Source organism: Telmatherina bonti, assembly GCF_933228915.1.
Source record: "Telmatherina bonti genome assembly, chromosome: 24".
Lineage (NCBI taxonomy): Eukaryota > Metazoa > Chordata > Actinopteri > Atheriniformes > Telmatherinidae > Telmatherina > Telmatherina bonti.
This window is the reverse complement of record NC_136633.1, coordinates 15,819,216-15,880,163: the sequence shown is the minus strand read 5'-3', so window position 1 is coordinate 15,880,163 and position 60,948 is coordinate 15,819,216. Positions and strand designations below refer to the sequence as shown.

Sequence of the window (60,948 nt, the reverse complement as noted above, 5' to 3'; positions counted from 1 at the left end):
TTTATGAATGTATCTTTGTGAGGGATTCAAGGATTTGAGGCCAGTGAGATAAACATGGTTTCCTTGCCAGCAGACAAAGAAGTTTTGTTTAGTTCAAAAACAGGTGTGAAAGCATTGCATGTGCGATATGGCAGCTGGGATGAAATCAAAGCCTGGAGGAGAGCAATTAGCATGTTTTGAGAGGCTACAGGAAACAAATGAGCGAAGATACGTGTACAGAAACAGCTCTCTGTAACCTTGTAAAGCATTTTTGAATGCTGACTGCATTTTTTCCAGACTCAATTTTCACACATTATAAAAGGGCTGAGAAAGGCACGTCTTTCCCAACTTTTCCAATCCAGTCCATGATTTTAATGTATGCAAAGCTGATGCTTTAGGTAGATTTACTGTCTGAAAGCAACTGCAAAAGAAAAAAAGGAGAAGCAAAGTGCAAGAACATTTTAGCTCTGTGAGAAAAAGGTGCAAAAAAACAGTGCAGTGCTGCTCAAGGTCATTCTTTGCTATCTTTCCTGAGCTTGCAACAAAATTCTTTTGCTTGTCGACTTCATTTAGACACAGGCAGCTGCAAAGCCTAAACAAACACAGTATGTGTGAGAATAACAAAAGTCACAGCAAAAGAGGATCAATTCTCTGGACTTATCAGTTCTACTCTACGTCAAAACAGTAAAAAGAGTCAAGTCTACTTTCTGGAATTCTTTGTTGTTGAAACTGGGAGACGTTTCAATCCGATCAAGAGCTTATCAGACTGTACGGTCATGGTGTCCTGTGTTTTCCTCATCCTGTGCCCTCTCTGGATGCAGATTCGGGTCCAAGCCTGTAAAGAAGATGAGCTTTCAAGAGGGGTTTTGCTGTCCTGGTTCAGAGAGCAAGTTCTGGAGGGCCTCGGACTAGAAGAGCCCCCTTTATCTCTGGTACAGGGACCTGATGGGGAGACGGCACAGCCAGAGAAGAGGCACAGGTATAATAGGGTCCGCAGGACAAGCAGAGTAGGATGGGTCAATCATGAAACCAGCTCGGACCAGGAAGTTGTTCAAATTACTATGTTCTCCAGTTCTGGTGAGAAGCTTTTGAATTTGTCCTTGTTTCCACTTCTCCCTTATTTCATCCTTAAATCCATTTCATTCGGATATCAGCTATTTGACTTCCAGAGTTTTTGTATCTTGAAAGAGAAAATAATACACTTATGATCAGTCTGAAAGCGTTTTGTGACATCAGGTTTGTGCTTTCATTTCTGCAGACGTGCACACACGTTAAATCACCGTCACTGATAAACATCAACTGAACAGAGATTTTCTCCAGACGCTGAGATGTTAAAGTACAGTTTAGAGACTGGTCTGATGTTACTTTAAGATAAAAGGTCTTTAGTGGAAGATTAAAGGCAGCCTGTTTAAAGAGAACTGAAACAAAAATCAGCATAGGACACAATAGATGTGCAGTATATTAACCTTTAGCTGAACCATCAGCTGTTTCCTGAAACCTTAAGGGAAACAGAGAAAGGCTGAGGTTTCCAAATCACACATGAACTGGACTGAAAATCTGACATAAAGCATTATGTAGCAACAAACCCCCCAGGATGGATGGTGACTGACTGTCCTATCTGATTACCCAAAAGCCAAACGTATCACATTTGATACATACAGCTTCTGAAACATTTTGCATCATTTTTTGTTCAAAATTTTGCTCAAAACGCTTTTGTACACAATCTTGTGTTCTGCCTCCTACTATACTAAGAACCAGAAAATGACACAATTTTGACTTATCACATGGTAATAACTGCTATAAATATCCAAAAATAAATTGTCCTCTTTTTTCCAAATCTTGGTAAAGGACCCAATAAAATGATAAGACTGAAAAAAAATGGACTTCTCCTCATAGTTTTTCTAAGTTGGGCTTTAAAGGTGTAAAAGTTCCAAATTGTTCAGCCCGTACTAGGTTAAGTTGGATCTGTTTAGCCAAATTAAGCAACTAAAGAACAAGAAAAACTAAAAAATAAGGGTATTTGATGATAAGCTTTATGTCCCAGTATGTGATGTTGTTCATAATTAACCCTATAAAGCCAAAATGTACAATTTCTGAAACATTTTGCATCACTTTATGGTAGAAACTTTACTCCAAACCCTGTTGTCTATAAGTCTCCTGCACCCTGAATACCAAAGAGCAGAGGACTACACTACAATAATGTTGACATATCACATGGTAATAAATAGTAAAAAAAAAAAAAAAAACAAAAATAAAGTGGAACAAAATAAGTGGTGGTACTCCCTTAAAGACTTACTGTCACTTGGTCCAGCAAATATGGGATCATGGCTGATACTTACATGTAGATCATTAAATTGATCTGTAGATTAATAGTTCTATAGCACAGAAATGAGAAAAAACAAACACAGGAAGTTCTAAATCAAATCCAAAATTGCCAAATTCAAAGTGTCATGGAGACACTTTTATGAACTTCAAGCCTCATTGCATGGACATTAAAAATAACACTGAAAAGTAAATACATAAACTAAAAGTTCATTAACCCTTTCATGCATGAATTAATAATAAAACAATGCAACATTTTTGTAAAAAAAAAAAAAAACACTGAAGTGGTTTATTTACAAAAATACCCTCCTCATTCATGAATATGCAAGAAAAATAACTTGTAAATAGGTGCCCACTACAGGGCCACTGTGCATGAAAGGGTTAAAAACAAATAAAAGTTCTACATTTAGACTTATTTAGCTTATTACCAGACAAGGGTCAAATTCGACTTTTCTCCCCAGTTGTTCATAGTTTGGGCTTCAAAGGGTTAATATTTCTTTCTTTTTTCTTGGCAGTCTCATCCTGTGCAACAGCTCACTCAATTCCACCAAAAGAAACCAACACCACTCACTTTACATACCACTTCCAGCCATCCATCAACTACAGAGACACTGTGGTCACATCGGCCCAGTTCTGGTTCTACGCAGGGGAAGGCGTCACAGAAAACTCCCCTGCATCACTCTTCTTCCTCACCTCCGCACAACAGCTTCATCAGGCAGCGGAGGCTCCATCCAGCTCGTCCTCTGATGGATGGATCACATTTTTTCTGGATCAAAGCCTGCTGGAGTTTGTGGCTCGGGGTCCTTTTCTAATTCAGCTCCACTGCTCGGCTTGTCAGTGCCACACCAGTGAGTCGGACAAGACTCCCTTTCTCCACCTCCATGTTCAGCCTAGACGCCACACTAGACGCTCACCCCGTCGGGCAGAGTTCAGCATCCCCTGGTCTCCATCTGCCATCTACTTTTTCCAGCGGCCCTCGCAGGAGAGGCCCCAGCACAGCGACTGCCACCGGGCAGAAGTTGAAATTAGTTTTGAAGAGCTGGGCTGGGACAACTGGATCATCCATCCGAAAACGCTGACCTTCTACTACTGTCACGGGAACTGCTCAGCTGGAGATCGACCCACTGCAATGTTGGGGATCTCTCAGTGCTGTGCTCCTATCCCAGGAACCATGAAGTCCCTGAAGATCACCACCACATCCGACGGCGGATATTCTTTCAAGCATGAGACGTTGCCTAACATAATGCCCGAGGAGTGTACCTGTATTTGAAAAAACACATTTTTTTCTTTGTTAAAGTGTTTAAATGGTTGAAATTTTATACATTTAAATCATACACTTGTTCATTCTACAATAATTTTACATTTAAAAGAAAGCTATTTTAAAGCTAAATTTTTTGTTACTTGACTCGTATGATGGAAAAAGTGTCAATTATTACATCCATTTGGAATTATTAGCTTAATAAAGGCAGATCCTATTTTAAAGAGGTTTACTCTTATTTACTTTAATTACTGCAGAAAAATAAAAGGATACTTAGAAATATGCATCCATTATTTTGCCATTTACTTGCTTGGCAGTATAACAAGCTTTTAAAGAGGAAAAACATTCAATTTATTTTGTGCTAAAATAAAATCACTCACTTGGTCAATAAAGTTGATGATCTTGCTAATTCAGTGACGAATCCTTAAAAACTACATGTAGCACAAAAGGGAATTTGTGGTTCCCAGCCTAAAGCAGTCATGTCAAGCTGTTATGCGTCTTTCACATGCTATGTCTGTTAAATGAATAAAAAAAAGATGTTTTGCTTCAGACTTCAATTATCCAATGTAGACACTAAAATTGAGCTGTTTGGTTTTTTTTCTGCCGATGTCAAAGTTTCACTAGAAACTGCTGCATCTCATCCAATTTTAATTACAAATGTAGCAGCACTTAAGAGTATGTAAGATTTAATATTTTCAAAATTAATAAACTACAATCATAATTAGAAAGATTTTTGAACATATAGGTTCCAGTCTGTCCATATTTGACACGTTAAATTACAAGTTTAATGACAAAAAGCACTTTTTTTTTTTTTTTTTTTTTTAACTGGGAGGCAAACATTTACGAAGGGTGTTTGTCAACTTGTAACTTAATAACGCATCAAATATGGACAGACTGGAACCTACATGTTTAAAAAAAAAAAGACAAAAAAACTATGTAGTTATTTTAGTTAAATTTTTTTTTTTTTTTTTTTTTTTTAAATATTGAAAATCTTACATACTCCACCTTTAAAGGGAAATAAACAGGTTTTATTATAGAAGATTTATTAAACATTGTTAGAAATATTGGTCAAAACAAATTCTTAGTTGCTTTATGCTCAAACAGTAAACTGAATTTACTTTAGTTATATGCTAAATGAAAAATAAGTCTGCTCCAAGTTGCTTTTCCAAAATATGCACTTAGAGGGCACTGTTGGTACATTTTACCTCATTCCCTACAACCAGACGCTTCCCTGGGTTCAATAGTTTTAATGAATGCAGTGCTGCTAAATGTTGCACGGTAAGCCATCTGAAACTTTAAAGCACGCTCTCAAAAAGAAAAAAAAAAAGTCAAAGAATTGAGACCAACCCATTCCATTCAAATATATTTATTTACTCTGAAGACAATATAATCTCTAAAGTTACAAAAACTACAAAAACAAAGTAGAAACGACAAAAGTATAAATCATTAAAGGAGTACCATATTCAACACGGAATGTCATACCTTGCAGTAAATTGCAGAAGTGGAAGTGAGACGATACAGGATCAAACACCTCTTTGGCAGCTCTGCAGCCACAGATTCAATAGCTGTCAGCAAATGAAAAGTTTTAACTAAAAGCTACTGATGACGAGAGTCAGGAAAAAATGGAAGACATGTTTGCATGGCACAAGTATTTCATCCAGACAACTTCATGTTCTTTCTCCAGTAAAGACTACAGCAAAAACATTACAGCCCAAACAAAGCAGCAAAAGTACATCCAGGATGGAAAATATGTCAAACCAAAAAGAGTTTCATGAAGAAATAAACAGAATTTTATTGTTCAGAGTGGTCCAGGAGACAGATGTTTCCAGCTACTTAGAAAAAACAAATAGAAAAAACACTTTATGCAATTTTTAGCAATTACTGTTGTGCATAATTTAAAGAAAAAATAAAGGACCTGCAGACATCCTTCTTGAGTTGTAATGTAAAAAACAGGTGGAATGCATGATGTTTCCCCCAGCCAAAAGTCAAACCTTGGAGCTTTGATTAAATCAGTAAGAATTTAAAAAGAAAAAAAAAACCAATATTTTAAACAGATTATACAGAAATGATTCTTGGGAAATCCTCCAAACATTTCCTGTTAAGAATTCAAGCATTGCCCAGGTAAATATTTTGGTATTTTGGCCAATTAAATATGCAAGTCTCAAATACGTTTTCCAACATTTCAGAAACGAGTCTTGCCTATAACACAAACAATCCCAAACATCAAATCTGTCTAAATTTACCATGACTTGTTCTGCACAGGTAAAGACAGTGCAGCGAGGGGAAAAAAAAAAAAAAAGGTGGAAAAGAAAAAAAAAAAATCCACTTTGCACACTCCAAACGAACATAACCTAAGGCTGTGATGTTTACAATTCTGAAGCCAAACAAGCCTCAACAAAGTGAGACATTAACATTCAGTGACATTTTTATAAAAAGAGCCTCTCCTTTGTGAAGAAAACAAGAAGTGGACTCAGCCAGAGGAGTTTAAAGCTTACAATAATCCTTACAAGGCCCTACGCAGAAATGGATTATTGCATGGCCACAGAAAGCAGAGTGGGTGAAAGAAGAGTGTGTAGACGAGGTTTAAGCCGAAAGGCACAGTCAAGGTTTGGACGCAGGTCGCCAAGCAGAGACTCCAGATGTGACAGGCTTTCAAGTTTAAATTCATGAAGATTAACTGTTTGTCGCAACACAGATTGGTCAGCATTTCTGCATTTTTCCACTGACCAGTAATACTGACAGGCACAAAACTTTCATCCACACACAGACTGGTCTTCCTCAGTGGTCTGACTGCATTCCCATATGTGCATCCCCTCATATGTTTAAGGCCAGTAGGAAAGGAAGGACAGACAGTTGAGGCAGGAAGCACGCTCAGGCATGTATTCCTAGGAAAAGGGACAAAACAATACTCAGGATGGATGGTGAGCCACTAATCCAGTCTTTAAGAAAAAAAAAAAAAAAAAAGCCCTTTGCAGACATTTTGACAAATGGACTGTGCTAAATCATGACATGCCTTAATAAAAAATAAAAAAAAATTTAAAAAAGGAATTTTTCCATCCCACCAATTAATAAAAGCAGATCAACTATTCTTTCAGCTTGTTAAGTGCAAAGTTTTCATACTTCAGTATCTAAATTTAGCATTAATCTTCATGGCTTAGTTCAAGCTGCTATGGTGTAAAAAGTTTAATAAACTGATGTTTATCTGCTTATGGATTTATGGGAAGCTGCTGTGAAAGAACAGACATGTTTAGGTGGGGTTTTTATAAAATGTTTAATTAGTCAAAGTTGGGCCTGAAAGTCAGTTGTCATCCAGCAGAAATGAAACACCTCATGTGTGAGCATCATCATTACCTTTCTCGCTGGCCTCCCCCTGCTTCTCCTGAGCAAAGTTGAGACGGTTCTGCTCAGCAGCTGTCTGTGCAGCTGTGTTGACCTCCGGGCTACTGCTGCGTGATGGGCTTCCTTCATCTGCCTGGTATGCAAGGTCCAGGTGCTGCTGCGCCATCTTCAGGTGCCTCCTCAACCGCTCCAGCTCCCTGGACGAGGGGCCCTCATCCCCAAAACTCTCGCGCCCAGAGTCGCCCATTGGCAAGTCCCTCAGCTCTTTCAGTTTCTCCTTTTTCATAGTGGCGTGGTATCCTGGTGGAGCCGTGGGCATGGAGCGTGAGGAGGGTGGGCGTGGTGCACGAGAGTTGAGGGTGGCCCGCCGACGAAACGTGTCACGGACGCCACCGATCCCCAAATGGATGATTTCCAGGACGGTGAGGAGAAGGCAGAGGAATGACACAACGTACATCACCAGCAAGAAGATCGTCTTCTCCGTGGGGCGAGACACAAAGCAGTCCACCGTGTGCGGGCATGGCACCCGCGTGCAGATGTACGAGGGGATCACCTCGAAGCCATAGAGCACATACTGTCCAAAGAGAAAGGCGATCTCAAAGGCCGAGCGCCACAGCAGCTGGCACACGTAGAGTTTCATCAGGCCGTCACGCAGGATCCTCCGGCGACCATCGTGCTTTTTTTCTGTGCCTTGAAAATTAATAAAAACCATTAGACTCCATCTTGTTATGAAACTTTGACGCAAACATAAGCCTTACTTTTTTCTGCTTTGTCTGGCTTCTCAGGTTCAATCTCTTCAGCAATCATTGGGTCTTCCTCTCCGTTGTCCTCGGCCTCTTCGTAGTCCCGCACCGCCCCACGGCTGACGACGGGCATCCTCTTCTTCCTGTTCCGAACAGGTCGGTACTCACCGTCGCTCATACGGGCGATCTTGTGCATTGCAAAGCCCAGGTACATAATGGTGGGCGTGGTGATCATGATCACCTGGGTTAAAAGAAATAAGACGTGATGAGCAGGAACTTTGCAGACACAGAAGAGTGTGTTTCTCAGCTCACCTGAAAGATCCAGAATCTGACATGAGAGAGCGGTGCAAATGCATCGTAGCACACGTTCTCACACCCAGGCTGTTGCGTGTTGCAGACAAATTTACTCTGCTCATCATAGTAGATGGTTTCCCCACCGACGGCTGTCAGCACGATGCGAAAGATAATGAGCACTGTAAGCCAGATCTTCCCCACAAAGGTGGAATGGTTGGAGATCTCATCCAGCAGACGGGTTAGGAAGCTCCAACTCATGGTGCCGAGGTGACTGGAGCACTATATCAGGTCTGAAAGTTTCAGACAAATAGAAGCAATGACTTAAGGCTTTGCTCCTTCACGATCAAATAAAAACTTTTCACTGAACAGCCAAGTTTTTTTTTTTTTAGAAAAGATTTTAAGAGGCTGTTTTCACTTAATGGTTTTTCACAAAATCTTAAGGTCTTAATGGGTTCATTATGACATTTCTTTCCATCTTACTTAAGAAATATTTCTGGCCCCACAGTTTAATCCTGGCTGGTGTTTTGTTTCCTTGTTTTACAACAAGCTGAATATTAGGGGATTTTAAATTGTCTTGTTGGAGACAAGTAGGACATTTGTAAACCGTGAGTTCTGGGAAACTAATGAATGTTTTTCCCCCATTTTTAACATTTTATAGCCCACATGATTAATTGGAAAAAGAATCTGCATACAATTAAAATTTGCATTTGTTCCCAACTTTTAGTCAGTGAAATTTATAAGCCTCTTCATTACCCAAGTACTCCTAATTGGGCTAATAAAGTCTCCAAAAACCAAACTACAAGGTTTACATATCCGCATAATCATTTTTAAAAAATGCATGTGCAAACGGAGCATTCAGGTGTTCCAAGTCTCAATCACAGGAACAAGGAAAAATAAAACTGTCTTAATCAAATAAGATTACCAGGCATGCGGGTATTGCTGCTAATGTAAATCCGTCCTGCTGGTCAGTGTGCAAAGTTCTTGGTATGCCAAGCTTGAACCACCTGATCAAAGTGCCGACTGGCAACTTGTAGCTCCGAGACCTGCTGTGGCTTTGGACTGCAGGAATCATGGTGCTACAACAAGGAGTACATTTAGAAGGTCACCTCCCCTCTCTCTGCTAAATATTACCCCAGTAACTTGGTTTCAAGAACAGAAACAGTCCTCCTGTTCCTAAAAGTCCTTTAGATAGTTAAGGTAATGTGTGATATCTTAAAGTGAGTGTTGAAAATCAAGTTAATGTTGGGCTACTTTGATAATCACCTTTTAAAAAAAAAAAAAAAAAAAAAAAAAAAATCACATTTTTTTCCATAATATAAATATGAACACAAACAAAGGACTCCATAAACCCTCCTTCATTGCAGCTTTATATTTGTAATAAAAGGGTGTAGCTTAGATTATAAGCAGAATTTCATGACTCATTTCAGTGGAGACAGGCGTTAGCCGTCACAAGCATCTGCAGGCTTGTCTACTCAGATCAGTACAATACATTCAGGGCCTCGCTCCACCAGGTTAATCATACATTCCTTTACCAAACCTTTCCTCTAACCTCCCACCTCCAGACATTGGAAAGTGGTGACGACTGACTTGCCCGAGCCTGACGTGCCCACTGGAAAAATATTCCATGAAAATTGACGTCTTTGTGACACACAGCAGCAACGAAAACACCCAAATTATAGGCCATGAAAATGGGTCTGGAAGACCATCCGTAACAGTAAAGCCAACAAATAGTTAAAATGGCGAGATTCCTTTACTCCAGGTGACTAAGTCAAACAACCTCCTGTGTCTGGTAAATTTGGGGTTTTGCTGGTGGGAAATGTCCAAAATGTCTGACTAAAACAGAACACATTGTGACCCTGAGAGAGAAGTCAGAAAGAAACAAGTACAATCGCGAGGTGACATCTGTTCTACCCTACAATTACAACAACCACATATGCAGGAGTCATGTCACATACATGGATCTGTTAAACGCCACTTTCATATGAATTATGCCTCATAAATGGACAAAGTACTTTGCCTTAATTGGCTTGATCCAACCATACATCATTTTCTCATAACTAATAAGTCGGCACTAAAATTTAAAGAGCTTTCTGACATTAACGTTGAATTTTAAAAGGAGCAGCCCCACTGATTTCAGCTTTCTTCATGCAGACCTTTCTATAAAGAAAAGAAAAAGGACTCAGCTCTTTTCAGCCACAGTCATTCTTGAGGACATGACCTCAAAAAGCATCCCTGTAGAAATAAAAAGAATGATGAATCCAAAGCACCCTGACCACTAATGACACCTAATAGCAGTTGGCAGAGGAAGGGGGATGGAGGGGGGTGCAAATACTGACAAATTTGCTGAATAAGACATCCTTGTGGATTTCACTTTTTTTTGGATCCCTATTAGCTTGCAGCAGCTATTCATCCTGTGGTCCTTTGTTACATAAAAGATTACATGTATTCATGTTCATATTCACATACCTATATACATATGCACATATACACATGTACTGTATACATACAAAAGCATATCCATACATACACATACATATTTAGCAATTCCATTAAACAGATACTGACGTGATGTTTTTATTAAACTCAATCATACCATTTACTATTGAAAAATGATTCCACTCATACATTCCTCATACATAAAATACTGTCTTTCAATACATTAGTCATCGCGTTAGGTAATATAAAATTAGAAATTTTTTGTGGATTTCACTTTTTATTTAAAAAAAAAAACAAGTTTAGCCTTACTGGACACACGGCTCCATGACAGATGGCAGTCTTAGTGGCTACTATCGGTCAAATAAGTCAGTCAATGATTTTTTTTTTTTTTTTTTTTTTTTTTTTTTTTAAATACATGCTGTTGCAATCTGGTCTAATCTGTACTATTCAAGGTGGTTGCCATGTTTTTAAGCCAAATATATGGTGTTGCCATAAATTCTTGCCGTTTTCTTTTCTTGTTCCAGAAAAGCAGTTTAGCTCCTGCTTGATGGGGTTGATGAAGAAGCATCCCTTGTTAACACACAGTTAAATGCCATCCTCTCTACCAAGACGCACCAAGGGAAACAAACATCTCATCCCCTGACAATGTACACATGACTAAGCCAAACTGACTCCTGGTCCACGTAAACCCAAACATTTTTGTAACCTCCTGGAAGACCAAAGAAAACATTTACACGGTAGCTTATTTGTTGGTGTAGGGGTAAAACCAGCTCCTATTTAATGGCTTTTCTGGTTCAGGAGTCACTCAGGTCCAGGAGAAGATAAAAGAGGAGGGGGGGGTTTCAAGAGTTTTGGGCAAAGAAGTTGGACAAAGCACAAGGAGAGTTAACATTCCTGCCTAACCAAAACCAGAAAGCTTGGATTTTAGGGTTCACAGAGCAGGCAGAGGGCACTTGAAATCCTCATATAGTCTGAGAAGCAAGACAAGAATCCACAATTGTCCATCATGACTTTTCTATTGCATCTGCTATAAGGTTTCATTTGGCTAAAGCTTATCCAAAGAGGGCTGCACCAGTCTTCTGTGTAAAATAAGGCATCATGAGCAGCTGAAAGGAAGTTTTAAAGGATCCTGAGCTGGACGTAGAAGGCTGTGAACACACTTTGCTGAGTCAGACTGAAATGTTTTGGAAATTGTGGCATTCCTGGAGAAAAACAAAGTGCTGCCAAGCTTTAGTGGGAAACAAAAATCCTGTATTTAGAAGATGAAGCCATCATTTGCAGGAAGTCAGACACGATTAGTTAGACAGAATAAAACCACTATTAACAAAAAAGGAGGAAGGAGAAAGTGGGGAAGAAATGAAAAGTTGGTAGAAAGTGTTGTCTGGGGGTGCAGGTTATATTAGATGCAAAAGACTTCAAAAACTTCTAAAACAATGAGAATTACCCTTAAAACACATTTTAAACTATCCTGCTCCATTAAAGTTTTCCTTTCGGCTTAAAACTCACGAAACTATGACGACTCACCGCTCTCCGGCACGCGCAGCTCCACAACTCGTCACGCGGACTCACTCGGCGTATTTACGCTAAAAGCCTGCTTGTAAACTCAACTTTTTCCTTACTGTCCAAACTTTTAAATACGTTTAAATTAAGACCTAGAAAGAAACTAAAGAGTCCGAAAAGTCTTCTCTTTTTTTTTTATGATGCCAAAACACTCACCGTCTGCGCTCCAATCCGCGCGACTTCTCTCCTTAGCTTAATTGCTTCACCAGGTTTTTCTAATTAGCGCGCGCTCTCATTGGCGTCCGCGTCAGAGGCAGCCGTCAGTGTGAACCCATTCAGCCCGCGTTGACCCCATGTGTCGGGGTCCTGAACAAGAGGACAAAAGAGAGATTTTTTTTTTATTATTATTCCTGAAGGCTTCTGCTCTCCTCCTCCTCCTTCTCCCGCACCTCCTCCAAGTAACTCGGCCCCATTCAAAGAGAGGAGGCCCCTCTTATGAAACCTGAGATCCACGACTGACTACCGTTCTACCCTCACGACAAAACACGATGAAGATCCCATTATGTGTTTCTAAACGTCACGATCAGACAAGTGTTATGTGGTCTTTAAGAGGTTACAATTTCAGAAACTAAAATTACACTAAACACAATTAAACCACTTTGTAATGCGAAAAACATGGATACCAATACATTTTAATGAATAACCACGCTGCTTGGCTTCTTACTGTCATTTCGAGTAAAATAAGCAACTTAAAATTTAGATTTAAAGTAACTTGGTCTGCTAGTTTTCAAATTATAATGATGAACGGTATAATTTGCATACTGTATCTTCAGGAATAATGTGCATGTGTGACACCACAGGGGTGGATGAAAAGTCATCGAGTCCCAGGGCTCATACATGTAAAGCCCCCTCTCTACCCCACCATCAGCTCATTAAGTTACTTCTTGTAGAATATGTATCATCACTGACATATAGATGTGACCCCTCAGATATGGACTAGATGTTAATCAGCTATGTGCTAATTCTATTAACAAATATTGTTGAAACCCCTCCACCCCACAATCTGTGAGGAACTACTACTACTACTAATTGCCTGCTTTGGACAAAAGACAAGACGGATGTTTTAATGCAGTTATGTTTCTGAACTTCTTCTGGATTCTGCAACCTAATTTGGTTTCCACAAACTCAGGCTGCCATTTTACATGTTATTGGTTAATTAGCATCACTGCTCTGGCTTTAGTTTTCATTATCATTTGACATCTTTTTGTCACTTTATTGAGATTTGGCATCATTTTCTATTTTTTTTTTTTTTTATCTCTGTTTTTGCATAAATATCATGTACTTATGGCTGTTTCATATCCATCTGTTCTCGTTTTAGTTGGTTTAGTTGTGATTTTATTGGTCTCCATACTTGCTTAACATAATTTTGCCATTCTGCAGGTAAAGCTTTTGGGACCCTGGGTCCATGAACATTCAGTAATTTACAGTTGAAACAACAGACAGAACAAAGTGACCTCACTCTATCATAAAAAAGGAGGGGGGGGGATAAACTCCAAAAACATGCAGTTAATTGCCATCATAGTAGGTCCATAAGCTGCAACATTCCTGCAATAAGTCCGACTTTTATGAAGGTTGTAATCTTCACTTTTGGATTTATGATTCAACTTTATAGAAACTGTGGAGGCTTTCTTAAAAGCATCAAAGTGAGAGCTGTGTTGAATATTTAGTCTACCCAGTAACATTAATAGCTTAAGAAATCACGTCAGAAACATTGTCTCCAAACTGCCCAGAGAGAAATACTGAACCTCCTAAGCACAATCAGTTTAATTGCATTTATACAGCTGTAATTTGTGTGTTTATCCTGTGCAATTTCACGATGATATTCCAGTAGTTTTCCTTTTTTTCTTTCCAGTTTTGCTTTGGGACAGTTTTGCCAGCAAGACACCACTTGGAAAAGTAATGGTCAAGGCTGATGCAGTAAGCTGAGACAATTCATCCCATAAATCATCTTTTATCAGTCCCCTTCCTTTCTGATGTTTCACATTGGCTTTGAACGCTGAAATCCCACAATTCTCTCATCTAATTTAAGTTCACACAGTTTTCTGTGTCACTTAAACTAACGTTAATGTGTAAAATTTGTGGGATTGCCTTTTAAACATTCCCATGTCAAAAACCGCCTAATTTCAGAGGAATCGTATAACATGAATCTGTTAATCTGTTTATTTTCTTGTTTTCTTTATGTGGGGAGAAAGTGCACCGTGAACAACACTAATCATTAATCTTTCTGCTGAGGACCCATTGTCATTCCCAGGACCACAGTTTGGCAGCACACAGGTCTGACAGAGAGCTGCGTGACTGCAGCTTTTAAACAAGGAGGCCCACCATCCAAGAATCTGGTTGGCTCTGGCATTCAGCAAAACAACAGATTTCTTGTCATGCACACTGCAGCTGTAATGCTCCTGAATGAGCAAAGAACCTGAAATGTTTGGAGGAAGCAGTGGAAAGTCAAGTCCGGTCAGATGTCTGTGCAGGGCCAAGCAGCCATGTGCTGCATCCCAGCTTCTCTCATCTTATCTGTCCTCTCTGCTTTCCTTCGATTCTTTGGTCTGAATGAGGCATGAACTCATTCACCTGCACCCAGGCATATTAAATATGACAAAATAAACACATTTTAAGGATTAAAAAGTTGTGAGGAACACCAAATGGGAATCATGTTGGGATTAGGCAAGTCTCTTACAGCTCAAAATTCCTTCCTACAGCCCTACAGAGGGAATATTAACCGCTTGATCAAGGGCAGGACTCACCGATATGGAGTCCTTTTGATTTTTGCCCACCCGTGTAGGCCCCCGCCTCTCTTTACCGCTAGCACACGTGTTGTGGTAATGTTTTAGTGTCAGGCTAGATTGCTTATTTCCTCCCAAAACATAAAAGTTTGCGACATAAATTCATAGCATGCAGTCATTATGACTCACAGATTTTTCAGGGCTGAGTTTCAACCTCGCACCGGCCAAAAAACTAAAAGGTTCAGTGTTTCCTCGCAAGCTGTTTATTCCTGGGAAGATGAAGGATGTTCAGAAACAGTATTTAGATCATCAAGAGCCATAAAAAAAAAAAAAAAAGCAGAAAATACAACAAACACTTACCACATGGAGAACGACAATAAAAATGTGAAATGCATGGCTTAGTACGAGCATGTGAGAGTGAGGAAAATGGTGCCAGATGCCATATCACACCCATAAAGTAGAATTAATGATGTACAGTATGCTTCACCATTAACTCAGTTTTATGTGCCTTCGTTTTTGCTTCCATTTAAGCTCATTTTCCCCCTTCTTCCAGGGAGAAAGTAAATACACATTTAGATGCTGTTTTAACCCTGCTTCTCAGAAGAGGCAACTTTACAGGGTTATGCATAAAAAAAAAAAAAAAAAAAGCAATATGATGCTGATTAAGAGGAGTTATGAATCCAATCTGAACTTTTTTACTAAATGTATTTATTGCAAACTTATGTGCAGCTGCAGTGAGCTTTTGTTTACGTTAATTTGCCCAGTTTTTTTTCAGTTTGTGCCATGTGTCGACTCTGCCCCTTTAAGCATGGCAACATAGCAGCATCACTGTGATTTCACCTCTCACCTTTCCGCTGCAGAGACCAGAAGTAATTGCTAATTGTGTGTATCAAACTTACAGGAGTGACATTAAAACCAGGCTGTCTGAGGATGCAAGTGAGTAGAGTCACCAGTCATTTGTGTGTAAACCTGCTGCTGTTCACTGGTTCGGGGCGGGGCTGGTGGCGGCGGTGCTCAGCCACGTGGCTGCACCAGAAGGTGATCCAGGTCTTCAGCAAGCATGTGCACAGCATATGTACAGCACCAGTGGACGAAGACATATTTACACTTTGGAGCTGGCTAACATACCTTTCACACAGCAGAACCTGGACTCGGACTGAGCGTTGAGTGTCCAAAAAGAACACAGTGTGACCAAAAAATAGGAATAGAAAACAAGAAATCCTCTGGAACTTATTATCGTTCTTCAAAGGATTTACTTTTCAACAAGAACCAAAAGTTGAAATAAAAAAAAGAGCGGTATTGTTATTTGAATTGTAGTGATTTCAACTAGATTGTGCTGCTTTGACACGCAAAGACAAGTGTGTGCAGCTTTGTCTTCAAAGCGGCGTATTATTTCGTCAACCTAACAAAAATCACCTGTCAGACATGAGTAAATCCTCCCAGGAATTACTCACATCTGATAGTTGTTCCATGCAGGAATTACACACTTCTTCATCAAACTTGAAAGAGAACACAATAACACATGCAGATAGAGGGGAAAAAAAATACAACAGAGAGCAAGACCTTAATATAAAACTGCCATTAAGATCTCCATCATGAAGGCATCAGTGGCGTTACCAGGAAATGAAATGTGTCTGTTCTGCTCCAAAAGCCCAGACATATTTAACTAAACCTGTTCAAGTAAATTTGCAACAGGAACAACAACAAATGCTCAAGGACACGCAAAGTCTAGAGAAGCAAAATGTGAAGTTTTCAATAAAAGAGAGCACACAAGTAAACACGGCACTTTTATCTTCACGCATGTACATGGAACAATTACGTAAAAAAAAAATTTGGCATCAATTCATGATAGAAAACATGGACGAAGACATACATTAAGATGGAGTTGTGAAGCTGAATCGACACTGGAGGCTTCGCCATGGTCTTTACTGCCTCTGTCCATGGTGGTATGTATAGTTTCACAGCACAGTGACTACATGGACAATTCACACAGCTGTTATCATTCTTTATTAGCTTCAAAACTGATGTCTTACTTCGACAATTAGCTACAATTACATTTCTGATTGTGGGCTGATTTACTCTGAAAATGATAAAAAAAAGAGATTACTTTCAAAACTAACAAAATATAAGAACATCTCATGTTTATATATAATAAGTTGGAATCATTTTTTACATGACCTAACACCCAAATTGGGTGCAATATGTTTGAGGGGGTCTGTACCCCCAGCCTCGTGTGAAGCGCGTGATGCCTAAACTCCCTTTGCCCCCAGACAGCAGGGAGAGACTGTTTAGCTTTACAAGGGGGAGTTGGACATATTTTAGGCCCATTGCATTACTTCCTGACAAATCCTTGGACCATTTTATCCCCACCCAACTTTATACCCTCACTTCCAGATGGCCAAATCCGCTCCATTTCACTCCAGATGATTTAAGAACATGATACACATGAAGGTGCATGTCAACAGGAGAACATGGCATCTGCAACAGAAACAAGGCACATTCCTTTTCAGTTGTAGAAAAGTTCAGCGGGATGGGGTTTTTTTTCTGGGGGAGGAATTATGCAACCAGAGCTTTTATAGGCTTGTGTGCCACATGAATGAGTGCAACCATTTCCAAGCTCTTGGCTTAAAGCAACAAGCGTAATGGGACCAGACTGAGTGCAGACTGTGAAGAGAGAAAATAAAGACACACTCGCTCATTGCTCACTAAACTTTTTCCCAGCACCAACGCAGACTTTGCAAAACACACAAGAACACACACATAGTTGACAACTTTTCCATTTTTTTTTTTTTTGGTGCTTGTTTTGTGCCTTCCTCCATTATGCAGCTTTGTCTTGCAGGCTTGTGTGCAGTTTTACTCCGAACATGGCCTCCCACTGTGCCCTGACCCAGGCCAGCAGACCCTGAAGGAGCTCAGTGCTCTCTGAGCGCACACACCACGTCTTCTCCTGTTTCACAGTCTAAGTAAAACACACAAAAACACAACGTGAGAAGGCATCAAAACAAAAGTTATTGGTGACACTTCAGGCTGCAACAGACCTTTTATAGAATGACTAGAAAAAAGGAGCAGCAGCATTAATTTCCTTCAAATTCACTTGTTGTTTTTAAGTTAATCAAACGAGGATGCTGCCGTAACCTCAGACAACCTCCCTCTTTCTTTCTTAGGGAAATGGGAAAATGAGTGTGGGCTGGACCTGCATGTTTTGTCTGCAGCAGGCAAGGACAGCTGAGGAAATACTAACCTCATCATAAAGTTTAAAATCCACCCTGCACTGGTCTGACGGCCACACGAGAACTGAGCTCACGCAGCTTATCGGCAGAGTTTCCAAGACAGTGATGCTGCCGCTGTTCGCGTCTTTGTTTCCATTCGCCGTTGAGCTGCTTTTCCTCCACTGGTGATCCTCTTTCAGCAGGTACAGGGTCTCACGGGTTGCTAGAACTGTCAAAGGAGTCCAAATGTCCTCTGAAAGACAAATATAAAAACCATTTTAGCCCACTTTAAATTTCCTACTTCATCAATCCACATTTTACATCTATATAAGACTTTAGGGCCATTAAACAGTAAACTAGGTTGAATGAGACCCTGTTGGGTTAAATCTGCCAAAAACAAGCCGACTGGGTCCAGCAGTCTAAACGGTATGTTAAACATAGAAAGGGAAAGACAGACAGACACAAACCGATGCTCCAGATGTTCCAGACGGCTGGTTTGTTTATAAGGACCTTACACAAAAATATGACACTGTAATTACAACGTTTCCTTGAAAAACATGTCCTCTTGAAAACAAGTGTCAAGAAAAAATAACTTAATTTCGTTATACAGTTTCATTATACGACTGTGTGTTTCAGCAAACTAGGTCAGTATTGTGGTGATACTTACTACGTCACTTTTAAAACAGTTAGGACACTGCATGAATTATAAATTAAAAAATTTTGCAATGATATGCAAATATTACAAGTAGGGATGTTCACAGTTGGCTTTTTTTTTAACTGATATATAATAACTAATTTTGACAAACTCTTAATTTCCAAAACTGACATCAAACGATACCAATATTTTTGGAGCGAGCTGTGCCAAACAGACAAATATATTTGGAAAACTATGCATGATATCTCTTATATTTTCTCTTTTATAGTTAGAAGAGACGGAGCTGAAGAGTTTGATATAAAACATGTGCATATAGTGTAAAATTTTTGTAATTAAAAAAGTAAAAACTGATACTGACATTTTCTGATATTGCCTTTTAATGTCAATATTGGTCAATAATATTGGACATTTCTACTTACAAGCATATATTTTATTTCTATATTAGATGTTAAAACATCTTCTGTTAAAACACTTTATTGAAAATATCAGCTCATTTAGACCTTTATGGCAGCAACACATCTTAGAAAAGTTGAGACGTAGCAACAAAAGTAACTGGTACAACTTGCTCAGGAGGGGCACTCGTCCTCTGACCTTCCAATCAATTCTGCTTCCTCTGATTACATTCATAAGTGTCCTTAGGCAAGACACTGAACCCTGCGTTGAACCCCAAAGTATCTATTGGGGTATGAATGTGTGTGAATGGGTGATTGTGCCATGTTGTGTAAAGTGCCTTGAGTCAACATGACTGGAAAAGCTCTATTTAAGCCCATTTACAAATCCAAACCAACTGGAGGAGCATTTGACATCTAACTGGGTTAATCTGCAACAGGTCAGTAAGTGGCCAGCACATGAAAGGCATATTTCAGATATCAGAGCGTCTCATAATGATGGCCAGATGTTCACCAGTCTGTAAAACCTATAAAAGAACCGTGGAAATATTTTTCAAAAAAACTTCAAAATAACATTGCAAATATGTGTAGAAGCCATAGGATTGTATATGAAAGATGGATGGAGCCCCCGGCGGTTTAAAGTGAAGCCTATGCGGAAGTGCAAAAAACTGCAGTTCCCCCCATATTCACTAAGAGCTCCAAAACAAAGCGAATCACCATAGACTCCCAAGTTCAAAAGACCAACTTCACAGCAGAAATAAACATCTTTACAGCCTGGTTCATAAATCCATTTTTGGTTTAATAGGTCAGGTTTACCTTCATGACAACTGTTTCTAACTCCCCCATTTAAAAGTACTTTAATCTCGAAATTTGGCATATTTAGGGGGCGTGTCCTTTTGATTGACAGGTACCAGATCTCCTGCTTGAAGTAAGAAGAACGTAGAAAAAACACAGTTTTTAGCTGGTTAATAGCATGACTTTGATTTAGCCTGCTTACCTCCGTTAGCTTGTTAGCTCCTGTTAGCTCAGTTAGCTCTTAGCTACAGGCAGGTCAGAGTTTGCTCAATGTCAGTCATCCACCGCCACGTTCACAGCCCCCCCCATAGCTCTACCGCTTCAATTCAGCTCTTCGGAAACCGATAGGTGATGTAGCGGAGACTCTGTCAATCTTTTTACAGTCTATGGTAGAAGCCCGGCAATGGACTGGCAACCTGACTGGGTTGTGCTCTGCCTCTTGCACAATGATTGCTGGGATAGGCTCAAGCTTCCTGCGACCCTGAATTGGACTAAGCAGTTTGGAAAATGGATGGATGTGTAGAAGGAATGTTACATAATGGTAAAACATCACCTTTCCCAACTTCATGAGATAAAATTCAAAATGAGCTCATATTTTTTTATAAAATGTTAAAATGTCTGGTATGTTATTTGGGTTGGGGATAAAATGTGCTTAACAATATGAGTAAAATCTTTTTGTTTAGTTTTATTTACCTTTTACACAGCATCCCAATTTGCTCTGAATGGAGGTGGTAGTAAAGTGTGTGTTTTGTGCTTTTAAAGTGGTTCTTTGTTCAGATGATTTCCTCCTTTTTATCTTCCTTTTAACAGTCGTAGTTAATCAAGTGATGCGAATTCAAAGATTTAACTATTTTTTCCTTCTTCCTCTGGAGAACTGTAAAACATGATAAGCTGCACAATTTTAAACCTTCAAAAAATGTAAAAGTACTCGTCTTTTAGTAAAATAAGAAATATTCATTTCCTGCTTTGCTTTTTTTGAGCCCTCAAACTTGCCCAATAATTTAGGAAGCATTTCCCAATCAGATCGCATGCGTGTAAAAATGACAGTAGCTTCATAATGATTTTCTCTTTGCCTTCAAATTTTGATTAGTCCTCATTAAGCCGATACATCTTCATTTAAATCACTGAAAACTACAACTAATTTGACGTGGACATGCTTGACTGAGTTGACATGAAACTATCCCTTTGCTCCACATGGTTTAAAGTCATCTCAGGGAACTGTACTTATGTTGCAAGATCTACAACGTAATACAATGAAAGCCGTTAAGTCTCCAAATCACTCTGCAGCACGTTTGCGAGCCTATAGTTCACATTGAGTTTGAACTTTTAGATACTTTAACCTCTGATCCAATGCTGAAGGCAACATTTCTGGGTAAATGATGCTTTGCAAAGTGACTTTCATCTACGAACTAACATATGTCAGAAATAGTAACAAGTTGAGGGAAAAAGGCAGATCTGGACATGCTGAGATTGAGCCAGCTAAAATTCCATGGACAGGCACAGCTGTGTAGCCTGCAGCAACCTTGGCTTGAAGAGTGTCTACTGTAGCACAGTTAAGACGTGCATCCTGCAGCAGCAATACATTAGGTCCTAACCACACGCATGCAAATACACTCATCTGTCAAGCCACTGAGTCTAAACAGTGCATTTCTGCCTCATTTATTGGCAAAGGTTAACGTGGACTGCTGGCAGGCGCCTCAGATCAGCTGCAGCCCACAAACCTGATCCTGTTTTTTTTTTATATATATATACATATATATATATATAAAGCTTTTCCTGTCTTCTAATCTGCTTTCATCTTTCTGGAAAATAAAATCTTGTATCTCTTTTGTTTGTTATCTTTCCATTAAAGCACTTTATCCTGCCACTTACGTTCAGTAAATCGAGAGAAGCAGTAGTTATACTGAGGATTTTACCGGGCCCTTTTAGTTTACTTACTGTTGGCGACCATCACTGCTTACAATCTAGTTAGTTTGACCTTTTTCTTCAGTCTGAGAATGACTTGATTTGAATGCAGTGAGCTCTGGAGGAATACCTCATTTTTAAGAGATTTCTGTGTCATTTGGTTTAATAATGACAAGGAGGAAAAGAGCAAAGGTTTGTGCATCTGAATAACTTGTACACCTACTCTGGTAAGGTTTTTTAGTTTTATTTTCGGTTTCTTTTCCTCATGTTTTCAACTAAATCCATCCTTTTTTTTCCCCCTCAAAATTATTCTTCTGTCTTGCATGCAACTCTCTTTGAAGGTCAATTCAAAGATTTCAAATGATGGTTTTATAATTTGAGGTGTGAAGTGTGCGCAGGAGTCCATCCTTGTTTCTATAAGCTTCTTTTCAAATGCTACCTGTGCCACTTGGTGCATTTCCATTACAGCTAGAATTTGGAAAAACTAAATATCACAATAAAAAAATTCAGAGTTTTAGAAGAGAAATTGTTTAAATGTAATATCCCTGCAAACCCCAAATTGTGCCTATTGAGTCACTTAGGTGAAAATAACATAGGGTTTAATTTAGCAAAACCAATCCTCAGCAGCCTGTGCATTGCAAAGAAAACTATCCTTGTGAACTGGAAAAGCAAACTGAATCTGTGTATCCAGCAGTTTAGAAATCTGTTATTAGATTACATCAGCATGGAAATGATGTCTGCCTCCTCAAAGGATCAGTCAGTTGAATTTCACTCTCTCTGGTCTCCTGTGATCAACTCCATCACTTAGTGTAGGGGGGAGAGTGTGACCTCATCCTGCTCGGGGCTAGGGAGTGGCTGGGTGGCTCAGGTGGCTATGGGTCTGGGGTGGACCCCTGGACGGGGATCTTGGCTGCTTCATTACTGGGGGGGCTAGGTTTCCAGACCTGGCGGGAGGCCTTGGGTTGATCAATGGTTGGAGTTGCCTTTTGGCGGTGGGGCGAGGTCGCTGGCGGGGGCTGGATCGGCGGGTATTGGCTCCGTGACGGGTGGCCGTGCCGCTGTGGGGTGGGCGGGGTGTGGGTCCTGGGCTCCGGTGCCCGGGGCTGTCCCCTGCTTCTCGGGGATCGGGGGTCGGCCCTGCCGTGGGGGGGTTGGGCTGACCTGGACCTGCCGCTGCAGCGGGGGCGGGTCCGTGCCCTGGTGCCCGGCAGAGGGACCCGGGCCCAAGATAGTTGAGGATGGGGGGGTGCCTGTGTATATATGGGGTGTGTATGGAGGAGTGTAGTGGTACATGAATGTATGGGGGGTAGGGGTGCGTGTATGTGGGAGTGTGTTGAGGCATGTATGTGTGGGGGTGTATGTATGAGGGAGTGCGGTGGTGTATATGCGGGGTGTGTATAGAGGATTGTAGCGGTACATGAAGGTATAGGGGGTGAGGGGTGTGTGTATGCGGGAGTGTGTGAGGGGTGTTGGGGTGGAGGTTTAGGGGACTGTGATAGTACATGAGTGTGTGGGGTGTAGGAAGTGTGTGGTGGTTTATATGTGGGGGGTTTATGGGGAGTGTAGTGGAGCATGAGTTTGTGGGGGGTAGGGTTGTGTGTAAGGGGGAGTGTGTTAGGGCATGTAGGTGTGGGGGTGGAGGTTTTGGGGCGTGTGATAGTACATGATTGTGTGGGGGGTTGGGGTTGTGAATGAGGGAGTGGGTGTGTGTGTGTGTGTGTGTGTGTATGGGAAGGGGTAAGGGCTTGTGTGTGGATAATCTGGTGTTAAATGCATGGGAGATAGGGGTGTGTATATAGAGGAGTATTGAGATGCATGTGTATGGGGGGTAGTGGCCCGTGTGTAGGGGGGAGTGGGGGGGGTGCATGTGTATGTAGGTCTATAGGGGGGTGAAGGGTCATGATTATGAAGGGGGTAGGACTTCAGTGAGAGAAGTGGGGAGTTGTAGTGGTTTGTTCTAGGGTAGGTAGAATGAGAAGGGGTGTTTTGTGATGGGCAGGGAGGTGAGTGGGATGTAGGGTTTTGGAGGTGGACTAATCTTTTGGCCGTGTATCTGTTAGAATGGGTGTGTATGTGTATAGATGTATGTGTGGGTCTGTAGGTGTGTGTGTATACCAGGCTGATGGTGAGGGGGTGTGAATGTGTTGGTGTGTAAAGGAGAAGGGAATGCAACGTGTCTCTGGGTGGGGGCGTCTCCTAGGGGTGTGGGGGCGGTGGGCCCTTGGTCTGTCTCTCCTTCTCCCGCCCCTCCTCTTCTTTGCCCCCCCCCCCCACTTTTGCATGTGGTTCGTTGGTGCCTTCTGGGGCCGGTGGCGGCTCCTTTATTGGGGTTGCTGAGGGCCCTGGTTGTTGGGGCAGCTGCCCTTGGCCTGTCCTTCGGGGGCCCCGGGAATGGGGGACGTGCCTCGTGCCGCAGGTGGCTCATCTTCTTGAGGGAGGCGCGCTTCCCTCAGGACCTAAATCCCCGGACTCCCCTCCTTCCACCACACACAGGCAGGGCGTTGGGAGGTGGACACGTTGATCTGGATGGTGAGAGAGGCCATCAAGGTGGTTTCGATCGCTGCACCCAGCATCGGTTCACCTCCCAGTTTTAATTACACTTAGTCAACATAACACAAAAAACACACACTGACAACACATGGACATATTTTGGGGGACGGGCCATGCAGTGTGCGGTGGGCGGGGCTGCTTTGGTGGTCCCGCTCCCAACATGATGTGGTTACTTCTTCCCAATTTTAATTGCAAACAACACACACTTCACAATCATTCATAAGCTGGGAGGGAGGGGGTGACAATGGGGTCCTGCCACGCCCCTATTTCTGGGGCTGTGCCGGAGGAGTTTGGGCGGGGGAGTGGTGCTGTTCAGGGGGCCTGGGTCTGGGCTGGCCTGGCAGGGGTGGGACTGCTGCTGGCCCTGGGTGGTGCTGGATCGGCTGCATGTGTGGAGTGGTGGGGGGGCATTGACAGGGGTGGGGGGTAGTTGTGGGGCCCTGATCGGGGCCCTCCTATCCCCTGCTCCCCCGGGGGTATCTCACAGGGGACACGTTGGGAAAGAAAGGTGAGGGCGTGCATGAGCCAATGGATGAAGTGGTGACTGAATGTTAGGGTAGAGGGGGGGTGGGGGGATCAGGGTGAAAGAATTTAGGAAAGTGGGTGGCCGCTGGGATAGGAGGAAGGGGGGGTGTATGCAGATGGGTGGGGGTGCGTATGTGGGGTTATGTTGGTGGTACAGGGAAGTGATGGGGTGGGTGTACAATGAGGACTGTGAATGTGGATAGAGGGGTGTAGGGAGGTGTGTGTGTGTGTGTGTAGAGTGGGGTATGCGTGTATGGAAGAATGGGTGATTATAGAGGGAGCAGGGATGTGTGTGTGAGGGGGTGTGTGTGTATAAAGAACGGGGGTAGGAGAGTGTGAGTTTGAGCGTGTGTAAGAGAATGGGTGTATAGGGTGTGTTTAAGGAGGAAGTGTGGATGCGTGTGGGTGTGGGTGGGTGCATGTGTGTGTGTGTGTGTGTGTGCGTGTGTGTGTGTGTGCACATGTGTGTGCGTATGTGTGTGTGTTTGTGTGCGTGGGTGCGTGGAGGATCTTGGTGCTCGGGGAGCGCTGCTGGTGCGCTGGGGTGCGGCCTGGCTGCCGCTCGGTGGCGGTCTGGGGATCCCGGCCCTCCGTCGGTGTGGGCTGGGCCCTCTGCCTGCGGGGGTGGGGGGTTGCTTCTGGGCTCTTGGGGCCGTGGGGCCTGCGCTTTGTCTGCCCTGGGTGGCCGGTGCCCGGCGGGGCCGGTCCTCGCTGGTCCGGGCCTGCTGGGGCCTGTTCCCCCTGACTGCGGGGGACTCTGGCTGGGACCCCCCTCTGCCTCCTCCTGGGTCGGTGCATGGCTGGCTCCGGGGTGGGGCGGTTGGGGTCTGCGCCTGGGGATGGCTGCCGATGGCCCTGGTCTCGGGGGTACTCCTGGCGTGCCTCTTGCCTTTGTGTGGGAAGGGTCACACTGGCATGATCACCTTTTCCGGAACACGTTCCACTCTGCATGTTCTGCATGTGACACAGTCACCGAGTCGTCACGCAGTTTTATTCACTAACAGCAGCTAGTTTTCTCATTTCTGTTTGTTTCTCATTTATATTTAACTTTTCAGATTCATAGTTTAGTTACTATGATCTAAAGTTGGCTTGTATGTGTATGTATATGTGTTAATACTGGCAAGTGCGTATATGTTTGTACGTATGTATGTGTGTGTATGTGTGTGCATAGAGGTGTGTGTGTAAATGTATGTATGTGCATATGTATATGTGTACATATGTATATATTTGTGTATATATATATATTATGTGTGTATACGTGTGTGTATATGTATGTGTATGTATGCGTGTGTATATGTGTGTATATGTATGTGTGTGCCTGTATGTGTGTATGTATACATCTGTAGGTTGTTTTCTTTCTTTTTGTTTTTGGGTTATTTTTTAGTTGTTGTTTTTTTCTCTCCCTTTTCTCTCCCTTTATCTCTTTCCCTTTTCTTATGAGGTGTTTCTTCTCCTTTCTCTTTCTGTCTTTTGTCTGTCCTCTCTGGTCCAGCAGTACAAACTCTACAATTCAAACAACAATACAAAATAAACATAGAAATAAAATAAAAAAATCAGAAAGTCAAGGGGATCATTATATCTATAAAGCTTCCCTTGGCAGAGAAAATTTGCTCAGCAGAACACAGCATCCAGACCATCATTCTGCTTGCCTAAATGCTGGACAAGACAAAAAAAAAAAAAAAAAAGAAGAGAAATTGTGAAAGAAAAGCTTTGAAAAGTTGTAGCTAGTTCTCTGCAGCAAGTAGAAAACCCCAAATTAACGCTACGTGGCTACCTTGCGGTTCTGTGAAATCTTGCAAGGAACGAGATTTTACGAGATTTGAGACTAATGCATTAAACACTGTTCAATGGAAACACTCGCAAATCGCAATTGTTGTTTGTCAAAATTTACAAATTTCGCTTTTATTTTGTGAAAAAATGTAGCGGAAACGCAGCTACTGGCTGCAACACAAACCCCAATGTATGACCATGGCTACTAACTGCAGAGGTGCTCTTTATGAAATCATTCAATATTTCTTCCATTGTTTCTTTGCCAATTGCAGCCAATGACAAAAACTGAATTAATCAGCCCATAAAACAAACTTCATAAATGCATCCACTTTGTTTGGCTGTTTGTTTGCAGACTTCTACTGCATGGCAATTGCAGTGAAGATGAAGAAAGCTTTCCTCTTTAGTTCAACAACCAGCACAGAGTCAATCCTAAAGAGGGTCTTGTGTATTCAGTGGTCTTGGTTAGCTTTTTTAGTAATCCTACAAGCAGTCATCGTCATCCAGTGCTCAACTTCATCACCATTGTTTCTGGTTACTGTCAGGTCTTAATCATATTAAAAACACATCCCTTTACTTTTTCCATCAAGAATCCCTAAAGCTGTTTTCTCATGTAGTTAGCATGACTGGTAATTAACTCAGTTGACAGTCATGTCTTCTTTATCCTCCTCCTGCCATTTAGGCATCATTTATTTTTAGTTAAAAGGCCCGGGGAGTTTCTTAGAAGAGCTCATTGTTGGGAAAAGGATTGAGTAGTTCTATAAAAATTTGAAATGTGCAAATCCTGGTCTTTCCCAATGACCAAGGTGACTGTGCTTTTAACTTTTCCAGGTGAATTAAGTCGGTAAAATGTACCAGAGGGCTCATATTTCTTGGCGTACCTTACTTTTCCTTGACATTTTTTTATTTATTTATTTTTTTTTACAAATATTGAAAAAAAAAAATAAAACATTTAAAAAATTTTTAAAAATGAAAAAAAAACCCCCATCTGCTCTTGAACTTCATGTTTGTATGACTTCGTGTTTGTATTTGCCTCAAGTCAAACTTTGCATGCCAATGGTCATGACAAGTCTAGTCTTGAAATCTTGTCCGTCTGAATGCAAATGAAGATGTTGTAAATGAGGCTTGTGGAGAAAAAAACACAACAAAACAAAACAAAAACAACATGCAGATTCCTTTTCTGATTACTTTCTCACAGAAAGTTACTTTTCGAGTATTGCATATGTTTAAAGGACAAACAGATTTGTCACCTTGCAGGACGAAAGCCAGAATGTAGAAGAACTGCAGCTGTCCATCCTCCACATCTGCCTGGATGTCTTCACACACTAGCGGCCTGACAAAAAGAAGTCGATCATTAGTGTGTCTCTTACTGCACCTAAACTAGGCGCTGATTGGTGAAATCTATAGATTTGCCATCAGGACACGATAAGAGAGTTTGTGTTGGGAGGTGCTGCTGTTACACTTTGTAGCACAAGGGATAAAGGGATATTGCAAACACTGGAACACATGTTCAGCGCTTGTGGTCAGCTGCTTCAGAACTCATGCAGTGGTATCTTTGATTTGTTTATTTTAATTATTGTGCTCAGCAGCATAAGCCCCAACATGAAACCGGCAATATTGTGTGTTTGTGCATGCATATACTAATCGACACTTCAGGATAGAGGCTGGTCTTGGCATGAAGCATGACTGTCTGAAAGCATTTTTCCTGCTGGTTAAATGAAAAGTGGCACTAATTTCAATTCTTCCAAAGGGATAAAATACGCTTTCTGCAAAACAGAGATTTCTGCACATTTCATTTTTTTTCTCTGAAAGGACCAACAATAAGCTTCTATAATCTGCATTAGAAAGGAAACATACAATCAAAAGGTGTTAAAAAGAAAAAGAAAAAAAAAAAGAAAAAAACTACTGTTTGTGATAACATGCTACACAAGGGGACACACATGCTTCACAATTTGCACAACAACACATGTTCCCAATTAAGATGTGGTTTACCAGCTAATTTAGTGAGGGTGTTTTACAAAATGAAGTCTAAAAAAAGCTGATTGTAATCAACTAAAGATGTGCAAGAAATGTGCAGTGTTAGAGCTTCTACGGCCGTAACTCCTTTTCACCTACACCGCCCAACCACATACAAATGTGCACAACGCTGTTTAGACCACATCTTTCAGCATCTACACAAATAAAAATCAAAGAGCTTTGCTGTGTTCTCGCCGCATCCCTTTGCTTCCTGCTTCGGCAGAGCAGGCGTACAGAGGCGGCGATGTGCGTACCAGAGATGGTGCTGCGGGGAGAGTCTGCTGGTCGAGATGGACTGCAGTTTGCTTTCCGATTTGTGGGCCATCTCACGAACAATTCCTGCAGAAATGACAAGAAAATGGCACGAGTTGATTTCTGTAACGTGCACTTGAGTCACTCACCGAGAAGTGCTGAGCTCAAGGAAACTGGAGTTTCTCAGACTTTAGGATTTTCTACCAGTTCAAACGACTTTCATGATGGTATTAAATGAGTTCATTAAAGGCACACTATGCAGCTTCATAAAAAAAAACAAAAAAAAAACAAAAAAAAACAAAACAAATGACTCACAGCAAAGTAATCCCTCGCAGTCATGATTTAATACCCAGTAAAAGTGTATAATACTTTAAGAGGCATTTCCCTGCGGTTTTCGTGTTGTATTTGATGGATTCTTAGTTTTCAATCTCCGAATGAGGGAAAAAAAAAAAAAGTGTATGAAGCTGAATTTTTAGTTTGTACTTCGGATAAGATTTCTCACAATACAGCAAAGCAGTAAGCAAAAGGGGCTTGTTTCTCTGGCCAAAATGTACTTTCTTTTATTTATGTGTGTTTATCATGGAGCCCTTCCTCATTTTGCATTTGTCTGAAGCATCATTTGTGCATGTTGTCAGAGATTAATGTCACATTATTGCAAATTGCAATATGTATGTAACCGCTAGGAGCAGTGCAGCGACCAACTTGATCATCGGAAGGTCACGGGGTTCACAGGGGTAAAAATGATGGGAAGTTTTGTAGAGAAGACTCAGTGTTCCTTACATGTTAGGTACGATATGGCTGCTCTGGTTTTGTCCCGTCCATGATCTCCACATTAACCAAATACAAATCTTATCAATGACTGCCATGTTTATTATTTTGTTTAACCAAATTAAGCGACTCTACCAGGTCTGAGTTCTCTAATCTGCTGCCTCTTTGAATCTTACAGGAACAAATTTAGTAGACAAGAAACCATGTGACTAATGATGCTTGGAGCGAGGTTGGTTGCCTACATGAACACATGAGGTTGAAGAGCATGAATATTCTCAGTTTTAATGTCAATCTTGGGGTTACAAACAGAATGCTCTTATCAGATATGACAAAACTATCCAGCAATAGACTGAGTTTAAAAGGTGGTTCATACAAACAATAACTGTGAATTTAATAATTTATTTATTAATTTGCACCTTATACCTCTCAACTAACTGGTTATTTAACACTTGGATCGAGTGTTTCCCAGCATCACAAATGACAGAATAGATTTATTCTATAAGCTCTATGTCACTTTAAACACAATATTTTTCAGTTGTGGAAATGTGTCTGGGTATTACGAGTCTTTTTAAATTGAGCACAAAAATGTTTTTCTCATTACAAATACAGATTTACACACTCTCATGTTCCAGATTATATTTAGGGTTGTCAGAATACACTATTCTACTATTTAATTCAAATAAGTAAAATATTTATAAGGCAAGTAAATAGTTTTAAGGTCCAGCTGTTGGCACATGTTTTACATTATGATACTGAGTCAAAAGAATCTAATAAAAATAAATAACAGCAAATCAATGCAACTGATTCTGCCTTTTTCCCTTAAAATATTGGATGAATGATATAACTGTTGCTCTGTATTTATTAATTATGCTTAGAAATGCAGTTTCTTTGCTGAGATCTGTGCATGTTTGGGATACTTCCTATAGTATACGTGCAATTCAAAGACATTTGCAACATTTTCCTCCAAAGTTATTCTGCTGCAAATGTCTGTAGTCAGTATTTTCATTTGGAAAAGCTGATTTGTAGTAAATGTTGCCTTGCTTTCAACATAACAAACCTCCTTCTGGCCCTCAGTTTCCTTTTCCATACTGTGTAGAAACACCGCAATGAACCACAGCCCTAAAACAAACCTGTAGGAAAGTAAACTGTGGACTTTTGGTTCAATAAATAACCAAATATTCAAAAATGATTCCAAAACCAAATATGCAAGCAAGCAGCACAACCAAAGATTCATTATATGACCACAGGAAATGAATAAAAATTTCCAAGATTCCTTTGGACAAAGCACTGTAATTTACAGCCTGCGTCTGAGTGAAAGTGCTGGGAAAGTGTGTCTTTGCTGCTGTTCAAACAGAGGACGTCAAACACATTCCTCTACTCACGCTCATGAGACATTTAGGATGAAGGTAAAGATTTTCAGGCTGTTACGTTGATTAGGAAAGCAAATACACACGTGAGGAATGACTCAAAGGAAAAAAATCACCAACGTACGAAAGCAAAACAGACGAACAGGGAGAGTAAAAGTATACTAGAAATGTCACACCCAAACATTGATGGAAGGAGGTCCACACACAAAGGGCTAATTCAATATGCTATTGTATCTAAAACAACAAAGACAACTCTGGTTGCAGGTGTAAGATTTCAGCTCCATTGAACCAGTGGGTGAGAAAATGTGGGGAACACAATCCGCTGGGTCACGCTAACAGTCATGAAATGTGGCGTGTCATCAAGAGCGACAACAATATGGGCAGGGAAGATATCTGCATGGTTTGAAAAGATGAGATTCAACCACACAAAAAAAAATTACATAAAGGGACACCATGAAAGGTCAGAATGAGGATTATAGTTGCTTAATCGTGGGGTAAAATACGGCAATGACAAATTAATTTCAACCTTAAAACCTGTTTACTGTTTTAAATCTCTGTATTTTCAGTGGTTCCTTATTTATCCTTTTCACAGAGAAGCTGCTTTTTGGTAACAGGCAGCATATGATGCTCTTATTTATGTTCTAACTTGTTTTATTTCTTCATACGTACATGTTTGCACTTGGTTGCTTGGTTTGAAGCACTTTAAACAACTTGCTGTAAAAATAAAGTTTGACTTGTTGTGAAGAAGAGGGTGTGAGTAGTGAAGAAACCACAAAAAAGCAGGAATATTCCTGTACTTCTAGAGGTGTGTCGAAAGGTGTGTAAACAGGCAAAGGGTCATATTGTGAAATTGTATTCTACAAAGAGTTACTGCACTTGTCAAACTTTTCCCTCCATGAAAAAGTCAATTTTCTTCATGGTAAAATTATTTTTTTTATTTTACTTTGGGCACCCCGAGTTAAGCTCATCCACAGATACATTTTAAACGTCTCTCATGTATGTAAAAACTGTTCTTTCTGATTAAATGTTATATTCAAGAAAACGAAATTTCAAATACAAACTTCACTAAGCTTCTATGAACAAACAAAACAAAAGCCTGTGCTCAGTTAAGATCAGCTCAAATCTTAAAATAAGGTCTCTAATTTTGGAAATTACAGATGGAACTGCACTGTGTGGCACCAGCTCCGCTCACTTTGCTTTGGTTTTTCATTTTTTGGAACAAATACTGTCTTTTACTTTTAGTTTGGGTACTTATTGAGCTGAGGTTCCAGATGAGTTGAGTTGTTACACTGTAGACCGTTCATTGGTGTTCCCACCTGTAGTTGTAAGCAGCTCTCTGCAGATAGATACACACACCAACACACTCCCCTGTTCCATGAAGTCTAATGTAGTACATAAATTACAGATATCTGAGTGCTGGGTTTGGATACCTCTAAACTATTTACATATTTACACTTTTTCCTCCAGGTGTTTTTGGTATTACACAGTTACGCTGCATTTCTCTACTATCCTCAACAAAAAAAACTCCAACCCTGCTTGTTTTTGGTGTTACCGTGTCTCAAAAATGTCCTCTTAGCTATTATTTTAGTTCTATTAGACTGACATATAAACTTCTTGATTATATATTAATAATTTGACATTATCACCAATTTGAACTATCTAATCAGTAGAAAGTATGGCACAAAGTGATTTAATCATTACTTTTTGGTCAAAACAGAAGTCTCTTAGCAACATAGAAGTGATAGTGATCTTTTTTTATTTTTAAATAAAGATGTGATAAGAAATTGTATTATCATGAAACACTCATTGTGGATAATCTCATAAACAAACACAACAGTGTCTGGATGGATTGTAAACTACTGATGGGATACAAATGGATGGAAAAATTTCATACAGGATGCAGAAAGTTAAGAAATTTATCCTATTTTCGCTTCAGGGTTACCATTCCCGAGAAAATACTGACAATATAAACGATAGTTTTCAAGTGCGATCTAATGGAGTTTGAGGGGTTAATGGCTGCATAACTTCAAAAGAAGAAAAATAAGATACTTTAAAGCTTTCTGATTTTGAATGATGAGATACAGTTTACTGAAGGTGTGATTGCTTAACTTAATCATACCTTGTTAATCTTTAAAGAAAAACTATATTGTCGCAGAAAATAGGAACAAATATGACTTATCAGTCTCTCTAAACACTTTTGATTGCAGCAGAGCTGAAGAAGCCTCTGACTGAAGATGCTATTGTACAATAATTGTGTTGGGGGTGTACAATATTGTCCAATATGGTGTCCAGTTTGTCCAGCATTCTTCTTTCTACAGTCAGCTGTGGGGGTTCCAGAGCAGTCTGCAGAGCTGGCTCTTTATTTATTTAGTCTATTTGGTTCACTGGATCAAATGCTGATAACAGAACTGCAATATGTTGAGCAATGTATCAAAGAAAGGGTGTGGAGTTGCAATGAAAGATGGATGTATTTAGTCAGTTTAGGCATGTTGGCATATTGTTTTCATTAACTTATTGGACAGGAAGAACAAGATTAGATGTTGGTAAAATCACTATTTCCACTCTGACTCAACTTTTGCAACTTGAGGGCTAAAGCATTTGTAAGCCAAGAAATAAGCTGTTGTAAGCTTTTCTCAGCATGTGGCGATGACGTGAACTAGCTAAACTAGTTAAGCAGCCTTCACATAAGATTTGTGGAAGTGTGAGGGGAGCACTCATATGTAGTACTCCCTGCAGTACCAAGGTGGTTCAATAAAACTACATAACAAGGGAATTTAGCCTATTTGACTACAGGAGATCTCTGTAGATTTACAGCAACAGCATGAGGGGACAAAACATGGAAAGGTAGCAAATCTTTAACAGATAAATCCTTTTCGAACACATCCATGAAAACAGTAAAGAGTAAAACCTTCTTGAATGCACCACTAATGATGAAATATACATACTGGTTTTGGAACAACACATGTAGCAAACCACATTTTACATTATTTTAGAGACGGACTTCCTTATTTTTGCAACGCTATGACAATCCAGACATGTCACCCACTAAAAACATGTAATGTATTCCAAAACAAAGAGTGATCAAACTGTAGCAGCTGGAATACCATATTAAGAAACAGCAACACCAATCTTGGTATGTACTAAGTATATAATGTCTTCCATGACATCTGAAAGTAGCTTCAGTTGCTTACAAGTCTTAAACAAGCCCCCTGTGATGAGGTACTAAAGCAGGAACTGCTTCACATTAAACATTCACCTCTCAGAACTGGTAGCTCGACAAGCTGTTTATTTCATGGTGGTTTGAAAGATGGAAGTATACTTACCCACTGACTTGTATCAGAGCCAGCCTTCCTATTTGGTTGTTAAATCCTTAACCGTTTGAGATCCTGGTCTAACATTTGGTCCAGGTAAATTTGCAGTGACTTTGATTAATTTCTTTAAAAAGTTGTGGAAATAAACCTGCCTGAGCATCTCTTCCAATTGGTTTGTGTATACAAAGCGTTATAACAAACTGTTCAACCATTTCAGTGTTTCAATTTTATTAACTTTGTTTTACCATCTCAACCATTTGCTAAAACACATTTATTCTGTTTATTCTCTTCCAAATCAAACATTTTTATCTGGCCTTTTTGTTAGTGTGAAAGTTAAAGAGGTTAACTGAGCACTTGCAGGATGTTGAGGAACCTTCGTACGGCTCACATTGTATTGTTTTTGGATTTAAAAAGAACTCTTGACGTGTTTTCTTGTAAAGTGTCTGGCGTTTTTAAATAGTTTGCAAATCAAATGTCATTTTCAGTCAAACTCATTTGATATAAGAATCAAAAACATTTAGTTAAAAAAAAAGCATTTTTCTAAAAAATTTTTGAGTGAAGGTGTCAGAAAGTTGGATCTCTCTTTATTAAAGCCTTTTATACTGCTGGGGTTGTGTGACATGTTTGAGGAGAAACAGCGAGTGTCAGACCAGCTATGATAAAATAATGTACCAACATGGACAGTTTAGGAAGGTGCCATCCTAGAATTGCAAGACAAGTAAGCAAAGGTGACAGACCGAGCATGTTTAGAACCAAGCTTGCAACAAATGGACCACGGATGGTGCTCTGGTCTATGTCAATACTGCAGTTTCCACTTGTTTTAGTCCCAGACTCTCCAACTGCTTCCAACATCAACACCAATGCCCCTGATGGTTCTCACATGAAAGCAAATACCACACCACTGTTTGATATGCAAGACAGCTGAGATATATTATTTTCAAATTCCTGTTTCCAAAGCAACTATTCAATTTGCTTGCGGGACAAATCCAGCGCTCCAACAAATACCTGATGGAAAAAAAAAAAAGGTTGAGAACATATCTAAACTGTGAGAGAAAACAACTGGCTTCAGACCTCACACGCCTTGTGTCACTTTTCAATAAAGTTGTGTCAAACACAGTTTGAAGAAGAAGCCCCAAGTTCCAGAAAACTGCCCCAAATATAACCACATCCTTTCTGTGTCTTCCAGCCACGGAGTCCATTATCATTCCAGCGGCGGTTTTCAACTTTGTCCAAATAACAGAAGCCTTTTTGGACGACAAGCAAGTCTTGTTATGGTTTAGCATTTCCGTACTTCTTCTGGCAAAATATTTCAACAGCTGGAATCGCGTTAATTTGGCATAAAGAACAAAGAGAATGCCACCAAACCACCTTAGTAATCTTTGATCAGAGGACAGAAGAAGATCCTCTTATTGGAAACGTTAGATGACCATTATATTTCAAAGTCACACCTGAAGGGTTTCAAATAAAATATCAATTTTTCTCTGAAGACACTTTGTACTCCTGCTGAAAGCAATCTGGAACCAGATTGCTACAAAGAATACAACCAGTTGAAGAGCTGTTTATGGTTTAGACTAAAAGAAAAAAGCTCCACAGAAACCGGAAGGAAAAGAAAGTTTCTTTGGTGTAAGTGGGAAACAAAACTTTAAAGGGTGTTTGGTGTGTGTAGTCCCTACCCATGTTCCACCAACATGCATGACATTCAGCCTGGTAGTCATCTTGGTGAAATGCACATGGCACTGAAAACACCCCCCCGACCCCCCTTTCAGCTCTCACTTTGGCAGCAGAACAAAGAGGCAGCAGATTTTTAAATAGTCTTTCAAACAGACTGCCCCTTTAAATCTGCAACATTGTGCAGAAGAGGGTCTGAAGGGACAGAAATGTCCACTCATGGAGTGTAAAGGATCGGTCTTCAGATTTTACTTCTGCAACAATGTTTTCTCTGTGTGTACATGCAACATAAAAACATCTTTTTTTTTTAAAAAAAAATATTCAACTAAAATGCAGAAATGTGGGAATAAAACGTGAATTTGGAACTTGTGGAACCACCATAAGCAGACATAAGTAAGTTATAAATTCCAGTAACGCATCTCCCAGTACTGGCGTCCTGTCCAGAGTGTACCCTGTGTCTCTCCTACCAATGGCTGGGAACTGCTCCAGCTTAGCTGAAACCCTGATTGGTATAAGTGCCATATAAAAATGAATGAATGCATCTTCAATCTCTCACATTCTTTATGCAAGATATTTGGTTCTTTGAAATGTTGCTTCAGTTCATTGAGGTTTGCATTATTTTGTTTGTGCACAGCTCTTTTGAGGTCTTGCCTCAGTCTTTAAATCAGGTAAAGGTGTGGACAACGACTGAATCGTTTAACTGAATTCTTTCCCCAACCATTACACTGTAGATTTGCTGGTGTCATTGAGCCACTTTGCAGTTTCTCTGGACATTGCTTGGTCTTATCTTGGGGTTGGACCCATTTGTTATTATCTAAGCCAACTGCTGATGTCTTTCCTCCTTGGCATTATATCAATATAAATATTAATATATTCAGCTATTAAAACATGTGGGTTTTAGTTTTTCTATGGAAGATTTTGCATGTGTTGTTTCTCTTGTCCGTTTAGATAACTAATAATCTCAGGCAGGTTTGACTGAATTACTTTATCAGATGAGCTTAATAAAAGGAAACTACTTAAGCAGGTTGTTCTATATTATTTGGGAAAGTCACTCTTTCCGTGAAAAAGAGTTTGATTTAGGAATGAAGTGGATTTGGCAAGAGATGCAAGACAGAGCATCGTCCCATGTTGCAAAATGTAACATTGATTCTTTGGTTGCTATTGGTGTAAATGGAGAAAAGCTACTATTGTCCCCTGACCTCCACCCTACTGCTGATGACAGCAGACCTACGGACAGCTCCCTGGGAGGCAATTCCATCATCCTCATATGAGATCCAGGCTGAAAAGAACTCCAGACTTCAAACTGAATGGATAAGAGTTATTAAGCTGGCATTAAAGAGGGTCTCCTATGTTAACACTGAATTTGATTTTTTATTTGATTCAAAAAAATATGATTCCTACAGAATATTTTTATGTAACCTAATATCATTCTTTCATGATTAAAAATGGATTCACTGTCATTTTCATTGGTTATTTTGAAGCAATAATCAAAAGCAGCATATGCATCAAATCGTCAATATGCATCAATTGCAATCAAATCGAAAATTGGGATATTTTGGGTCACAATTTTAAAATCAATATTATTGTCCAAAAAATCCATTTTTTTCAAATAAATAAAAATAATCCATCATATGAATTTTTTTTTATTGTTTTAATTAATCTTTTTACTTGTCTTCTTGGGCATTCTGGCAGCAGAATGATGCTGTAGCTACTGTGTTGTTTTTTTCCTACTTGAAATGAAGAAAAATGACAAGCAAAAAAGATTTTTTTGTACATGTTGCAATTTAAATCGAATCGGCCCTAATAATTCCTCTGTTCCTTCTAGCTTACAGAAGAATAAAGTTAATTGGGAAATCAGCCCTTTTTCTTACTTAAGTGTAATGATTATGAATAAAAAAAATCTGTTTGAATCGAGAATCGATTCTGAATCGAATTATCACTCTAAAAATCAGAATTGAATTGAATCGTGAGTTGTTGTTAAATTCACATCCATAATATGAATACTAATTTGGAATGCAGTGATATGTTAATAATTTACACACTGCTTTTTTATTTTAGTTTACGAAATGACATCTCATATGTTTTATTTAATAAATATGTAATTAATATTCAAACTTATTTTATACATAACTGCATTAATTGAAAAAACTATTTTAACCACAACCTGACAGAAAAAAACCCCACTACATTAAAAAAAAAAAAAAAAAACTCATTTAAAAGATATTAAATGAATATTTTTCATTTCTACCCTACATGATTCTATACACCAGCTGGTTTGACAACATTTAGTAGTCGACGGTGTTGCACTACTTTTCCATAAATTCCAGGATATCTTCCTGTCTTTCCAAATGTTTAGAGGCTGGGAGCGCCAAATCAATTTTCCATATTTCTCCAGACATTCCGAGCCCTAAAAGGAGCCCCTGTCTAATAAAAGGTTTTCCTCTCAGCCTCTGGTCCCCCTTTTGCAGACAATCTGGTGTGGGCAGGATGTACTCCGCCTGTGTGAGCTGACTACAGAGGGGGAGACGGGGAAGAAGTTTGCGTCACAGAGCACACATATGGTTTAGTATTAGTGTGTGAGGGGAGTAAGTCGGGTTGCTCTGTCTGTGGCAGGATGCCTGTGGGAAGAACATGCTGTTCCAAGACCTGGTGTGAGTCCAGGGTTTACAAGGAAAGAAAAAGGTCCGTAAACGTCCATATTTTCCACTTTGGTTGTGTTTGGTAGAGTTTCACTTTACCTGTTAAGAGGCCAAAGAAGCGTTTGCAGCGTACACTGTCCCTCACGAGAAGTGTGTAGGCCACATCTCCGTCTCCGAACTCCATGTGGATGCTCTGGGAGCCCAGCCCCACCTCCAGGTAGCTGAGATCCACGATTGGGTAGCTATCCTTCTTCTGCAGCCAATCAGAGAGCAGGCCTCCGCTGGGAGGAAACGATAGGACTTTGATAAAGTGCAGAAAACAAATGACCAGACGAAAACCGATTAAATGGTTTACCTAACCTCTGACACTGGGAGGTGTGGCTGCCACAATAACACGTGGAAGTGTTGGTAAAGCCAAAGTATAGAATCCCAGTGTCTTTTACAAAGTCAAAGAGGAAGAGAAGGTTGTTTTGATGCTCTGCATAAACAGAAAGCATCACAGCAGGGGCTCATGTCTGAAGTCCTTCCTGTTCTGACGGACAAACAGCTTTTTTTTTAACTTTGTGACGGAGGAGAGAAACAAGAAGAGATATAGATAGAATAAGGCGAGAAAGCCTTCGCAGGCGTTGAAATCAATGTGTTTTCAAGATGTGACCTAGAAACCTGGGCAGGTTATGCAATTTTATCCACATCCTGAGCACAGGGTGTTGAGTTTTTCCCTTTAATAATGACAACAGCTAACTGCATTGTGGCGCCCTCTTTTGCATCACCATCCTTATCTGCAGTCCTGCTTTGATAAATGAGTCTGTGATTTGGTCTCTTTATAGCCAATCATACTTCTAGTGAAACCTTAAATACTGCTTGATAACACATCACTGTCTGCTTTGTTTTTTTTTACAGCACTTCCATCACAATACAGCATCTAAGAATTCCAGTTGAGCCCACAGCAGAGGTCAGACTTGCATAAATGACAAAAGCAGAGACATTTTAATAACAATACAGCACAGGGTGTCTTTTTTTTTTAAATCTAAAAGTGACAAAACACAGGGAGGTGCAAAGGTTTGGCAAACTGTGAACATTTATTGTGAATAAATGAGAAATGAGCTAATCTCCAAACGACAGAGAGAAACCTTTGTAAAATTATAGAGCCACACAGAAGAGGTCCATTTCATTTAAAAATTTTTTTTTCTTTTTTATTATTATTATGAGGACTTAAAGCTTAATAGTCGCTGCTTAAACTTTATCCAATCAGCAGGCATGGACTCCGACAGGCAGTTTTGTGACTTCATGAAAATAACAGAACCTACAGAAACAGAGGAGATCAGATGGACATCTGGAGCGACAAAAGCAGAAGAAGCCCTCTGACTGTTAGGTACAGTAAAGGATTTATCATGCTTTGCATCAGTCTGATGTCAAACTAATAACTAATTAAAAAAAAAAGTCTATGTTGGCATCGCACAATGTTAATGTTAATTCTTCTTAAGAGCCAAGAGATTTTCTTCAAGGGGAGACTTTGGGAAATTGGGCAGAGAGAAAGAATAAAGATGTGGAATTTGTCCAAATTGTCCTTAATCTATAGTGGACGAAGGTGAAAATGCAAAACTGTCCATAAGTCTGATTCAACAAGTACTTTCTTTTTGGGAATGATGGAAACGGCATCCTGCAGGCTAAAGAGCGAATGCACCATCAAACCGGGGGTATTTCAGTGCAAAGTTGGCACACTAGTTAATTCCAACATAAATGTTGATGCGGATGTTTATGAAAGTCGCAGCCGTGTAACAAGCAGGACTCAAGAAAACAGGAACAGTTAAAAAGAAAAGTGGCAACCACAGGCCAGGATGTGGACCTTGTCCTGCCTGTCTTTGCTGATTGGTTTTGTTTCGGCACTGTTAAATTTAAGACATTGAGAGGATTTCTCAGGATTGAAATGACAGACTTTACATCTTATGAGTTTACACCATTTAAATGGCATGATATCATTTTGATATATAATGTTCAGCAAAAAAATGCTAAATGGTATCATGCAATTTAAATGGTGTAAGTTTCAAGCTGGAAAATGATGCTGAAATAGCATTTTTGGTGGTTCCTCCCTGATGTTTGACACAGATTTAACACATAATGATGACAATTATCTCAAATAAGAGCAATTATATAGTTAAATTTGAATTATGACAGACATGCATAGAAGATGCAAATAAAACATCTTTCTTAAGACAAGAAAAACATTAAATCTTTAACTTTATGCCTTTTGGAAACCGGGTCTGCCAAACAATCATCTGTAGACCATAGACAATTTTCCAATAATTACAATGTATGAAAATTGCAGTTTTTTGCATTTAGGTTTTGTCCGACAAGAGTAAGACTGACGGATAAACCCCAAAACTTTACTTACTTGCCATCTGATGTCATTTCCAGGAAATAGAGCCGCAGATTTGACACAACCAACAACGAAGGAATTTCCCCAGGTTCCCCAAATTTGACAGCTGACATCTGAAATAAAATCGGTGGAAAAATTAAGCATCAGGACATTTACAAACAAATGTAATCAAAATTAGCTGCTTTATGAGGTTTTTTTTCCCCCTCTCTATGATAAATAAGCCTCTTTAAGCTATAATTTAAACCATAAATCATGAAAAAGATCTTACTTTGTAATGAAACTTTGTTCATTTCCTCTTAAATTACACAAAAAGAAAAACCGCAAGTGAAAAATCGAGCCATCACTGTCAGTGGGTGAGTATGCATAACTAAGACGAATGGAGGAAGACCTCCAGTTTCCAGCTGTGGCTTACTGAATCCTGCTCGGCAGCTTTTCCATCTTCACTCGCGCGTCTCACAGAAGGAAGCCGCAGTCTGCTGATTTGAGGGGCTTCCAGGATGCGTTGGGTTTTTAAAGATTTTCCGATTTATTCGTTTCCGTTAAGTGACAACAGGAGAGCATAAACTTGTCAAAGAAGCTTCTGAGGAAGAGGAGTTAGACTGAACGGCTTCCTGATGATTTACTGACTGCATTCATCTCGGATGACTGTTATGAAACCGCAGATGAAGTGCAGTAAAGTTTCATCAGTTTTCATAAAAAGGAGCTAAATCCTGCATAAGACACTAGATTGCTGAATTCGACTGGTTAAAAGTAGCCATTCAAACAGATCTTAGGAATAATACTGCTTATAAATTAGTATAAACTTCTAATGCACTACTTTCTTTCTTTTTACCAACCTTGAGGTAAGACTGAAGCTCCTCTTCCTCTTCAAAGACCTCAACATCCAAGAAAAGCTTCAGCCGATGATCCACCACCTCATAGTCCTCCGACAACAGATCCAAGTCATCTACGAACACGTCAGGCTAGATTAACCCAGCTAGCCTCACACATCACACAGAAGACAAACATAGTTTCGTAAAAGTTTCTTTTATTAGTTGTATTTGAGTGTAAATCCTTGATATTTACAATTCAACATAATGAGCAAGACTACTGCAGCCAGTTCACATCATCATCATGGTTCTGATGGAAATGTTTATCTTTCTGATGAAATAAGACATTTGGCTCTTAGAGCTGATCAAGCGGCAGCCTCCGGCGGCTTCAAGTGAAGCCGATGCGGAAGTTCATAAAACTGCAGTTCCCTCTTCATCCGCTAGGTATCGAGCGAACTCGAGTTCAGTGTTATGCATCAGCTTCACTTTTTAACCGCTGGAGGTGGCCTCTTGTTCAGAAACCTGTGGGCGACGTCATGGAGGCTCCGTCCGTGTTTTTATACAGTATACAGTCTACGGTGCTGCGATCTCATCTGGTGCTTGCAAAGTTTAAAAAAAAAAAAAAAAGTGATTTTAGCAGCCATATTGATGGATGCATGATCTAAATCTGCCAGGTTCAGGTATCTGAATTGACTGAAACATCTTAAAGAGCCTTTAAATTCTCACATAGTTTAAGATAAAGGACAAACACAACAGAAACAATTAGGCAAGGTGGAACTTTGAACTTTGGAGCTGTCTAATGGCGGCTATTTTGGCATACGTTTTATACCATGTCTCTTCGTTTTTGCTGATTCAGAAAATCAGCAGAAGCAAAGAGGGGCCAGTGTCTTTATATCCTGTTATTTCTCCTACGAAGTGGAGTCAGAAAGTAAAATTCTGCTGTATGTGATTCTGGGTTGTGAAAAAACAGCTGTGTGGTTTTTCACCTTGGTTGTTGTTGTCGAACAACAACGGCTCCAGTAATGTACACAACAAAAGTGCCATCAAAATAAATCAGAAGCAGAGTTTTAAGGTAGGAACGTTATCTAGTGTTACTTTAATCTCAGATTTTTATTATATATAGAAAAATATCTGAAATGTACTTTGAAAAGCTGCAAAAAAGAGAAATGTGGATCAGACATGTTTCTACTGAGTGGGGGGAAAAAAAAAAAAAAAAAAAAAAGAGTATTTAGAAATTAGGTAGAAAAAGTAGCTGCACTAACTGGATACAAATCTTTAGGATGGAAATAAATAAAATAACAATTAAAATATTTAATAGCCTTTTTACTCATAATAAGAACTGGACCAGCACTGTGGTCTGGACCAGAAACGAGTCCTCCTGCAGTAATCCCTTTAGGCTCTGAAACTATCAAAATCTTTATTTATTTATTTTTTTTCATGTCTTGTCCAGCATTTCAGCAAGCAGAATGATGGTCTGGATGCTGTATTCAGCTGAGTAAATTTACTTTGCACTATTGGTATGATGATCCTCTTGATTTTCTGGATTTTTATTTTATTTCTTTCTTTATTTTGTGTAATTTTAATACAGAGTTTCTACTGCTGGACCAGACCGGAGAAGATAGAAGAGAGACAGAAAGACAAAGGGAAAGAGAAAGAAAACATACAGAGAGAGGAAAAAAAGAGAGATAGAGAGAGAAAGAAAGAAAAAACAGACATTTGCATAAACACACGCATATAAAATCTTTATAAATGAGTATGATTAAGTGGTTTTGGTGGGTTATGTTATTAGGAGCAACAATGCTGGATATATGTTGAAAATCAGCTTCTCTTGCTGAGACTGGGCGAAATTCAGATTTGTAAAACAGCAGTAACTTGTTTCTGATCACCTGAGAATTGAAATTCTAAATGAGACTTGAAAAATATCTGAAAAATTCACTAATAAGGAGAGTAAAGTGGGTGGAAGCACCCACATGCCAGAATGTGCTTATCTCTCCAAGATAATCATAAACTGCTTTTTAATATGGCATGAGTGAAAATGTTTGTGATCATGTAATAATGTGGAAAAGAATTAATATGCTAACTCACAGATCCTTTTTTTGCATTAATGTGTTCATTTTAACTGCCCTTATAAAAATCCTACATTTATCTGATAAATGTCGACAATGCTTTCTCTTTTCCACGATGATCTGGCAACCCCTCAACGTTGTTCTGGGATCCCATGGGGGTTGAGACCACCAGTTTGGGGGAAGGCTGCTTTATTGGACAGAGATTATTTATGAATCCCAGTCAGTGGAACCGTTTTCTGAAATGTTTTGCCAGGTCAGATGCTTTTTACAAAGCTGTTTGTTCCCCATTCATGCAATCAGGTCTGTAACATAACAAGCCTCAACATTCCTCCTGTCTTTAAAATACGAAACTATGGAAACCCAGAAGATGTCTCATTGCTTCCTCTTGGAGATTTGCACTTGCTAAACTGATTAAAAACAGACAGGGCTGCTTAAATCTATTCCTATCACTTCTAGCAATGATTTCGGCTTGCTTCCTTCAAGTGCCTGTAGTGAAGGATTCATCTGCTGATGTTTCACCACAGTCTGGATGAGCACACATCAACTCATTTTGTATCACTAAGATTTCGTACTCCACTCTTTCCAAGGCAACTGGCTCTTCTCTCATTGAGATTCAGACTACAGCAACTCAAAATAGGACTTTTTTCCTCTGTAAAAATGCACTTGAGATCCTTTGTATCATGTTTGGTTAAGAAAAAAAAACAAAAAAAACATGGAATTTTCCTTTAAGGACATCGAGCAAAAATCTGCTGCCATAATTTGTTTTTCCTGCATTTCCAGATTAACATATAGCCTGAACCACTCTAATGAATAAGCAGCTTTTCTTTTTTTTTTTTTTTTGGCTCCTTCATTCAATCCCTCAAATGATATCTTTCATTAATAGCTAAGGCCTAGTTTCCTGGCAGCAGTGGAAATTCTTACATATTTCTTGGCTTTTGTGAAGCCGTAGCCAGATTTTTACTGCAGCAGACCACAGCGGTAGCCAACAGCCCTCAAGCAGAGAGGCATTTAAGAGCAATAAATCCACAAAAGAACAGCAACAGAAGTTATTTGAACAGTGATGAATGATTACGGCTAATCAAAAATGACAGAGCGTGGACCCACAGAGGCCAAAATAAGCCAGCAGTCTTTGATTCTCCGACTCGGATCAGATAAAAAAAAAAAAACCAAAAAAAACGGCATCTGAACCGTCAGAGGACTTTCTCTTTAAAAGGTGCATGCATGCACACACATGTTGATGCTTCTTTAGAGATAAGCTCTTCAAAAAGACAGGAAAATTAGCGCTCTGCTTTACAACAATGGGACAGCACTGTGTCAACAATAAAACAAAAGATCCTATATGCAGCATTTGTGATCGTTTTGAGCCGTCTCCAGCGTGAGTTTGTGGTTTCGCAAGGACAGGTTTGCATGGTACCGACTATGCAATGAAAGAACTCCAAAATAAAAAAAGAGATTAAAAGAAGCTATCATTACAGCCCAGTCCTTCTTTTCTAAGCCTTTCATTTCTCTCCCATCACTTCCAGTAATGACTCCAATCTGTCTCGCTGCACATTCACCATGCCGTTCATCTAAAAATGGCAGACAGATGTGCGCAAGTTTTGACGCTGTCACCGAGATTCGTTCAAAGATTTCTGCGTCGCACAAAATCCCTGACATCCAAATACTTCCCATCTCTACTCGCTTCCAATTAGGAAGGAAATCTGTCAGCTGACGTAAACAGTTTCGACCGCACGCCACATCTGAAGCATAGAATCCGAATCAGAAGCAGTAAAATACCACTTATAATCCAATAAACGGCCCTGCCAACCTCACAATGTTGTTTTAGATGTAAAAAAGTAAGTGCTTGACATCATTTGTCTATTTATTTATCTTTCTGATAACCTGGTTCAGCTGTCAAGCTGTATATTGTACAATGCTGCAGCTGTCGCTTGTATACTTTGTCTTGTCAAGTTGAGAAAATACTACATGGCTGATCTTAAAAAAGACCTAATTTGCTTTTGGCACTTTTTTTTTTTTTAAAAAAAGATCTTCAATCAGATAGACAAATTGCTTTTTGCTTGGCTGCTCTGCCTTGCAGCCATGTTTCTTTTTTATTAGGAAAATTAAAAGTTGTAGGGGAGCAAAAAACTTTTTTTTTTTTTTTTTCTCAAACACATATACAATACAAAACAAGAATGCACATTTATGTAACATTATACCTTGTTTGAGAAGGAGCAGAAGGAAGCCCAAGGCTTATTTAAATCCTACTCCTTATTTACGGTCTTGAATTTTCATAGTTATACGGCTGTATACACAGTTTACATACTGAAAGTCATCACACAGATGGCAAAATATAAAGCAGCAAAATAAATCATGAATTTTCTTCTTTTTATATTGATCCCAAAAAAATTTCTTGTACATTTTTTCTTTAAACTAAATAAAGTTTTTACATAATTTGAAATCGTCACTTAGTCCATTTCATAAAGTTACTCCATAAATGGAAACACATCTGCTTTTTAGTGCTTCTGACAAGCAAACTGGATGGGATGAATAAACTGCAGCGGTGTGAGGTAAATGTATGAGCTTGAGAAAACATCTAAACCTGGACTTGGACTAGAGGAAGCTTACCTTTAGGCGTGGATCGGCCTGTTGGTTTGGCTTGAGGTGGTGTAGAACCAGTAGCAGAGTAGTGGTAGCTTCCTGCTAGCTCCTCTTTACTTTGGCACCCTGTGTTGTACGAAAGGCTCCTGCTATCACCCAGACCATCCCCAATAAAGAAGGAGCTTCCTTGTGCTGTGACGAATGTGGGATCCCCTGTCGTGGTGGTGGGTTCCAGCATGGGACTGCTGCTATTACTTGCATCTGTGTAATCGTCCTGCGAAGGTGAAAAGATAACATGAAACCGAGGAGTTTCTGCTTGAAAGTGGGTGAATTTAATTAGAGCAGGTGAAAAAGAGTCATTGAGGGGTTTAGAAGGACCTTGTTGGCGTCCCAGTTGCCCTGCGTTGCATCAGGATGGTGGTTTTCAGCATCAGGCTTTGGCGAATGTTTCGGCGTGCTGCTGTAGGGAGCCGATTGGTCCATCACTTGAACCACGTGATCAGAACTGCATTCGGGACAAGTGGGACTACTTCCTGAAAAGGTAAAGTTCATAGGAACAATGATAAGGTCGTATTCTACCACTTGGGAGTTTTTCCGTTCTTATCGCCTCGTTGGCCTTTTGGATGTGTAAAAAAAAAACTAGAGAAGACGACAAACGTCCAAACTTAAGGAGAGTTAATTAGCTTCTACGCCTCATCGGTGAGTCTGCTTTTTCTCCTCTCATTTCATGGCATTACCACAAAACGAAGCAACATGCAGCTTTCTGTGGAACTAGCTTAAGATGCCTCAAAACTTAAGAACAACCAGCTACTTCAAACCTATTCGCTGTTGTTTGTGCATTTTGGGAAAAGTACCTTAAAGCTACAGGTAGATTGAGTAGCGGTACTTCACTACACAACAAGAGAAAATAATCTTTTTTTTTTTTTTTATCTTAAAGTACTTAAATCTATTCTGAATTAAACCGATGAGGCTGTGAATGAGCATATTAAAGGTTTCTTAATGTATTTTTTTTATTCATAAAGACAGGAAGAGAATGGTTGCTGGTCCCCTTTTTGGCACCAAGCACCTTAATATGCTTAAAAAATGGCAGAAAACATTCATGCAATCATTTTAATATGGACACATACTGCTGCTCCCCCCCCTCCCTCCCCATCTGCAGGACATAAATTTACGTAACCCAAAGGCAAACATGTCTAAGTTCAGACATGTGCGAACAAAAAAAGGCATTTGTTGCCTGAAATTACAGAACAGGAGGACCTAAACCTGATAATAAAGGATCGCTCTTTCACAAAATCCCCAAAACATCTGTCGTACAAAGCCTGCATGCTCCCTGTGCGTGCCTCAGCAGGTCTTAATGTCCGGGTTGGTTGGATTGCAAGGACCTGGGTGTTATCTGTCTTGTGCTGATTACAGAGGTGGGAAGGCAGCTTGGGGAAAAAAAAGAGGGAAGAGATAACTACTGGGATGCTTCGCTCAAACGAGTCTGAAACCAGACTTTTGTGTGACTACCAAGGGGAGCCTGATGGGGCTTTGACGTCAAGCGAACTTGCGACTCCAGATACGTGACCTTGTCTCTTGCTTTGTCTTATCTTTGATTTGAGCCGAAAACCCTGCTGAAACTTGTTAGAAGAAGAAGCCTCAGAACAACAGCTGACTAAGTCGAGATGTCTTTTTAGGATCGTTAAGATTCTGCGACTGATTCATCGGAGTGAGAGTGACTCAGTTGTCAGGAATGATTAATCCTTAAAGATGTGGTTTGTGCAGGTTTTTTTTTTTTTTTTTAAATTATTACGCCTCTCACTTAAGATGTTTTCTCCCAATAAACCTGACAAAAATATCATTTATTTCATGATTATTTACAATCCACTTTGTCAGAGTGAGTAATGCAAAATGTTCTGCACTGCTCCCACCTTCGCAGTCGGCTTCAGCCGTCTCCTCCGCGCGCCGTTTCGTCTCCCCCTCTGTAAGCATCACGGCCTCTCTCCTCCTCACCCCTCCTCTAGCCTCACCCCGAGGCGCGAACTCTGATCTGCAGCGAAGGCATTGCAGGCGAACGCAGCTGGAGGCGAGCACGGATCCTCGCCGCGTGTTTTCCTCCGCCAGATGAGACAGCACCTCAGTCAGATCCTAGCGAGGACGACAGGAATGGTTTTTACACTTTGAAATATCTGCACAAACCGAAAATTTCACTCACGTTTGCCCAGAAATGAAGTCTGCCAGTTCAGAAAAGTTGGCAAAAAAATTTGTCTGAGTAGATTTTCCAAAGAAGTTCCAAATCTCCCCGGCTGATTTAATCTTCTCAAACAGCTTTATAACTTTAAAAGGCTCTATCTGGAGTAAATTTGTCTTTTAGGCTGCAAACTCAAAACATTCGAAGCTTTTTTTTTTTATTGGATCTCCAAAATATTTTGACCCCGCATCACATCCATTACATCTGCTTGCAAACTAACAACTACCTATGATAGGCTGCTTTTCCACGAGAAGCCATGGTGCAAGTTCAACAAGTTCATTTAGCTTTCCACTTTTACAGTTGGGGGTATGTGTGTTTTTCACATAATACACATGTTGGCTGAGGAAAGCCATCACAAAGCGGCTTCCTCTGTTGCTTTAAAACTCGATCTGGCGCAGATTTCGACTTACGCAACATGAACAAGCAAGTAAATATGGTACAGATTGTACAGTGGGAGGGTGAAGTCTAACAGAAAACAAAAGGGATGTGAGGTAAGGTGGAAGCCTGAGGAGACTCACAGAGCAGGATAAAGTGGATTTACTGTGCGTGGGTTTGCTTTGCTTCATCGTTTGTGCCTTGAAAGTCATGCATGTCCTGCATGTGGGTTCGTATTTGAGAAGATTTGTGACTGAATGGAAGGATGAGTTATAGCCCAGCGAGGTCTAAAGAGCATGTGCATGCATGATGTCGGAGTGTGTGAGCTTATCGGCGAACCTGCGCCGCCTGCTGCGGGTCATCGTCCAACAAGACGTAGCGTCTCCTCTGTTTGGCCTTGCTGATGTAATCGAAACGAAGCTCCACAGCTGGAAGCAGCTTCTCTGTGTCCTGGAAGAGGCAGAATCATGCAGCAAATTTTATACTGAAACAAAAGTTTGAAGTTGTGTTTAGAATCCCAAATATTTCCATCGATTTTGTATTCTTGCCAACATGGATTTGAAAGGTGTTGGATAATTACGTCCGTGCGTTTTCATCCTCTTGCAATGCTTGTCTTTCTCCTCTTACCCCCTGAGTCCACACGGCCTCTGTGGTCTCCACCCGGGTCAAGCTGTCCAGCTTGAGGCGACATCTCTCCTGGCCGTGCTGCATGTCCACCTCCAGCACCAGGCTGCGCTTGACGCGCAAGAACACCTCCCTTCTCGTCTTCCTCTCCTCTTGACCTTTGCCGTCTTCCTCTTCTTTGTCAGACAGGACGCCAACGAGGAGCGGGTGACACAGATCCACTGACGAGAATGACAAAGAGAAACATGATCAGAATAGTTGATTTTTTAGCAATAATTATTATCTCAATAGCAACTCTACCTCCTAAATCCTCTTCCTCCTCTTCATGATTGTTTTCTCCACTTGCTGCTCTATCAGACGTCTGGGAATCTGGAGTAGACGCCTGCCTCGCCACTAGGCCGTCCACCGTGCTCCCCTCCAGGGTCGATTCTGAATGCTGAATGCTGTAACTGGGCCACTGTAAGGTGGACTCTGTCTCTACATCCTGCTCCAAGTCATTCGTCTCCTGTTTGGGTTCTGAGGACAGAAGCGGTGGCGGGAGGTCCTCCAGGCCTTCCAAAGCATGCGACAGGGATGTCTGCTGGCTAGGATCAGTGGGAGGACACTGGACGGAGACATCGAGGCCATTGGAGACCGTTTGAGAGGCTGGCTGATTCGTACTGACAGTTGTGATGGTAGGGGTCGGTCCTCCATCTAGATGGTGCTGGTATCTCAGCCAGTCTTCCCCCAGCTGATCCCTGAAACTGGACATTCGCTCGATCTCCTGCTGGTGGGGAAGATCAATGCCTGGTGGAGGAATGTTGTACGTGTTTTACAATAAACCAACAAGAAGAGGTAGTTGGCATTTTAGGATGACTAACCGTGAATAGAGGACGGGCGTCTTGCCTCATAATCAGTATCGCTCGGTTCGGATATGCTGGCTCTCCGTACTTTCACCTTACTCTGAAAGATAAGAGGTAAGACTTTTAGCACCGTCTGCGTAATATATGTGCATGTAATCGTGAGTCCAGATGACGTGAAAAACTTTGTTTTTCCTGAAGATAACAAAATAAAACACAAAAGACTCAATCTTACCCGAGATTTCCTCTTTCGCAGGTGAGACACCCCGACTTCTCCAACGGACACACTGTCGCTCAGCTCCCCTGCTCCACTGGAAACTTCCTGACCGCTGCGTTCAGTTGGAACGGTAGCTGCGGGCGGCGTCTGCACCTGGACGATCAGCTGGCCTGCTTTCGGCAAAACCTGCAGAAAAACGAAGCCACCTCAACCGGTTTTTATTAGCAGTACCATTATGTCTGAGATGTAATATAATCATTTTATCTCTTTGCAAAACACAGTTTAAAATGCTTTCGTCCCGGTTTGATTCTATTACGATTTTTTTTTTTTTTGTGGTGCCGATCGGATTTAAATTCTTGCAATTCTTCGATGTTGCTGATTTCTGCAGAGATTAAAATCAAAAAAAGTGTTGAAATCTTTGGGTTTTTTTTGCTCATCATTTTTCTTAATTTCAATGAGGACAAAACAACACAGTAGCCAGACCATCAGTCTGCTGCTATGATGCCCAAGAAGACAAGTAAAAGGATCAATAAAAACAATAAAAATGACAAAAATTTTATGATGGATTATTTATATTTTTAATTTAAAAAAATATTTTATTTTTGTGAATCAAAAAATCTTGATATTCAATTTTTTTATTTGATTCTCCACCCCTTGTAAGAATATCTTAAGAAGTAAATACAAACAAAAATTTCATAAAAAGAAAAAGATAAACATAAAAAATACCAAATAATAACATGTTTTTTCCTCGTATACAGAAAATGTATGAAATAGAAAATGAAATAGTCACAATAATATCTTTGGAATGATCTCATTAAAATACTCGATTACTTTGCAATGTAATAAAATGAAGCCCGTGATGAAAACATGTTTAAGGCTGCTTTCATGCCTCCGATACAGAATGCATCAAAGAAAGGATGAAACGAGAAGATTACCAAGCCACTGTAGACATAAACAATGTGAGAAAACTGGGTTTGTGTGACGGTCTTTCAGCATTTCACAAAAAAAGAACAAGATGACCTGTTTTAAAACAGCCTGGAGATGAGTTCTGACCTAAATTACTTAAAAAAAAAAAAAAACCTTTAGAAAGAGCTGAAACTGAATATACAAAAAGAAACTCATCCCAACTTGCCAAGAATCCAGAGCAAGACTGCATTTACAAATAACATCTTGCTTAAAGTTGTTCTGTGTGACGGACTTACTGACAGTTCTGAAGAGGACAGCGGGGAACCATCAAGTCTGAGCTGTAAAGAAACAGAAAAGTCGCGTTTATAACGTGAGGAACAGTTTCTAAAGAAAGTCAACAAAGGCCTGTTGAAGTCTTTCCTTCCTCAAACTAGTGGACGTTTGCACTGCAGCTCGTCTTGCAGAAACACTTTGCCTTGCATTCATTTTTCATGGCTTCAAATTCTTAAAATCATCCAAACTTCCCGTTAATTTCTCTCCCTAGATCTTCTGCTTCAGAGTGTTGTTATTACGCACATGAAGACATCATTGTACTCTTACTCTGTGGCTGGCAGCCTTTGGGGAGAGGTGTCGGACAGTGCAGGTGCGGTGGCTCTTATGAAAGTACAGCGGGTTTCCCTCCAAGTTCAACTAAAACAAAACATGAAATTTCATCATGTGGTATGATGTGCAATTCTCACAAAAAACTAAATGTGCCCTTTAAAAATGACAACCTGACATACACAAGATATATGTGTATCTTACTGTGTTGAGGCAGTGCAACAAGGACAGGGGAGCCAGCTGGGAGTGCTCCAACAGCAGGTTGTACGCCAGATCAACATGCTGGAGCGAGGGCAACTGCTCCACACCTGCAATGCACAAAAAATTCACACATAGGCACAAGATGAAGAATAAGACAAACCTGCAGCACAAACGCTGAAGTGGATTCTCAGGATAGACACCATAAACAGCCAGGTGTAACTTTATCTAAAGCTTCAGCGTGAGAATACAAACAACATCCAAGGCAAACAGAAGATCTTCCAAAACACAAAAAAAAAACCGATGTACATATATGGTGCGGTTTCATTTTGTTTCACTCTTCTCAGTCAGATCAGGCCATTTATTCAGCCTGATCTGACCCCACAGCTATTTGTCTTTGTTTAAGGAACTCGATAAGAAACTCCTGCCTGATGCCAGCCTACCTTACCGTTAATAGTTTCCAGCTCGTTGTTCCTGAGGATGAGCGTGGAGAGCTTGGCTCTGGCGCTCAGACCGAGCGTTGGCGCCCTCTGCAGGCAGTTGTAGCCCAAGTTCAAGTGCTCCAGCTCGCTCAAGGGCTGAGAGGAAACAATGCAAGCAGATGGTATGAGCATCACAAAAAGCAATAAGCAAATCCTAATGGAGCAAACATGCTACCTTTAGAAACTCGGCGCATTCCTGAATCTTGTTATGGCTTAGATCCAAAGATTTCAGGACATTCAGTAAACTCTATGAAAGGAGGAAGGAACAAGGTTGCAATCAGATGAGGGAAACGTCACTTAAAGCTGCACAAGTGCTTGTCGTCTTACAAGTGACTGGTCTAGGCAGACAATTGAGTTGTAGCTAAAATTAAGGGTGTGAAGGTCCAGCCAAGGCAGCGCAGAGCTCAGATCTCCTCCACACAAAGACAGCAGCTCCTGAAAAGCAAAGCAGCACATGCTATTCTTGATCCTCTCTCAAAACAAGGTATGTTATTCAGGTGCTGACCAATAAATTACATCTACCTCCAGGGAGCTGAGGCTTTTTGAGCAAGTAAAAACCTCCAGCTGGGAATAAACTCCTCTGAGTCCCTCCAGGAGGTGTGGAGGGATGCTCTTCAGCTAGTGTGGAACAAATAAATAGAAAAACATTATAGGTGCTTAGTTTTTCAGTAACGACTAATGTGAGTAAAAGGGTGTGGGGTATTTACAGAAAACTAGAAATAATCAGTGTAGAAAAGGGTTCGTACTCTACCTCCAAACTTTTCAGCGACTTGAAAGGGAAGATTTTCACCATAGACTGTAGTCTCACTCCTTGTGGGTTGATGAGCTGCAGCGAAACATCAGGATACATAATCACAGCTGCAGCCACTAGAGTTATATTTACTTATTGGCCTGATTTTTTTATTTTATTTTTTATTTTTTTTTATCTTTAACAGTTTTGTGATCATTTAACCTTATATTAAATTAAATCTGTCAGCACCATCAATATATTAACATATTCTGAGAAATAAAATCATAATTTCATGCCATTCAGGCTTTAAACAAACTGAATGGCCTGGATCCTTTGGATGTGGATATGCTATATGATCACATGCAGCGACGTTAAATGAATGCTTCTTCTCAGTACAGACAGATTCTTATCCAAAATATACCGCAACAGGTATCTGGGACTTCTTGAAATAATAAAAAAAAAAAAAGGAACTATCTGCAATGCCCAACTTAATAACCTGATGTGAGTGTTGTCAAGCTTTACATGCTGATCCAACAAAAAGATATAGAGATCCACAAGCAAGTGGCACAATCAGCACAAAGATAGAAATTTATTGTATGTTTACAATTCTCCGCTAAGCATTGTATCATTTGAACCCCTAAGAAACAGGGGAATCCGTGTAGCAAAAAAGATCCATTAAGTCCTAATGCTGTTCTACAATTTCAAGGCAAAAATCCTTAAAAGAAACATGCACTAATTCTGCATTTTAAGCCCATATTTATTCTGTTAACTGTAACTTGTGTAGCTTTATTGTTAAATAGTCAGAATAGCGACCTAGAAAAGCACTCAGAGTGTAGTCTTATGCAAAGCAGCTCATTTCCACCCACATTGTGTAGAATACTTTGAAAAATCCCTGTTTCCACAATTCCTTCCAGATCACTCCCAAAGTTTGTGGACTTTGAGTTAGACCAAAACCCAGATTCAGAAAAACAATCACAAAAACCTGCGCATCAGTTTTAGCCTAAGGTTGCCAACAAACAAATTAATGTGGGTAAAATATACCTGCCGTGGTGGAGAGAAAAAAAAAAAAAAAGTCAGGATAAAAATATATCCAAAATATTACAAAATATGTATAATTTATACATAAAATCAAACACACACAATTTAAGTTTAGACATAACAGTGGTTTCAAAAAGCAAATGTTTTGGTGCTGTTTTCGTGTTTGAGAAGATTCCCAAATTCACCTTGAGGGAGACGGTCTTCTGCAACATGTCGAACAGGAACTGCAGCTCTAACAGGGATGCAGTGTCAGCTGGATGGGAAGGCAGAGCCAGGAAGCCATGCTGCTGGCTCCTGGAAAGCAAGTGATGCTCAAAGAGACTGGTAAGCTGCTGCAAGCTAGCAGCTGGCAAAGTCAGTATGCTGCTGCCATCCAGCACTCTGTCACCTGCAGGAAGGAGACAACTTGGTGGTAGACAACCTGAAGCAGTGGCAACTTATTACAAGTTAGTAAGCTGGAGAAAACTGGCTTTATATTGTAAAATCAGTACATTTACTGACAGTTCAGAAGAGGATAGGTATAAAAAGTGTATTATTATTTTTTCAAAGGCAGGCCATCATAACATACCATTTTCGCGAAGAAGAGTGGCCAAGCTGTGCACAAGTGAGGAGTGGACTGGGTGAGAAACAGCCATCCTGTAACAATTTAATGTCACAAAAACACTTAATAAGGAACAACAAAAGATGCTACAAAACTAAACACTAAAAGCTCACAAACCCAAAGTACACTTTGCCACTATGTAGTTATTGTAAAACAGCACATGCCACTTAAATAACATAACACAGCTCTATCCTTGCTGACATTTATTTCCTTTTAAACTGAATTACTCATTGTTTAATGTTAGCTAACATTAGCCACCAAAACTGTACTTTTACCGCAGCTAGCATTAGCTCTGCTAATACATGCGTTTTAATAATTTACCTGTGCAGCGACTGCCGAAAAAACTATATTTAACATCAAGGTCTTAATGTGACAGATTATTATTACAGCATGTTAAATTAAATTACAAGAAAAAAACAGCTACATTTTAGTGTTTAATTATTGGTTTCATAGATCAGCGCTGTGATGTTGACATTTTTCTTTCCTGTCACGTGAGCAGCTAAAGCTGCTACGGTGGCCTCAATATACCCAAAAGCATGTTCATTCCAAACAAATACTGAACATAAATACATTTCTGATTATATGGTCTAAATATTTTAATTTTGTTCACCATATTTAACTCCTGTTCTGCTAAATAAAATGAAGGGAATATTAGTTTCTGATCCTACTTGGTTCTAGCAATCATGACAACACTCTTAAAAGGATTATATATGATGTCATACTGCACACCAGAACTTGCACAGACTTGAAGCAGCTGCTGCAAACCTGCACTGTAAGGAGACAGGATAACCAAATCAGATGATACATCAGATGATACATAGACAATTACACGTTTTGCATCCTGATTTACATTCAGTAATATATATATATATATATATATATATATATATATATATATATATATATATATATATATATATATATATATATATATATATATATATATATATATATGTATATATATATATGTATATATATATATATATATATATATATATATATATATATATATATATATAAATATATGTATATATATATATATATATATATATATATAAAAATATATGTATATATATAATTAAATATATATATATATATATATATATATATATATATATATATATATATATATATATATATTTATATATATATATATATATATATATATATATATATATATATATATATATATATATATATATATATATATATATATATATATATATAATACAAAGGAACCCCTCTGTCTTGTAATTTGCCAAACAATTTGCAATGAATAACTTTGTCAAAACCTTTAGAAGCATCCAAAAAACACACCAATATGGTAGCATTCTGTCTTTCATGGCAATTTCCTTCAGTGCATATTTACAAAGATCTGTACTGTGCTTTTGTTTAAAACCAAACTGATTGTCTGTTGATATGATGTACTCATGGAGCTGGTCCAGAAGTAATTGCTCAAAAACTTTGGAAAGTATGACAGCCAGGGCAATAGGCCTATAATTCTCCATGCTGGATATTTTACCTGCTTTTTCTTTAACTACCGGCACCAACAAGACTGTTAACATGGAATCAGGTAGGATACCATGTTTCAGCAGACCCAAAAATCAGGTAGCAAGTAGAACATGAAGTCTTCGATTTGCATATTTCAGGTGTTCTACTGATGCCCTGCGATGGATAGGCGATGGATTGGTCTTTCGTCCAAAGACTGCTGGGATAGGCTACAGCTTCCCCGCGACCCTTAATTGAACCAAGTGGTGATGATAATGAATGAATAAATGAATTAATGAATGAATGAATTAGGTGTTCTGCTGACATGTGGTCGAGGTCATATGCTTTATTCAAAGCCAGTTTCTCAATGGCACAATGCATTTCATCAGGTCTGATACACGGTCTATCATTAACAGCATCATCACTGACACAAAATACATCACTCTTAACACAGTTAAAAAGTTCACTTTAATGTTTCTATCATAATTTAGCAATTTTTGCTTCTCATTATCCACATCCAACGGATTCATTATTAGCAGATGCCTTTGGCATCTTACTGTTATTGATAAACTTCACTTCTTTCCAGAATTCATGAGCATTATTCTGCTGAAGCTTTTTTGCCCTCATTGTCTGCTCATTTCTTTTAATAAAAAAAGCTTCTTATTTGTATTGAGCATTTGATTTTTTTTTAAAACTCCCACAAAGGACCATTTCCTGGTTTACCCCCAGCAACCCAGTTTTTAAAAGCCTCCCTTGCCTCAGCATGAAATTGTAAAACCTACTCAGACCAGCCTGGTTTGGCCTTATGATTTTTAATTTTCCTTTGACAGAACAATTTAGCATCATGATTCAAACAACTCACAGTTTTTTCATACATGGTACACAGATTATCACTATCTTCCTGACTTTTACAATTAATGTTATCACAAAGAATAGTGTCATGCTGAATATCAATAGTACGTAAACTTGTATCCGTCACCAAATTATAGTTACATTGTTCATCATTAGTGAGTCTGGCACAATTTCTCTCTTTGACCACAATCAAGATGAATGCTCAGTTCTGGTAAATCCTCAATATTTAATTCCACAACAATAGGAATGTGATCAATTGTAGCCAAACTACGCAAGATCTCTATTTTTTCTAGACACTCGTGAGCGTCAGCTGTACATATACAGTGATCCAGCACAGATGTAGTATGCCAGGCTTTACTACTGCATGTATAACTATCTTCTGGCAGGATCTGTTTACTAGAAAAAATCAGCTTGCTATCTTGACAGAACTGGGTTAAATGTTTTCTGAATAGGGACTGTCGATCTGAAATATCGGCATTCATATCACTCACTACAAATATGCAGTTATATTCACTTTCTTTGAGAAAAAGAATTTATAAAACCAAGCCTATTAAGATATTAGTCTTCATTTTGATAACTTTCATATGGAGTGTAGACATTTAAAATCAGGAAAATCTTCTTATCATGTTCCATTTTAATGGCAATGGCCCAGTCCACATTTAGCTAATCAATGAGTCACAACTTTTACGGCAGAAAACGGACTATTCCCATGCTCAGATCAGTGGTTGACTCCCCTGCTCCATAAAAATAGTTATTAAAGGTTGAGTATGTAAGATTTTCAATATTTTCAAAATAAATTAACTAATAAAATAACTACAATCATAATTAGATAGTTTTTTGAACATGTAGGTTCCAGTCTGTCCATATTTGACGTGTTATTAAATTACAAGTTTAATTAATGACAAATGACAAAAAGCACTTTTTTTTTTTACTGGTAGGCAAACATTTAAGAAAGGTCTTTGTCATTAATTAAACTTGTAATTTAATAACACATCAAATATGGACCGACTGGAACCTACATGTTCAAAAAACTATCTAATTATGATTGTAGTTATTTTATTAGTTAATTTATTTTGAAAATATTGAAAATCTTACATACTCAACCTTTAAATTTTATTGATCAATCCTTTATTTCTATATTTCAAAAAGGATACAAAAATAAACCAGAGATGAAAAAAAATTCAAACAGCTTTTTAAAAAATACAGTCGTCTTTTTTTTTGCTTAAAACCAAACAAAAAGAGGAAAAAGAAAAAGAAAAGAACAGAAAGGAAAGAAGTTGACGACGCACGCGGCCACTAGGTGGTGGTGTCTATCAAGAAGCCTAGGTTTTTTTTTCTTTTCTGCAAAGGCAAATAAAGGCCAACATTTCACTGACCCTGCAAGGAGCAAAACATCAACTCCATCCAACCGTTCATTTAATAAAAAAGAGAAAATCTGCAATAAGCATTTTAGTAATGTATGATTTTACTCTGTTTTTAGTGCATCTGTAAAGGGTTAAACCTAGAATTCTTTTTCCCATCATTGCACACTTGTGGTTGTTGAGGTTTTCATAAACTCCATGTGTCACTCTTACCCGCCTGAGACTTTCACCACATCTCCTGCTGGCAGACACTGGTCCAACCAAATGCCAATATCATTGCATTAATAAAAAGCAGAACTAAGTATTTGCTGAAGTAGTAATATTCATGTACATGCGACACTGCTAAATAAAAACAACACATTTCCTTAAGAAAACAAATTAATATGAAGTATGACTTTATTTAGAGATGTGTAAACACCAATGTCTATGTCCTGGAAAGTAACACGTTAAAACATGTTCACTGCAAGGAAATTGCAGTAAATAATTTGCAAGATATTCTTAAAAAATAGTAAATATTCAGATGTATTCCAGTCAAATAAACATGTTTGTGTTTTGTCATGAGCTCAACATATCAGTTTTGGAGCTTCAACTTGTGGACTCTAAACCTTTAAACCTCTGTGTTAACTCATTAGGAGAGCAGTTTTCTGTGTGTCTTTGTTATTTTTTTTTATTTTTTTTATTGGGGAATACATGACAGCAACATGGCTTCATGACTGATACTTTACAGTGATTTGCATTAGCAAATAAAACAAGAACTTTCCTAATTTCCACACTCACCATTTGTTGCTAAGCAGCAAAATAACACTTGGGCACTACACACATTTTCTTTTTTCTTTTTAAAAGCATACACACACACACACGTGAGCATTTTTCCATTTGGGATCATGAGGCAAACATTTCCATGTAAGGATTTATGTACAACAATTTGGTAAACATTTCCATTCAGTGAAAACGGCTTGCTAACAGGACCGTCATGGATAGCTGGTTCACTGTGCATGCATGAAAACTGATTTTGAAAGCTGTGGTTACAAAATGAGCTCACGATCCAGCTGGTTTGGCCCCCTAATCATATAACTTTTCCTCAATCAAATTAGAATAGCAAGCAAAGGGAACTTTAATTTAGCCATCTAAGTCAGACAGAAAACATAAAATATGTACAAAAAGTGCATGTTTGAGATCATATGAACTTAATGCAGCCATAAAAGTACATGTGTTACATTTTTAAATTTGCATTTTGTATCATAAGACGGCTGTTACGTCATGCAACTTTGTAAATAAAGTGCATTTTAAAGTGTATAAATCAGATAAAACCATTCCTGTCGCCACTGACAAGACGGTCTGCAAGTGAAGCAGGAAAAATAAAAAGCACAAATTAAATGAATTACCTTGGCTTGGACAACCGCTGGGTGGTGCGGGATGTGAAAATCTTGTCTATATGTAGAGGATATTTTGCACTGATCAGTAAGAAGCAATGTCAAATTTAGCTGTGTTTGTGAGTTGGTGTCTTCAAAGGAAGTGTTTTACCTGCAAATACATTTTGTGTTTGTTCAAAACTATTAATTAGATGTTTATATTAGGGGCATATGGGCTCAAAATAAGATGTTATTAAAATCCTGAGCCAAGTGAGTTTGTACTGCAATTACATGCATATAACACTCCCAGTGTCCACACGCTGAGGCACGTATACTGTTATGTGTCCTTGGTCCATCCGTGATCCCTTAGCTTCCTCTATCAACGTAAAGTTTATCCAGAGTTTGTGTTTGTTTAACAATTCCATGGGGAGGAATTTAAGTAACTGGCCTTGGTGGGGATTACTTTGCACACATGGGCAGGTCCCGCGGCCTGTTCAGCCTATTAGCTAGTGACCATCCCAGACACAAATCCTCGCCCCCAGGCTCATATTTATAAAATGCCGGGCCTTCTCTTCTGCTGATTTTCCATCCATGGTTTCATAAAATGACATATGAGGTTCTATGTGCAAACAGCCCTCTGGGCATCCTCCTGACTCACACCCCTGAGATGCAGGCCAGCTTCAAATGTGCCCTTTCTCTATCTCTCTCTCTCTCTGCACCCCCAAGTCGAGCTCGGGATGCAGATTATGAATA

The 60,948-nt window shown here is 39.6% G+C and overlaps 3 protein-coding genes across 4 annotated transcripts; 1 reads left to right on the top strand and 2 right to left on the bottom strand.

Annotated features, from left to right (window-relative positions):
* Positions 1-755: 755 nt before the first annotated feature.
* inha (inhibin subunit alpha) lies at positions 756-3,571 on the top strand (the record flags this gene model as incomplete). Its single annotated transcript, XM_079264090.1, has 2 exons — positions 756-1,056; positions 2,817-3,571. The coding sequence occupies 2 exons, from the start codon at positions 756-758 to the stop codon at positions 3,569-3,571; spliced, it is 1,056 nt and encodes a 351-aa protein (XP_079120216.1).
* Positions 3,572-5,015: 1,444 nt separating this feature from the next.
* LOC306773786 (gap junction gamma-1 protein-like) lies at positions 5,016-12,216 on the bottom strand. Its single transcript, XM_079263688.1, has 5 exons — positions 12,088-12,216; positions 7,954-8,225; positions 7,657-7,882; positions 6,911-7,588; positions 5,016-6,444 (listed from the first exon to the last, which is right to left on the bottom strand). The coding sequence occupies exons 2-5, from the start codon at positions 8,191-8,193 to the stop codon at positions 6,431-6,433; spliced, it is 1,158 nt and encodes a 385-aa protein (XP_079119814.1). The 5' UTR covers positions 8,194-8,225; positions 12,088-12,216; the 3' UTR covers positions 5,016-6,430.
* A 4,278-nt stretch (positions 12,217-16,494) lies between these two features.
* On the bottom strand, positions 16,495-55,616 carry stk11ip (serine/threonine kinase 11 interacting protein). 2 transcript variants are annotated; one of them, XM_079263995.1, is made up of 26 exons: positions 55,464-55,616; positions 55,110-55,177; positions 54,727-54,929; positions 53,525-53,599; positions 53,296-53,391; positions 53,101-53,208; positions 52,949-53,020; positions 52,740-52,869; positions 52,298-52,401; positions 52,094-52,183; positions 51,790-51,831; positions 50,606-50,773; positions 50,392-50,473; positions 49,832-50,317; positions 49,535-49,752; positions 49,247-49,357; positions 48,213-48,429; positions 46,681-46,835; positions 46,330-46,576; positions 41,684-41,793; positions 40,863-40,960; positions 38,570-38,751; positions 28,720-28,804; positions 27,700-27,782; positions 17,896-18,116; positions 16,495-17,613 (listed from the first exon to the last, which is right to left on the bottom strand). In XM_079263995.1, the coding sequence occupies exons 2-26, from the start codon at positions 55,174-55,176 to the stop codon at positions 17,473-17,475; spliced, it is 3,591 nt and encodes a 1,196-aa protein (XP_079120121.1). In that variant the 5' UTR covers position 55,177; positions 55,464-55,616; the 3' UTR covers positions 16,495-17,472. The 2 variants fall into 2 exon arrangements, with proteins under 2 accessions (XP_079120121.1, XP_079120122.1); XM_079263996.1 differs by lacking the exons at positions 53,101-53,208; positions 53,296-53,391; positions 53,525-53,599; positions 54,727-54,929.
* Between the last annotated feature and the right edge of the window lie 5,332 nt (positions 55,617-60,948).

Bases quoted from the DNA above. Each gene is read 5' to 3' on its own strand.
- LOC306773786 (XM_079263688.1), bottom strand. From the start codon at position 8,193: ATGAGTTGGAGCTTCCTAACCCGTCTGCTGGATGAGATCTCCAACCAT. The intron at 7,883-7,953 runs GTGAGCTGAGAA...CTTTTAACCCAG, and splicing joins TCAGATTCTGGATCTTTCAG to GTGATCATGATCACCACGCC. The intron at 7,589-7,656 runs GTAAGGCTTATG...TTAATTTTCAAG, and splicing joins GCCAGACAAAGCAGAAAAAA to GCACAGAAAAAAAGCACGAT.
- stk11ip (XM_079263995.1), bottom strand. From the start codon at position 55,176: ATGGCTGTTTCTCACCCAGTCCACTCCTCACTTGTGCACAGCTTGGCC. The intron at 50,774-51,789 runs GTAAGTCCGTCA...GTTTTTCTGCAG, and splicing joins TGTCCTCTTCAGAACTGTCA to GTTTTGCCGAAAGCAGGCCA. The intron at 50,474-50,605 runs GTAAGATTGAGT...CTTATCTTTCAG, and splicing joins TGCGAAAGAGGAAATCTCGG to AGTAAGGTGAAAGTACGGAG.